Genomic DNA, 72,089 nt, shown 5'->3' on the forward strand with positions numbered 1-72,089 from the left:
CACAGCTGGATTGCCAGCTTTGCACTTTCCGGTCCATGAGAGGGGCTGCTATCATAGAAAACCCTGTCATGAATCAGTGATCACAACCTGTGAGCCACCCAAACCCTTTGGACCTGTTCCTTTGTTGTTGGGGCTGGACATGCTTTCATGGCTTGTTCTTAGTCCAGTAGGGGCTGGATTGGGCCCTTCCCCAAAACCCAAGTAAGGGGGAGATTTCCTTTCCGATTTTACACTTTGGTAGCTTTGTAATTAGGCTAGCCTCCCGCAGGGATCAAAGGACGGTGGCAGCCTGCTCTAGGTGGGCCTCCCTGTCTCAACTATAGATGACCACATCATCTAAATAAGCTCCAGCATATGAACCATGTAGTTCGAGGACTTAGTCTATGAGCTATTGGAACGTCACTAGGATGCCCTGGAAGCCAAAGGGCATAGTCCTAAAGTGATACAAGCCAAACAGAGTGGCAAAATCAGTTTTCACGTGATTCCAGTGTGAGTGGAATCTGCCAGTATCCTTTGGAAGCTCTAACTTTATAATATACTGGGCCTCATCCAGCCAGGCTAGTAATTTATCCACTTGGGGCATGGGCTCGGAATCAAATTTGGAGATAGCAATGATTTTTTCAATCCTATGCAGAACTATATAGCATAGTATATAGCATCCAGTTTAGAGATCTGTACCACTGGGTTTTGCCAGTTGTTTTGGGATTCTTCAATGACTCTAGTTCCAATGGCACAGAGCTCCTGTTTTACCGCATCCTGCATTTTTTTGGAGAGCGGCTAAGGGCTGTCCCTGATATTTTGCCCTGGCTCCATCTGGACATGGTGTTGAACATGATGAATTTGTCTTGGCTGTGATGAACACACCATTGGAAAGGCATTCAATAGGTGTCTCACTTAGGCCCTTGGCTCCAGGTCTAGATTCTCTCCCCATCTGCATGGGGTCAGGATCCGGGGAGGTGGATGCTTGGAGCCACAGCTCTGGCTCAGAGGAATAAGGAGTGATAAATGAGCTTTCCTGCTCCTTCCAGGGTTTCAGGAGGTTAATATGGTAGAGCCTGTTGTCAGATCTCATAATTAACTAGCCATATGTGATGGACTACTTCATATGGTCCTTGTCATTTAGAGAGAAGCTTTGTTACAGGCTCACTCCTGAGACTGCTGAGCACTAAGGAGGTTTTTTTTGGTGAAGGTCCCAAGGGTCTTGAGCCTCTCCTGGAGCGTTAATATATATTGTACAACATTCTCTGTTCTAGGAGTTTGTTCCTCACACATCTCACGGATCAGATGAAGAAGACCCTGGGGTTGTCTGAATAGGGAAAACCCAGTAGATGACTGGGAAACCTCTCAAATAGACAAGGGAAGGAATCAGCTGATCTCAATGACAGGGGTCTACAGCAATAAACATTTTCAACATCGTTTTTAGAGTCTGATAAAACCATTCAACCAGATCTTCAATTTGCAGATGATAGACATACATACACAAGATTTTTATTTTTAATAGATGACACACCTTCAACAGATGAGATATGAAGTTGGTGCCTTGAATGGTGGTGATCATCTTAGGTACCCCAACTCTGGAAAAGATCTTTAGCAGTTCTGTTGCAATAATCTTTGCATGTGAAGAGTGTAGCAGGATTGCCTCCAGATAGTTGGAAGCATAATTGCTATCACTAATATGTACTCTTTTCTAAGAGTCCAACTAGATCCATTCCTATTATTTCAAATGGAACACTTACTACAGGGAGTGGAGCTAGATGGGCTTTGCCCACCCCTTAAGGTCCTATGAGTTGGCAATCAGGAAAGGGGCTGCAGAAGTCTTTGCCCTCTTGGTAAATCCTGATCCAATAGAATTGGTCCAGAATCCTGGCCAGGGTCTTCTCATGGCCACAGAAGGAAAAGCACGAGCCAGTCGGATAACCTCCCGCTGATGAAGCCTTAGAACAAGGAGTTGCAATCAAGTTTCAGCCATCTGCCAGCCTTTCTCCAGATGGTACAGTTGCTGTGCCTGGGTCAATCAGTCTTCCCACTTCTCCAGGGGTGGGAAGGTCATGCCTGCAGTCTCCACCATTTTGTCACTGATGTTTCTACACACTAGGGCACCCTGTAGGTCCTAAACCGGGCCCCAGCACTCCTTTAGGCCTCTGCTCTGCAGTGACCAAGTGTTTCAACACACCAGTCCAATCCCTCTGGCTGAGCCCAGATAGTCCACCCCTTCCAGAATGCTTCCCTATCTTCCCTGAGAATACTTCTGTAAAGCTGTGGGTCTAACTAGGTTCCCTAGCTAAGGAAAAGGTGCAGTTCCAATACAAGTTGGTTCAGTTGATTCAGCCTCCCTCCAGGGTTGCTGTGCATCAATTGCCTGAGGAATCCTTGCCTTGATTCATCCCAAAATATTACCTGTGCTCCCATCATCTGCCTCCTCATTATATAGCTATTTGTAGATATATACACACAGCTATAGAATATTTCACCCCTCTCCCATTGGCCCCCCAGCCACCAGGAGAATCCCTCTTCCTCCACCTTGTTGGGGTGAAGAGGTTGTGGGGGAGGAGGACCCCCCCCATACAGAACGCAGCAGGGGCAGCTCTCAGACTCTATTTAGAGGGGTGCACTGTGTGGATAGGGGAGTTCTCCAGCCCCTGGAACCTCCGGAGGGCTCTGATGACCTTGTGGAAGTACTCATTCATGTTGAGGCAGTACCCTCTGTGTAGGGGGACGCAATTCTCCTGGTCGAAGGCCAATGCCTCCTCTTTGGGCACCTGCTACTGTAGGTCCTGGTTGGCCTCGTTGCCCACAAGGATCATGGGAAACTAATCCTGGTCTTTGATCTGCAGGGTTTGGGTGTGGACTTTGCTTATCTCACTGATGGCATAAATGAGCAGGAACCCTTCCCTAGGCATATGTACTGCTCCTGCAGACCCCCAAACTCCTCCTGCCCTGCCATGTCCAGGAAGTCTAGCTGGGTCGGGGTCCCATCAATGCTGCAAATATTCATGGAGAAGTCCTCAGCCCTGGGCTGAGTCAGAGACAAAGTGCAACTGGATGAACTCAGGACCTACTCTCCTCACTAGCTGGAGCTGGATTTTTCCCTTTTAAGCTCCTCCCTGCAGTTCTGCCATCTCTCACATGAGCCTTGGGGGTAGGGCCACCTGAGACCGTATTAGTTTGTTAGCCCTGTTGGGGGGGATTGTATATTTTATGCCAGAGAGATGTTACTGTGAGCGGTGTGGGGGAGGGGGAAGCTGTGCTTGTGTACAGGGGTTGTTATTGGGAATGGTGTGCATGCGTGTGGGTGCCTGTATAATTTTTGTGTACGTTACAGAGTACCTCCCCTGTGGGGGTGACGTATGTATTGAGCAGGGAGTATATTTTGCTGTGTGGCACATAGTCTCTTTTCCTCTCTGGGTACTGAGAAACGGGTTCCCTATGCATGTTACGCTCAGTCCCCAGCCACGGCCTCGGAGCAGGCGAGTCTCTTGATCGTATCAGTCTGAGCTGACAGCAGCATAGGTCACCGATCCCCTGAGGGGCACCGTGTGCGCGCGCGCGGGTTCCCTGTACAGTGTGTCTCCCCATTTCCCGCCAGAGAGCGGGGGGGGTTGTGTCCTGGCCGGGTGCCACACACAGGATAGTGTTGCTGTCTCTCCCCCCATTGAACGGGGCGGTTATACCACCCACCCCCCTCAGCGTCCCTCTCTCTCTCACACACCCCACCTCCCCGCCGGAACCCCGGGCAGCACACGCGCAGTAAGGAGCCGGGAGGTGATGTAATAGCTCAACAGTCTGCTCCCCCTCCCCCCTTGCAGTTTTCCGAGCTCAACCAACATCCGGGCTCTTTACGCTGCGCCGGAGGCAGCGGCTGTACCAGAAGTCGTCGCAGCCGTCCTGGGCCCCTGCTTGAGAGGAGGAGGAGGAAGGGGGCGCGCGCGCGCGCAGGGACGGCAGGGAGCGCGCTCGCAGCACACAGCAGGGTGGAAGGAGAGAGGGAGAGAGAGAGCGGCGGCTCGGGAGCGCGCCTGTGCCGCTCAGGGAGGGGAGCGGGGTCTGTGGCGCTGCGCGAGTCGGCGGCGGGCGGCGCTGGGCTCGAGGCAGGGCGAGAGCGAGCGGGGTGGGGGCGGGAGGAGGGGGGGATGAGCTCTTGGTTCCCCCTGGCCAGAGAGCCGCTCTCCGCAGCTGCCTGTGAATGAACTGAAGCGAGGCCGCCGGCCCGCCGGCCCAGCCCCGCCGCGGATCCCTACCCCGGCCCCTCGGAGCGCAGAGCGCGGCCCTGCCCTCCCTCCGCTCCCCGGAGAGCCGGTGCCTTTGGCCGCCGCCGCCGCGGGGTAAGTAAGTGCCGCTGCGCAGTGCGGGGCTCGAGTGGGGAGGCGGGCCAGGCGGGCCTAGCGGGAGGCGGCGGGGCGGAGTACGCTAGGGCGCTGAGCGCCGCGCTGCCGCCTGGGCCCCGGGGCCTGTAAACAAGCGGGGGCGGCCCGCGCGCGGGGTTACGGGAGAGGCGGGAGGGGAGTGTGACACCCCCCCCCCAGACCTGCCATCCCGGGCAGCAGCCAGCACCGAGGCGGTCTCTGCCAGCGAGTTTGTCCCTGCCTGGGATATTGCACTCAAGGGGCTGAAGGTGACCAGGGGCTTGTCCCCAGGGGTCCAGTCCCGCATTGCGGAGTGGGGAATAGCGGGGTGACAGCCCCCCTTCCGCTCCCCAGGGCGAGAGCGGCCCCGGGCCTGCTGCAAGTAACAATCCAGCAGCGCTCCCAGCCAGCCGAGCTCCATTAATAATGCTTATAAACATCCCCTACACAGGCCGCCGCCAAAGCACTTGGGGCAGGGCACCATTAAGAAACACATCTATTTATAAAACACCCCACCCCACCAAGGGTCGCTTCACAAACACTCCCAGATAGTGATTTCTTATTTTTATAGCAGCCGCCTCCTGCATGCTTGCCTCCCTAGGTGAACCATTGAAACACATTTCAAGTTTGAATTACATATTAAGGTCTTTAAAAACAATTTTGAGAACCAAAGCAAAGGTTTCATAGATGAAGCATGTGCCATCATATTTCCCATGTTAAGAGTGGGTGGGAGAGATTAGGCCCCTTGTAAAACTATTGGCCATTGAGGTACTTGGTAATCTTGGCTGGCTTTGGTTTTTTAAATGTCAGAGATGTGGGCTGAGAATTTTTTTTCCTGCAACTAACATGAACTGTACTAGCCAGAGATGTGTTTAGGGTGTGCTGCAAATTAATAGTTTTGAAAGAACTGATTTGATTAGCATTTCTTTGACATACATACTGGTGAACAATAGGGGTCCTTCAACTTTGCTGTCTTGCTTATGAGGGACTAGTTTTAGGGTTGGTGTGTCCTTTGACAAGTTAGAAAGCCTGTTGCTTGTTGAGAATCACTATTGTGATAACATTACGGTTTAGGGCTCAGTATTTCATACAAAGAAGTTCATCTTTGAAGCAGATGTCTATCTTAAAAGGAAAGACATTCAGGGCAGTAAGGCTTCAAGCTCCACATGCCATTCACCGGTGATGAGGGGAAAGATTTCCCTGGCATGTGTGGGGCCTAAGTCATCAGTGTTTTCAGAATTTAAGCTTCCATTTATAAAATAATGTTTTGTATCTTATGCCTGTGAGAGAGGGCCTTCCAAATATGGACCAGTGCAGTATTTTCTTGGGTCTTCAGAAAAATTGTTCCAGTGTCTGTGCTGCTGCTGCTGCTGCTCCAGGCTTTGCCAAGCCTTGGTAATGTGAAACTAACAGGTTTCACTGCTGTTGAAACCTGTGGGAAGCAACTATCAAGAATTGTCAGTTTCACACAGGTCTTTCTGTGTCAATTTCACATTCCTCCTCCTGCTTGGGAAGCTATGGACAGCAGAAAAGGCAAGAACTGGAGAGTTATTCAGAGGAAAGAGGAGTGAGAAAATTGGGGTTGGGGGAGATGTGATGTACCAGAGACCCTTCTTTAAGCTCCTGCTCCCTTCCAGCAGTTGGGATGAGGGGGGATAGGAGCGTCATATTTTTTGTATCCGATTCTTCCTGTCGGTATCCATAACAATGGAACCGTTGAAGAAGAAAAACATTTTGGCAGAAATTCCAGCATCCTTCCCTGCAGTAGAGATTGGACATCTCGCAAGTGTTTTGCCCCTGAATCTCTCTCGCTTTTTGGGGTCTCCTCTCACCTGCCCCCTTGTATCCAAGTCCTAGTCTACACTCAGTTTTGCTGGCATAGCTAGTGGACTGGAAAAAATCATACCCCTAGCCAACACAGTTGTGCTGGCAAAAGCCCCAAGGTAGATGCAGTTAGACTAGGAAAAAAAAGGTCCTTTTCTTAATATAACTTATTTTGTTGTTTTGTTGGGGAACACTTTTGCTGGTATATGCTTCTGGTATATACAGCTATACTGGCAAACCCTTTCTAATGTAAACGAGGCCTAACTCTTGCTAATAACTACTTTCCAGAGGACTAAGCTTATCTGGTAGATCTTAGCTTTTCATGGTCAGTATTCAGTGCTTTTATTCTTTTTTAAAAAGTGAATATATGGAAAACATAAGTATTTAACTGAGCTTTCTGTGGTAAGGTTTGTAGAGATGTTTCAGTGAAAAACTCAGAGGAGGATGCAGATATCACGGTATTGGTGAGAGTTGGTTCAAGTTAATGCCTGTTCAGACATGTTCACTTGATAGTTTGATGCAAATTCCTTTACAAGCAGTATATTATACAATGTTTTTCCCCCCATGAAGTCAGGCTGGTTATTTCTTACCTAGAATATAGTTTAAACACAGTTAAACTGAGTCACCTTCTTGCTGAGACCAGCCTTTTAATATCCCAAAATACTTTAATGGCCCCAAAATACTTCTTAAAGATTTCAGTTGGGTGTGGTTTAATTTGTAACCTTAAGCAACTTTATATGTTTTAGACTGCAGCTGTCAATAAAAGGGAGATCTTATTACACTTTGCCATTTTAGTGGAATTCAGATTATTAAGCATCTGCTTCCCAAAGATGAATTAAATATAAACTTTATGTAACTATAATAACCATGATTAATTATTTTGCACTATTGTCAATGTCAAAATCAATCCTATTCTAATGTCATAAGATTTTTTGAGTTTATCAGCTCAGCAAAAATTTTGTAAGATTTGCGTAAAACAAAGGTGTCCATAACTTTTATTTATTTTATGACATTTTAAGTGCCTTGTAACATCTTGAGAAGTACAGTCTTATTGCAACTGAATAGACATTATTTGTAAAAAATGTTCATATTTTCATAAAATGAATCTGACTACTGTTTAATTCAGTGGTTTACTGCCCTAGGTTTTTATTTGTGGAAATCTGGGTTCAAATACTATTTGGGTCACAAATGAGAATAAGTTTAGTTCCATCCTTGATCCTGTTGATCCACATCTTAAAAATGTTCACTTTGGCATGCGTTGCTGTTTCATAGAGACCAATCACTTGAATAACAAAGATGCCTTAGGTCAAGATGCTAGCTTTGGCAGAGCTGTGTAGGGAACTTGGTGCAGCTCCTGCCATGTTGTGCGGCCCTGGTAAATTTAGTCTTGGGTTTACTGAAATCATCAGATCAGTGCTGTAAATGGAGACGGTCAACTTGAAAGCTGGTTTATTTTTTGTATGTAAAAGTCTCTCAGTTCTCTTGCAGATTTTTGTGGTTTTATGATCACCTCTTCACATTTTTAAAAATGTTTTTCCTCCATCCTTCAGATATAATAATATTAAGTGTCAAAAATCTCACTTCTGTCAAGTTTAAGTTGACTGTCCCTTCAGTAAAGTGCCCATCACTGTAGTAATTCCAGTGTACAAAGTGTAAAGCCTCTGTAAATGTAGTACACTTCTACTCTGATATAACGTGACCCGATATAACATGAATTCGGGTATAACACGGTAAAGCAGCGCTCTGGGGGGGCGGGGCTACCTGCTCCAGCGGATCAAAGCAAGTTCGATATAACGCGGTTTCACCTATAATGCGGTAAGATTTTTTTGTCTCCCGAGGACAGCATTATATCAGGGTAGAGGTGCCTGAAAGGATGTTGGTGGACTGAGAATGTTTATTGGGCTGTAGGTCGATGAAATGCAGTCCAACAAGTGTTGCTGTATTTCATGATACCTAGACAATGCGTGTCACAGCTGCATAGGGACATTCTTTGCATGTCTTCTCTGAGTAATGTTGTGGTATAGGAGGGGATTTCATAAGCATTCAAGATAAGGGGGTAAATTCTTGAAATCATAAGACTAGCAAGGACAGTTAAAATGTGGGGGATCCAGAGTGCAGGGAAGGGTGAGAAGTGCTATTGGACAACTGTACTGTCCAGTTGGAAGAATCTCTGCCCCAAATAATATACAGTCCAAAAATAATTCTGAAATTTCTCCAAAAGATTAGTCATTGCATTTAAACAGTCTTCACCTCTCAGTTGCTGAGCTTTCACTGCTAGTTCTCATATTGTCTTCCAGGTTAGACATGCCCTGAATTTCCAATGTAAAAAACAAGCAGAAAGAATATAATGAAAGCCTTCTTTAGACATAACAAAGCAAAAAAGGGCACATATCCAATTATTTTCCTTCTGTAGGTCACCTTTAAAAAGAGAATGTAACAGTAATTTGTTAGTTTTTTATATCAAGATGGTTACATCTCAGAAGTTTGCCAGTAAGGCTTTCCCAAGATCTGTGGCTCATTGATGACATCTTCAGTGCCATAAGGATATGTCATAGCAAAACAGTATGCTGTACTGCTCCAAATATGTGTTTGAAGGTTAAAAGGCAAGGTTATGAATTGAAAATCCTTAGGCTTTGCTTTGAAAGTACAGTAGAACCTCAGAGTTATGAACTCCTTGGGAATGGAGGTTGTTCGTAATTCTGAACAAAGTATTGTGGTGGTTCTTTCAAAAGTTTACAATTGAACATTGACTTAATACAGCTTTGAAACTTTACTATGCAGAAGAAAAATAATGCTTTCTCTTTATTTTTTTGTTAGTTTACATTTAATACAGTAGTGTACACTTTTTTTTTTTTAACCATCTCTGCTGCTGCCTGACTGCATACTTCCGGTTCCAAATGAGGTGTGTGGTTGACTGGTCAGTTAGTAACTCTGGTGTTCCTAACTCTGAAGTTGTACTGTAACTTTAGCTCACCTGTGGAAGTGTTTGTAAGCTTGAAACTTAAAAAACAAGCCCTAAATGGTGATATTTAAGTTAAATACTTAATCAGTTTTTTCAAGTGGGAATGGGGCTTCTCTGAGAGTCCACTCTTCCCGATTTTTATCCCACTGCCACCTTCCTAATGGTTAGACTTCAGAGGTCCAAACCTGGAACTGGACAGAAACCAAAGGGGAGTCCCGTCAACATGATCACTTACTGAAAATGCCACTGTTCAGCTATGCAGTGTTCTTTATTGCACTAACATTAGACCGAATGAACCAATCCCTATTACAGAATAATTACTGTAAACATTTATGTATAAAATAATCAAAGCAGTTGTTACTGGATCAGGAAAAGCTACCTGAAAGCAGAAAACGTTATACTCATATAGAAGTCTGGATCAAATTGTGGAAGGGGGAGGAGGCAGTGGTTGCACTATCCTCTAATTCTGATTATAATTCTGTTAGAGTTAAATGTTGACAACTGAATTTTCTTCATTTGGCCTCATTGTCAATATGCTACTGAAAGTAATAGAGCACAGTTCACACCTGGTGATGTTTCAGTCTATCTCTGAGAAATATGGAAGATAGCATTACATCTGTCAAATTTAGGTGATCTTTGCAGCCATAAAGGGTAGAAATAGTTTTCATTATAATGAAAGATTAAATTCTTCAGAAACTGATAAGGCCACCAACAAGAGTAGTTACTAATCAATAATTGCAGGGTGGGGAGTGTTGAATGTTGTCTATACACAACTCATATGTGGGATATTCTCTGGCCTCCCTACCCCCCATGCATGATCATCTTGTAGGTTATCTCTCTCAGATGCTGTTGCTCCTCTTGGTGGCACCGTCTTGGGGTCCTGTACCCTATAAACATGCTGATCTGTGTGAAGGGGTTCATCTGGTATGTGAATGAGAAGTTCATTCATAATATACACAGCTTGATTGAGGAGGAAGTTCCTACCCATGTATAAAGAAATCAGTCCCTCTAGTCATTGTCCAAACTTTTAATTTTGAAAAAGTAGGACAAAGGTAGACTGAATTACATCCCTTAATAATACTAGGGATGTATATTTAGTCAACTGAGATCCACTGTGGTTATACCTTTTTAAATATCTGCAAGAAGAAATAGATTTATAATCCACAGATGAGATTTCAGAGAGCACAGCGAATTGTACTTCAAATAAAATATTTTTTACCTTATATTTTATTTCAGAATTCCGTCTTGCTCTGAGACATTTTTGGTTCAAAAGACTTCTTAGGCTGTATTTGCAGTTCCCCCAGAAGTTGGGGGTGAGGTGGTTAGCTTATAATTGAAACCTGACAAACTGTCAACTGATTGTCATTGCTGCAATGTTTACTTACACATGTGTAACACAATTGTGCAACTGTTCGATGTGGTGTTATAGTATGATTTGATCACATTTTATTGCATATACCAATTACCTTTGCAAAAAAATTGCATTAAAAAGACGGATGAAAGACAAAGGAAAGGGATATAGCCTCCAAGAAAAGTTATCAGTGGTAATAGGCACATATTTGTTGCATTTTTTTTGTTTTGTTTAGGCTAGTCACACTATATCTCCTGCCTACCCCATCTACTCCCCACATACAGCTTCTCTGCTACTGAACTTACATCCTTTCCACCCAATATTTTGCTCCTTCCTGCAACATAAAAGGGAGAGGACAGTCATAAGGTTAGTGAGAAATAATAGATGACTTAATTGTTTTTTCGTAAGCAACACGGAAGATGTGGGACTTCTGAAAGAGTTAAATGAGAGTCAGCAGCTGAGGAAGGGTTTTTCACATGTAACCCTTGATGTGGTTGTAAAGAAATAAATGATTGGGGTGCAGAGGCTGGCACCATTAGCAGAATGGGTAGAGGTGTAGTCTGATAGACCCATTGTTAGAACTTGGCACAGATAAAAACAGTAAATTGAGCAGATTAGAGTTCTTACAGATTGTATCTGTTGAGTCACTACATTATATGGGTAGTGTTCTGAGGCTATTTTTTGCTGGAAACGTGCTTCATCAGTATTTGAGGCACTTTCATACTATACAGATGAATATCATAAATAAGTACCATTATAAATAAGTTCTGTTGGCACCAGGTGCTTGGGCCCATAGTAAGAGATTACCCACCCTAACTTTTCTTTAAACAGTGAGGACAAGGGAAAACTGAATGAAAGCATCTTTTAAACTGTGCAACAAACCACTTATTTCACAGAAGATCCTCTACAGTACAGAAAGCTTTTGTATTGCAAGATAGCAGAACCCATTAAGGTTACTGTTTGTTCACATCCATGCTAAAACCAAGCCATATTTTAGCCAGTCATATTGTAACTGAGACCAACAACATGGCAAATTTCTGAACCTCCACCAATAAATAAGCGACTGGGAATATTGTTTAACCTTCTTTAAGGTAAAGTTCTCTAATGGAGGCTTTATTATTGCTCTTAGCATTCTTAACTTCCAACTGTACCCAACTCAGAGGCTATTTCTCCTGCAAATAGTGTCTTACTCCAAATGCCAGTGTAACTTAAGACTATTTAACTGAAATGTTGAGGAGCACAGGTCAGTAGGAGCTAAATCCCTAAAAAGGTCCATAGGAAAATTCTTTTGTATATCAGCCAGGAAACTAAACTACAGTTATATTTTGAAAAGCGGCTCTATAAAAATACATGTGGGACACTATGTTTCTCTCAGTTAATTCTGTATCAAATTAGATAAGTTCATAAATAAATAAAAATGTGTATTTTTCTAACTGCCTGTGCTGCAAACCTAGCCAAGGATCTTAAAATCAATCTATGTACTTCTGGCTTGTGCCCCGATAATAAAACTACTTTGAATTAGAACTTGGCTAACAACTCTGAATGAGCTAGAAAATAATCCAGCTCACTTTCCCATAGAATAAAAGTAGACAAAACTTCTTGTTGTCAGCAAAGTCAGCACATAGACTCTGTACACAGGGAACAGATCTGTGGAGTGTGAAACTTTTTTCATCACTTATAATTGCTTCGCTTGGAGAGGAGGGGAGACTGCATGCTTCCTTCTTCTGAATAAGGTTTGTGTGAAAAATAGAGCTTTAAAAGAAAAAAAATAAAAGCAAACCGTTTCTACTGTTTTAAAATGAAAATGGGAAGAGTCAGGGTGGAGTGGTCTTTAAGAAGGTGACTGAAGAACTGAAATCTGCCATTTCCAACAAGGGAAACCAAGATATTGTTTCCTTAATAGTCTTTTGACTCAATACTTACTGTTGAAATTCAAGAAGCTAGCACTGCAGGGATGGAAGATATATAAACAGAAGAAGAATTATCTTCTGGTTAGGATGCGGTATCTATGGTCAATTCTTGGGCTTTGTCACAGGCTTCATGTGAGGCTTTGAACAAATCACTTCGGCCATGTCTATCGTAAGAGCACTTTGCCTGTATACTATTCCGTCAAAGAGCTTGTAGTATGGATCCAGTTTATTGTGGCAAAACTGCACTTGTGTTGGTATAGTTCATTCTATACCACCCCTATCTTCCCTCTTCACTAAGGGCTTTTGCTGGCATGGCTTTATCGATTAGGGATCATTCCTCTTCACACCTCTGACCAACATAGCTATGCTGAAAAAGTTTGTAGAGTTGGTCTTAATCTGGCTATACCTCATTTTGCATCTGTAAAATGAGGAGAATACTTCCTTTCTCCCAAATGCTATCTGTCTTGTCTGCTTTAGATCGTAAGCTCTTTATGGCATGTTCTGTCTTTTACTATAATGCCTAGGATAATAGGGCCCTGATTTTGGTTATTCAGAAGGTGCTACCATAATGCTTCCAATTAGTCCCATATCTACATCTAAGAAGAGTGTATTCTTCATTTCAACTTTTAATATTTTTGAAAGAGTAAGAAAAAGATAAATGAAGGAAACTAACCAGCAAAGTGATGCAGCATTATAAAGTAAGACAAGTCAGTTTGGTAATGTTTGAAATTTTAACAAGTGTGCAAGAAGTACTTTCATGCTTTCTCCCAAGCTGCCCACTGTAAACCTCCACAAAGCAACCTCATCATGCTTCAAAACCCTCCTTAAAACTCTCCTTTTCTGTGATGCCTACAAAATTTGTTGAGTTAGGCTGCTGGTGTGCCAAAACCACTGACAATCATGCAGCCCAGTATTGTCTCATTGTTTCCTTATATTACCCCTTATCTGTCTGTCTGTTCTCTTGTAATTTTGTTCTGTTTGTACCGCACCTAACAAAATGGGGTCCTGGTTCATTACTAGGTCTCCTAGGTACTACAGTGATACAAACAGTAACTAATAATATCCTCTCCTAAAGTCAACAGAGCAGTTGCTTGTCTGACCAAGGTTATAGTGATCCCAGAAGGAGACAGTTACTTTCTGCTATTGAACAGCTAGTAAAATGAAACGAACTTTACAAGGTGGTGTTGAGATTATTGAGATTACATCATTCTGTCTTCAAAATGCTGCAGTAACTACTTGCTTTGCTCGGGTAACACAACTCTGACAGGATGTATTACAGATTTCCATGTCTAAGGTGACTTTTAAGAAAGTCAGGTCAGCTGTATTTTTTCATTGAGTGCTGATCTGTGCATTATGTAGAAGCAGCATTTGTTTATATGGAAAATAAATCACCACTTGCAACAAATTCAACTCAATTAATAAAAACAAGGTTTTTTTGGTGGAAGAAATTGAAATTTTGTTCTGTGATTTTTACTAAAAATGTCTGTCATTCTCTAAACCCCAGAAGAGATTCCTAAGATTTCAGAGGATCAGACCATTCTTTTGTGGCTCCTGTAACCAAAACAAGTAGAAAAGAGTTACTTGCACAGAAAAGCAATTAAGATAAAACACAGTTCATCTCCTAATAGCATGACTATCAAATCTCCCTCAAAGGTCACCTCTGGAGCAGAAGGTGGGGGAGGGGTCCTTTGACCAGACCAGACAAGAAAATATCTCATGGTCCATACTGTGGTCCATGCCATCGATCTGAGCTCAGAATTCATTTTTATCAAAGGAGTGATGATTTAGAGCTCCCTACTCTGGTAGATTTGACTGTGATATTTGAATCTTCACACTGTTAGGTAAATAGCCACATGCACTTGTTAATTACTGTGTGAAACAAAATAACTTGCTCAGTTGGAGGGCATGGAAAGAAAGGAGAATATTTTCTTATGATTTAGATGGATCCGGAAGTATTTCATCTGTTTTTATACCCTTTTCTTTCAGTATAGTAATCCTAAGCTTGCCTCTTCAGGTAATGAATTCTGTCCTTTCTCAATTCCTGTTTCTATTGCCTTTTTGGTTTTCCCTATCCTATATTCACTTTCCTGTTCTTGATCATGCTCTTTCCATGCCTAACCCTGATTCCTATGACATTTGTTACTCCCACTGCACTTTCTTCATTCCTCTGCTTTCCTGTCCATCTTCCTACCTCTTCCCATTCTTCTGCCACAGATCCTTCTGGTTCCAGCAATTCATCTCTTTCCTATTAGAGGGGCATTATCACAAACTTCTTGCTGTTTTCAATATCAGTAGAAAGGAAAAGATTATTGCTACATGATCACCTGTTTACACACTGACTGGTCATTCTAACCAAGCTGATGCTGAAAAGGAAAACCAGTTCCTTGTTTGTTTCCTTGTAAATGTCACAGAAAAGTAGAAGAAACGAATGATTTGCTTGTCCCACTTGTTACTTTGTGGGATATATGCTCTGGCATATATAAGTAATTTGCAGCACATACTACTGTTCAGGGTAGAGACGATAGGACTAATCATGTATGCACACTCCAACACTGGGCATAATTCCACTTGGTGAAATTTTCAAGGAAACTGGCATGAGGGCAGTTTGAGTTTTAGCATTGAGTCAGAGATGTCAGTCAGCACCTGGAACTTAAGTGCAGCTCAGATAAGAAGTTTGTCCTGGAGAGAGGAACAGAACTAGATGTTTAAAAAGACTAATTAAATACAATTTCCTGTTTGGACAACCAGATAGGAGTTTCAGGTTTTCGTTGGACATGACTTAAACTCCTAGCCTGTGACTGAATTTCTTCAGACAAATGGGCCTTCTCTGCCAGGAATACATGGATATAAATCAGTAAGGGATACTCAGTAGAATTTATAAGAATGCCTCATAGCTTCATATGTAACCCCTATATCAACTGATAGAACAAAGAGCAATACAATCAGTTTCTTTTCTTGTGGATCAGGAGGCAGTAGAGCTTTGCTGTTTGCTTGACTGGAAAGATTTTAGGGGAACATATGATGGGGCAAAGGAATTTTATGAATTCTTCTGAGGTGTCCATGGCTGTCCATGGTCCAAATTAGTAACAACTTGTTTTTCTGTGCCAGTTTATTTTGTGCAGCACTATTGCGTTCTGCTTTAGGTCATCACCTCACTGGTTGGCATCATGACTTGTTAGATATTTTGCTGTCTTTTCCAGCCTTTTGTAATATTCTCTGCAGTTCCGTGTGCTGCCTGCACATTGCAACTTGAATTTTGTACACCTTTTCAGTTGTAGGATATTGTCTTCTCAGTTGACTTTTAGGAAGGAAGGAAGGAAGGAAACTCAGTACTTCAGTCATGTCTCATGGATGAGCACAATAGCTTCATCTTCTGCGTTGGAGAAGACCAGCGTATTCATGCAGTTCAGGTTTTTGTCAAAATGTTGCCCATAATTGTTACTTTGTATAAAGCATCTCAAATCCTTCCTGCAATGACTAACATGAGAGAGGCCTCCATTTCTGCAGAAAGCTTCTTCATGAAGAAGGCCCCAAATGGAAGTTAGAGACTGAGATGGTGACAAGAGAAGCCCCATCCTAGTTAGAATTAGAACTTAGTTCTATAGACACTTGCAAGATACACATTTTTGAGTCTGTCATCTGTTTATGGCAATATATTATCAATTTATCCTCTTTGTCAATAAATACAGCAAGAACATTGCAAAGAAATGTTTTGGAACTAAATAGCTTCCAAGAAAAATTGTGCATGTTTCACATTTCCATTGGTGTCAGGGCAGTGGCATCTTCCTTGTGTTCAAAGCCTGCCAAAACAAATTGTACGTTAGAAGAGTCCTGATCTACATAACCAGAGTGCACTACTTCTTTCCTAATTATCTTGATTAGCAATTTTGGATACTATGATAGGATGTGTTGAGCATCTCAAGGTAGGCAGGGAAGAGGTTAATAATCAGTGACTCTCTCTCTCTTTTTTTTTGCTGATACAAACTAATATAGCTACCACTGAAACCTGTCAGGGAGGACTGCATTTTCTGGCTGTCAGTGCAGGGTAGCAAGGCTGGGTCAAGGGTGGAAAAATAATCCTGCAAGCAGCTATATAAGAGCATTGTGGTGTGGAGAGTCAGGGAGCAATCACATCTAGGAAGGTGTCTGAAGAAAAAGGAGTGTCTTCTTTCTTTGGAACTTGACTGAATTGAGTCATGTTTTGAACTTTGAAGTAAGCCATATTATGCTTGTGCTTAGCACTTTGGCAGATGGAAGCTTTTTTGTATATTTTTTTTCTTTTTAAAGATTAGGGTGGATTAAAATTTTTTTTTATGTAAGCCCTCACCCCCTGGATTTTTAAAATTTATATTAAATACAGGTTTATGTAAAAATAAATAATTTTAAAATTGAAATTGAGAACTTATTAAGGCCTAAAGTACTTACAATATATTTGTCATTTAAGTTAAATACAAAAAAATTAAGCAATAAATGTTTTCTGCAAGCGCTAAATCAGCTTTAGACAGCAGTAACCACTTCCACGGGTGCAGAGAGAATATTTACTTCATTCCATTGTATTCAATGATTAGTCTAGTCAAAGTTGAGAAATCAATTTGGGGTTGAAAAAGCAGGAAAGCTTGTTTTCTTCTTCTAATCTATGAATAAAACGAGGTGTGAGGTTGAAATCTACTAGTTCTGCAAACTTGAATGACATGGTGACCAGAAACAATCCGTTCAATTCACTGACTGCAGATAATGCTTCCTTTGTTTAATAAAACAGTTCTAAATGCATAATGTTTTGATAAACTTTTTTTATGTATCCATCATTTTAAGATCTATTTAATACAAAATTGTAATGTAATACAAAAAATTAAATACTATGTTTGAATTTTTAATTGAATTTGGATTTATGATAGATTGACACACAATAGTCATAAGTTAAGATTAATCATTATGTAATAATAAATACATCATTCACCATTTTGTAACATAAAAAATGTAAAAATCAAGACTCTGAATGTAAATTAAGCTATATTATTCCTTAAATAAATGTGTATAGACATTGTGTATCCTTCTGGTTAGCAAAAAAGTAGCACCAAATTTAATGTTTAATGTTGTATTTAGTTGTAAATCAACATGTTTTAATGGTTACCAACTAATGAGAATCAAGTTTTTTCTTTAGGAAAATAACCAATAAGTATGAAAGCAAAACATGATTAAAACTGATTATTTAAATAAAGATTTCCTGTTCACCCACTTCAGTCATGATTAAAATGACTTGCAGAGACTATTTTGATTTAAATCAATCTACCTTGTGTAGGAATTTTTTTTTCAATAAAGCATATTGCAAAGATATTTAAATTCTTCTTTGGGTGCTGCCCCTGTAGCAGGTGTCTGTGCATTCTGGTACTGTCGATTGGAGCTTTATGGTGGCAGGGTCCACGCGGGTCACACATGCACAGTAGGCATCTCGCGGTGCCATTGCCACGTCTAGCGCACACAACCCCATCCCTCCAGTTGCTTCTCAGCTGTCCTCTGCTGCAGACGGAGCTCGGGGCAGCACTTGTTACTCTTGCCAAAACTTTTAAAAAAACAAAAAATAGTTTAAATAGTTAAAAGTTCTAATTAGTTTTAGCTAGTGTTAGTGATGATTTTGGCTGTGGGGGGAGAGTTAACTTTTTCAGTTTACCCTCCCTGCGCCGTGGTTGGTTAACTGTCGGAGATGCCTGGTTCCCCAGGCTTTAAGTGATGCAACTCTTGTTGCAAAGTAATGCCCATTTCTGACAGACACTCTGTGTGCGTCCAGTGTCTTGGGGAGATGCATATTTTGCATAAATGCACCCATTGCAGTAATCTGAAAGCGAGAGCTCGGTGTTACTGAGATCTCCACTTGAAAATGATACTGATGGAGAAATCTCTTCAACAAGAGCCAGACCAATGGACCTCCTCTCTGGGCACCCGACATGCAGAGACAGGAGACTTGCCTTCCTCTAAAAGATGGACGAAGAGGGCACAGAAAGCACTGCAGAAACATTGGCTTTTTCCTGCAAGTCGCTACCTCTGATGCCAGCACATGCTTGGGTGAGCACCTATAACACTCTGGCACCTCTGGCACTGCTGAGTCCTGAATGAAGGAGATAGAGTCAAGGCACAGATGGCAACATGCCTCCTCCAAGGCACTGAATTCACCCATAAGGGACCTGGTACTGAGCATCTCCTCAAGCACCATGTTTCCACCCCAGCACTGGCATCAGCTGAGAAAACCAAGTTGGCACTGACCATGCTGACTAAATCAACGCCACATCTTGATGGCACCGACATCAGAACTGACATAGAATCTACTGCAACAGAGAGGCTTGGCAGTGTCAGCGGCACTGCAGTCCCCACTTCTTAGTACTGAGGGCTCTCCTGTAAGTTATAGAGCAGATTCCCATACTTCTCATGGCGCAATACACTCGTCCGATGATGATGATATGCAGGAACCATGCACTTTCTCGCCGCACCACTCATCACCGAAAGACAGACCGACCACCGTGTATGTAGCCAGATGGGTCCTAAATACCCTTATAAACAGCCAGCTCAACCATGATATGCCCCACCATCGATGTATCCACCAATGGCCTTCCCAATGCAATGGGCATATTGGGAACCCTGGGCAATTTACTGGGGACCCCACACCAGGCCACCCATGGCTCATAGAGGTGAGCTGAGGTCTAATCCCGTGTCTCCCACTCTGCAGCCAACGGAGGCTCAGAATGTTGGGGATGAGACAGAAACAGCCACTGATCAGGAAGCAACATCTCCTGCTCATAATACTTCTCCTCCCCGGATGAGGCAATCATGCCACTGTCACCTACCTCGGTGGATGACTTCAGACAGTTCTAGGAACAGTGCAGATAAACCAGCACAAGCTGATACAAATCTTATAACTTGCATCTACTTCCAAAATTGCCCTGCCCATCAATGGTGTGATCTTGGAACTAGCTAAGACTGTCTGACAGACATCAGCCTCAATTCCGCTGACATGCAAAAGGGCCGATAGAAAGTATTACATCCCTGCCAAAGGAGTGGACTTCCTCTTCTCTCACCTGCCTCTCAACCCTTTGGTGATCACCACTGCTAACCACTGCTAACCAATGTGACAAACTACAGTTTCGCCCCGCAAAACAACACGAGGCTCAACCTCTTTGGATGAAAAAATCACTCCTTGGTGACATTACAATTCTGAGTCGCTAACTATTCAGCCTTGCTGGCCAAATACAATTATGATAATTATGAGAAACTCAGCTCGTTGACAGTGCAGTTCCCCGAGGAGAGACAATCACAATTCCAGGCCATTGTAAATGAGGGTCAACTTGTAGCTAAAACATCCCTCCAAGTGTTTTTAGGCATCATGGACATGGCAGCCAGAATCATGATTACAGCCTTAGTTATGCACTGGGCATCCTGGTTACAATCCTCTAGCATACATAAAGAACTGCAAACCAGGATCGAGGCCCTACCTTTAGACCAAGAGAAGCTATTTTCGACAAGACACATGAGGTGCTCCACTTAATGAAGGATTCTCGAGCCACACTGCACTTTGGGGATCTACACTCTACTTGCGAAGAGAAGATTAAACCAGCCATATCAGAAGAACAGGGATTCCTCTTCCAACCGACAGCAACAACAGTGGAATATGAGAACCAAAAACCATCACCAACGGTCGCAGTGACAGAGAGCATCTCTAGTTCAACTGTTGATTTCTCAGTTGGCTCCGCCCAAGCCACAATTCTGAAATTTTGGTTGAGGGTCTGGATGACCTCCCTCACCAGGCAGCGCTTTCACCCAGTCTGTTCCCATGCTTTGGACATGGCCTTCACCCATTCTACCACATCTGAGCTTCAATAACAATGGATCAATGGATGTTAGAGATTGCACGATCGGAATATACCATCCCCTTTACCTCCTGACCACCTACCAACCCTCCCCGCCCCCCCAGTCCCTCCTGAGGTACGCTTCTCATGAGCACCTGATCAACTTCTTGTCATAACATCTTCTGCAACTTGATGCCGTGGAATGAGTACTTTTGCAAAACGGGAAAGGGGTTCTACTCCTACTACTTGATCCAGAAGAAGAATGGGGGATGGAGCCCTGTCCTGGATCTCATGAAACTCGACTAGTTCATACACACTCAAAAGTTCAAAATGGTGACACTGGGCACGATACTTCCAGCTCTGGAAAAGGGGGACTGGTTTTCAGTCCTCGACCTACAAGATGCTTATTTTCGTATTACCATACACCCGGCTCACAGAAAATTCCTGCGTTTCACAGTAGGACACGAATGCTTCCAGTACAGAGTACTACCATTTGACCTATCCACTGCACCAAGAGTTTTCTCCAAAACCCTAGCGGTGATAGTGGCACATCTATGCAAACAGGGATAATGATTTTCCCTTACCTAGATGATTGCCTTCTCAAAGGCCCAATACAACAAGATGCACTGGACTTAGTACAAATGGTCACGCTATTCAGGGATCTAGGACTACAGATAAATGAACGAAAATCCGCTCTAATCCCTGTCCAACAACTGGACTTCATCGGGGCACATCTCAATGCTATAGAAGCCAAGGCATCAGTGCCCCTGAACAGATTCACAATTTGTTTGCATCCATAACGAACCACAAATGTTCTGTTGAATCTGCATGGTTCCATAATGGCAAACTAGCCTGCTCAGAACAAGTTAAACGTGTAACTAAACAGCAAGAAGGTGACCACGCACAGTACTTGCCTTCAAAAATGAAAGAGATTCTCCTCCTGGTATCAAGAAAAACACTTGACTGCCTCCACAGCACCACTATTGGTAGTGCTGGAATACCTACTGGAGCTGAAATGCTTTGGTTTAGCAGTGAGCTTGATCAGAGTCCATCTTGCGGCAATTACTGCATTCTATCACGAGATTGATGAGAACTCAATTTTGCGCACCCAAATACTAAATGCTTCCTCTTAGGTCTCCAGAACATTTACCCAGAAGTTTGCCAACCTACCCCTGCCTGGGAACTCAACTAGTGTTGAAATGCCTCACCACACCACCATTTGAACCCTAAGGGCTGGTCTACACTGAGGGGGGGGATCGATCTAAGATATGCAACTTCAACTACACTATTTGCGTAGCTGAAGTTGAAGTATCTTAGTTCGGCTTACCTGGCCGTCCTCACGGCAGCAAGTTGACCACTGCGGCTCCCCGTCGACTCTGCTTACTGCTCCTGCTGAGATGGAGTACGGGTGTCGATTCGGGGATCAATTTATCATGTCTAGATGAGACGCAATAAATTGATCCCTGATAGATCGATTACTACCCGCTGTTAGGTAGTATAGACGTGGCTTTAGCCTCCTGTTCCCTGCTGCATTTCTCCATGGAAGTGGTCTTTCTGGTTTCTGTTACTTCTGCCAGACGGATGAGTGAGTTTGGGGCACTCATGGCCGATGCTCCCTTCACAATATTCTTCAAAGACAAGGTCATGCGACAAGGTCATGCGACCACCTCACCCAAAATTCCTACTGAAGATAACATTAGCCTATGATATGAACCAACCAGTCCATCTTCCCATGTTCTATCCCAGGTCTTACGGCACTTCAACGGAGGCCGTTTTACATACTTTGGATGTTAGGTGGGCATTAGCGTTTTACCTGGAAAGGACCAAATCTTTTGGGAAATCCCCTAGACTTTTTATTTCTATTACTAAGCATTCAAAAGGCTGCGCAATATCCACTTGGAGATTGTCTAAATGGATCTCCACATGCATTCAACAGTGCTATCGTATTTGAAATACTGACCTTCCTACACATATCAGAACGCATTCTGCTTGATCTGTTTCTGTCTCAATAGTGTTCCTCAACGATTTTCCGATATTAGAGATTTGTAGGGCAGCCACTTGGGCCACTGTCCACACGTTCACTGAGCACTATGCAGTCACTCAGGACTCCGCAGCTGACACCATAGTTGGCCTAACCGTACTTTCATTTGCATTATAGAGGTATCTGACATGGAGCACCCACAGAGACTGCACTCGAAGAAGAGAAAGTTATACACCATGTGCAATAACTGAGGTTCTTCGAGATGTGTGTCTCTGTATGTGCTCCACTACCTGCCCTCCTCCCCTCTGCTTTGGAGTTCACCACTAGGAGTCTGCAGTAGAGAAGGAACTGGAGGGTTCGGGTCGTGCTAGATGTGGCACCAATGGCACTGCGAGATGCCTACTGTACACATCTGACTTGTGTGGGCACTGCTGCCATAAATCTCTGATCGGTGCCAGGAGGCACAGACACCTGAAGTGGAGCATCTACAGGGACATACATCTCTAAGATCCTCCGTTACTATACAAGTCTGGCTCAGACTTCTCTCACAGCTGTGTTGTTGCATTAATGACTCGTGATTTCACTTAGGCTATTGGATCTACATAGAAGGTTATACCAGTCTAATTAAAGATGTGATTTTATACCAATTTAGTTAAACCAGTGCAACTTCTATGTTAAGGTAAGCCCTTAGAACTCTATGAATGAGTGAAAGATGTACCAGGGACTTACTGGCTAGAGACTGATATTTGAATTATTAGTGGGGTATGCTGGGAAATGATACGGGGTGGCGGAAACAATAAAGTGTGGGCAATATTCTGGTGAGAAAATTGCAGTTTTCTTTCTTAGCACCCCAACAACCCCCACCCCACCAAAAAAAAAGCCTTTTAATCTTTATGATCTCTGCTTTTTGGATTGTTGTCGTCTTCTCTGTTAGCTCTCCACAAGTAGCTCATCTGCCTTTGTTGCTAGTCATAAGATATCCTAAATCAATCAAATTAAACTAACATGATTTGTTGTTTTACTGTTTTCCTACAAGGTTTTGAGTAGCAGTAGTCATACTGACCAGAGTCCTGTATATTTCAGCCTACTGCACTGAGTGGGGAAGCTAGGAATGCCAGCAGAGGCACTGTTGAAACTTTTGAGCTTTGTTTGTGGACTCAGAAAGACAGTGCTTTAGCTGAATCTAAAGCTATTTTTGCAAGAAATTTATTTGCAGAAATTTATTTTTCAAATGAAAGCTGAAATTCTGCAGAAACTGAAGGCTTAGCACCTTGCTCCTAGGTGAAAGTTTCCTAGGTGCAAATCTATATTTTTTAAGCCAGCTTGGAGCAGAAGTGAAGAACTTTCCTGTTGACTAACATTTTATGTAGAGTGACATTGTCAGTAATCATACTTTCTCAAAAAACATGATAAACCATATATGCCTTCATCTAATGCTCTCTTCAGAGGAGCTCGGGGGCTGGGCAGGAGAGTCCCGCAGGCCGTAGTTTGTCTACCCCTGCTGTAGGCTCTGAATAACTAAATTTCCTAGGGCGAGTTCCACAACCACGTTGTGGTTATCCTCCAGTCTGATTATATTTACTGCTACATTAGATTTTAAAAATATATTAACACATGCAAACATCTCACCTTTAAATTCTAGTCTAGACAAGATAGCAAGAGCTTTGACCTACCCTCATATTGGTGATGAAACTAACTTGACTGGAGTCGGGGTAGATAAATTACTCCAAAAATTAACTGAACAGTTTTCCACTGAGGATTGTTAAGGTTGTATATGGTCAGTCTGTCTTAATAAAAGGTCTCGTAGTCAAAGATACTGTCTTTTCAAAAATGTATACAAAAACCTTAATGAAAAGGGAAACACCAACTTAAAAAGCACACCTCTATCTGAATGTTTTGTTTCTATTTCCGTTAAAAGTTAACTCCTAAAACCCTTGTAATTTAAAGATTAGAGGAAAAAATCTAGTTTGTGTAGTTTGCATTTGACAAGCACTTTGTGTATAGTCAGTTTTACTGCATTCTCTGTATATTCACTTTTCCTTTTTGTGCAAATGGTTTACACAGTAGCAAGAGGTAAGAAATACTTTACAAAACATGAAATTACTCTGCTAAATTCTTATTTTATACTCAGATTTTCAAGTCTTGAATTAAAACGTGAAATTATTGAATTGATTAAATTCCATTGTTAATACTTGTTATACTATTGAAGTTCATTCCAAAACATTCGAGGAATGTTATAGTGGAATAAGTGAGCTGTAGTTTTCTAGGAAATAATTCTATTTTTGAATTATTGTAACACTGTATAAACGAGTGGGGTTTAGGTCAGTATATGATTTCAGTGGGATGATACGCTGGAGAGAGAAATGCATTGTCAAGATGGTATACTCTATAGCAATTGTGGCATGACCCTTTTCATATGTGTAATATTTTATATATGCTTATAAGACTTAGATAACGGTATATACATTGTGCATGCCTTAGCTACAGTTGCTATGGGAATAATTTTTTTAATTAATTTGTTCAAATCCAGAATATTGTGGTAGTATAGCTAAAATTATATTTCTTATATTAAATAATGTAGAACAAATGTGCACTTTGGCCGCTGGCACTTTTGTCGACAAAAGTCAGTTTTTGTCGACAAAACTGGGGAGGTGTACACTCAATAATGCTTCTCCTGCTGATTTAATTCTCCTGCTATGCTGACCTAATAAAACCACCTAATAAGCGGCATAGAGCTTTTTGCGACGAAGTTAGAGCAACACAGTGTCAGTATAGATTGTGCGCTTGCTTATGTTGCCCTAAGTAACTCCAGAATGTGTCCCACAATGCCTGTCGTGACTACTGGTAAGCGGTTTCTACTCTGCTGCAGGTACACAGGTATACACCCTTTAAAGCTCCAGGAATTTTTGAAATTTCCACTTCCTGTTTGCTCGGTGTGGACAGCTCACCTTGCATCTTCCTAGCTGACAATGCTTGCTTTCTGCATCAAACGCACTCCTGCAGGAAGTGCACCAGAGTTGCTGGATCTGTGGGGTCTGTGGGGAGAAGAGGCTATGCAGTCACAGCTCTGATCTAGCTGTAGAACTTTGACGCCTATGAGCAAATTGCTTGTGGCATGGATCAGAAGGGGCACAAAAAGGATACACGTCAATGCTGTGCGAAGATCAAGGAGCTGAGGCAGGTGTACCCGACAGCAAGGGAGGCAAACCATCGCTCTGGTATGGTGCCAAAAACATGTCGCTTCATGAAATACTGCACGATGAGCTACGTTGCATTCATAACGTTCATCACAAGACTGGTGAGCAGTGCAGGATCCATGCTTTCAGGCAGAGATGACGGGTGCAAAGTTTATGGGAGCAGTTGAAAAACAGCATGTAACCTAGTCAGAAGCCCTGAGAATTATGGGACAGAAAAAATTGCATCATGGGGCAATGATCCTGCCTTCATGGTGCACTGTGATTCCTTCCCAGATCTCCTAGCAGGAGAAGGTGGTGATTTTCACAGTGGGTCGCTACCAACAGTGCACTGCTCCATCTGTTGGTGCTAGAGCAACAACTGTGGATGCACTGCGCTGACACAAGGATCATTGTATGAATATGCGCAAGCAATGTAATACAGTGGTTTATGATTGTCGTAATTTAAATCAACTTAATTCTCTAATGTAGATATGGCTATATACAGGATTTTGTTCATAGGCAGCATATACATATATTTGGATATACTGTCACTTTCAGATCAAATGTAAATACTCTGAGAACATAAGAATAGGCATACTGGGTCAGACCAGTTGTCCATCTAGCCAAGCATCTTGTCTTCCAACAATGGCCAATGCCAGGTGCTTCAGAGGGAATGAACTTGAACAGGCAATCATTGCGTGATCCATCTCCTGTCATCCAGTCCCAGCTTCTGACAGTTGGAGGCTAAGGACACCCAGGGCATTGATGGACCTACCCTCCATGAACTTAGCTAATTTTTTTTGAACTTCGTTATGTTTTTGACCATCACAACATCCCCTGGAAATGAGTTCCACAGGTTGCCATTGCTTTATGTGAAGAAGTACATCCTTCTGTTTGTTTTGAACCTGCTGCCTGTTAATTTCATTGGGTGACCCCTGGTTCTTGTGTTCATGTGAAGGAGTAAATAATACTTCTTTATTACTTTTCTCCACACCAGTCATCATTTTATAGACCTCTATTATATTTTCCCCTTAGGTGTCCCTTTCCCAGCTGAAAAGTCGCAGTCTTTTTAATCTCTCCTGATAGTGAAGCTGTTCCATACCCTTAATCATTTTTGCTGCCCTTCTGTACCTTTTCCCATTTTAATCTTTTTTGAGATGGGTGACCAGAACTGCACATAGTATTCAGAGTGTACCATGGATTTATAAAGTAGCATTATGATATTTTATGTCACGTTATCTATCCCTTTCCTAGTGGTTCCTAGCATTGTTAGCTTTTTTTGACTGCTATTGCACATTAAGTGGATGTTTTCAGAGAACTTCGCACAATGACTTCAAGATCTTTCTTGAGTGATACCAGCTAATTTAGAGCCCATTTGTATTTTGTATATATAGTTTGGATTATGTGCATTACTATGAATTGATCAACATTGAATTTCATCTCCTATTTTGTTGCCCAGACACCCAGTTTTGTGAGATCCCTTTGTAACTCTTCACAGTTTGCTTTGGACTTATCTTGAGCAATTTTGTATCATCTCAAATTTTGCTACGTCACTGTTTATCCCTCTTTCCTCTTGGGCTGTGTGAGCTAGAGTATGCATGTTTTGCTTCCAAAGGAGTGGGGGCCGGGGTAGAAATTATCTGGAAAGCTACCAGGATTAATTTTTTCCTTAGAGATATTTAATGTTCTGATGGAATAAAGTGTTGCTGTCATCCTTAAGACAGTGTGGGCCAGTTCCTTTATATGCATGTTTACCCCTTGAAAAGCAACACACATAAATGAAATGCTCTGTCAGAATAGCAGCCTTGTTTGGACCTCGGGCACCCTGAAGTTGGGGACTCCTTCCTAGTCAATTTTATGCTTAGCATATCAATTGTTAGGTGGAATAGGATTTTTCCAACTTTTCTTTATCTTGTGTTGCATCACAACAAGTTGCACAGTCCAAATGGTGGAAAACTTCAGAGCATGTAAAATTTGAGCTGATTTGGGTGATTTAATGACTACGAAGTTAAACTGGTAGGGCTTAAAAGGGCAAGATGAATGGCTAGGGTATGAGAGTACAGAGCAGTCAAGATAGACCAGTTGATTTACACTATTTAAAAGCATAATAGTGTTTTTTGTGCACAAATATATGCTTGGTTGTCTGTGCCCACATAAAAGTGAATAAAGAAAATATTAAAATAAAATGTGCTTACTGCAACATATGAAATGTGAGTTTCTAATACTTGTAATTTTATTTCCAAACAGATTCCTGCAAACATGTCAAAGGTAGTTTTCCTCCTTGAAGTATAAGCACACAGAAAGTATGACGTTTTAAACACATCTGGACCATAAAATAGACATCTGAGAAGTTAGTTGCTGTAAAAACTAACCAAAAGTCTAAGATGTCTGTTAGTTAAAGTAGTTTGAGTGGTGGTTTTTGTTAGACTTATTTTCACTACAAGTGTTTTGATGAAAACCACAGACACTAAACTCATGTAAACCCTTCTTCATGCATGGTTACAGATTAAATATTTACAAAAACATACAGAGTACACTCAATTAGTAGTGAAGTCCTTACTTAAATCAACAACAAATGCAAAACAGGGCAGTTCAGAGTTAAGGCTGACATTTTAGTTAACTTGTTATGATGTAAAATATTGAATTAAGGACCAAAAGTTAGCCATCAATTTTTATTTCCCATCTTCATTTGTGTCTTACCTTAATATTATTTAAGTAACATTTTCTATGTTTAATAGTTTCTAGTAACATGTTTAAATGGTTACTTGTTTTGTTGATATAGCTTAACAATAATATTCTTTTTTCCTTAGAACTGAAGGAACAAGTCATCATGGGAGCATTTTTAGACAAGCCAAAGATGGAGAAGCATAATGCCCAAGGGCAGGGTAATGGGCTACGTTATGGGCTAAGTAGTATGCAAGGTTGGCGAGTTGAGATGGAGGATGCACATACAGCTGTTATTGGTTTGCCAAATGGACTTGATGGATGGTCATTTTTTGCGGTATATGATGGGCATGCTGGATCCCAGGTTGCCAAGTACTGCTGTGAGCATTTATTAGATCACATCACAAGCAACCAGGATTTTAAAGGGTCCGATGGACCACCCTCTGTGGAAAGTGTAAAGAGTGGAATCAGAACAGGTTTTCTGCAAATTGATGAACATATGAGAGTAATCTCTGAGAAGAAACATGGTGCAGATAGAAGCGGGTCAACGGCCGTGGGTGTCATGATTTCTCCTCAACACACTTACTTCATCAACTGTGGAGACTCAAGAGGTTTACTTTGTAGAAACAGGAAGGTTCACTTCTTCACACAAGATCACAAACCAAGTAATCCACTGGAGAAAGAGCGTATACAGAATGCAGGTGGTTCTGTAATGATTCAACGTGTGAATGGCTCTCTTGCTGTGTCTAGAGCTCTTGGGGACTTTGATTACAAATGTGTCCATGGGAAAGGCCCTACAGAGCAGCTTGTCTCACCTGAGCCTGAAGTTTATGAAATTGAGAGATCAGAAGAAGATGATCAGTTTATCATACTGGCTTGTGATGGTATCTGGGATGTTATGGGAAATGAAGAGCTCTGTGACTTTGTAAGATCCAGACTTGAAGTCACTGATGACCTTGAGAAAGTTTGCAATGAGATAGTCGACACCTGCTTGTACAAGGTAGCCAGAATTTTAAGAGGCGAAACCTATTATGATTTCAGTACAGTAGTAGGAGTTTTTCTGTTGTCAACAAGATGAAAATAAATTTCAGTTCAGATCTATAGAGTAGCTGAAGTTTAGTTTCTGTACAATTTTGTAACAATAACTATATGATGCCACTTACTAGAATGCCATTGGGGATATAACTAGGAACAGCAAATAATAAGGGCACTTGAGCTTCGATAATAGGCCTCCTTATTTGGTTAGGAGTTTAAATCATGTAAAAATATGTTGTGATCTATTGCAGATCAGTTGGCACTTTTATTTCCCTTGGTCATTGTTTAAAACAGTCCCTTTTTGCTGCTTCACAATGTAATAAAAATGAATTTTAAAACATTTGATAGAAATATCAGTCTTGCATCACATTTCGCATAGAGGCTGAAGTACTTGAGAATTGGTGAGTGGAAAATTTAGTAGCTGAGGAGAAATGATCTATTTCTAAGATTAAAGAAAGGAAATGGAAAAAATGAATAAGCTGCTTTTATACCTTACAAAAAAGTAAGTAAAAGGCACAAACAATTTTATTTTTTCCTCTTCTATCATTGAGAAATGTAGCATTTCTGTCTGAATCATGCCAAAACCATTGCAAAATGACTGAATTTTGATTTCTAAAATTAAGAACTTCAATTAACTACTGAAATCTTTGATCTGATTTTTTTAAATTGTTCTTTATATACTTTTACTTCTGCATAAAAAAAAATTTATTATACAGTTACTTGCAAATCATTTTGTATAGCTTTTTGACGTCCAGGAGTCCAACTAATTATATCTGCTCAAGAAGACAGGCACAGTTTTACTTAACGAATACAGATTTTGTGATTGTTTTTATATGCAATGAGTCCGAATTTGTATGTTTCTATAAACAAAATGAAAGGTTGTTCTGTTACTCAATAGGACAGACTGAACATTGTTAAAATGTCAGTTTGTTTTAACTGTCCCTAGACAAGCATTTAATCGTATTTATAAAACTGAGCTTTGATATGTAAGCTGTAAATAAAGGCAAGATAGCATCATTAGTATTGGCACCATTTCTCTAAAGAGATATGAAACAATGACCCTGTTAACTATGTAGTAGTTTTCTAGAGACAAGTGGGTGAGGTAATATCTTTTATTGGACCAACTTCTGTTGGTGAGAGATACTGGACTTCTGTGGAGCTATTCTTTTGGAATCTCTTACCAGCAGAAGTTGGTCCAATAAAAGATATTACCTCACCCACCTTGTCTCTCCAATATCCTGGGACAAACGTTGCTACAACAACATTGCATAAATATTTTCTATCATTTTAAAAAGTTAAACTTCATTCACTGCCAATTTTTCATTTATAATTTCAGCTGCGCTAGTCTGGAAAATGTAAATACCACAGGATAATACTGCTTTTTAATAGCTGCATGGTTTAAGCACCAATCTTGCAAATACTTGCATCCGTGCTTACCATTATTCACATGAGTAGTCTCATTGGCTTCAGTTGGACTACCTGTGTTTAAAGTTCAGCATCTATGTAAGTGTTTGCAGAGTAGGGCCTTGAACAGTTGGAAAATCATTTAAATCAATATTTAGTACTTTTTTCTGCAAGGTGTGGTTGTACAGTACTGCCATCAAGTATTTTATTAAAGTTGTGCTTATTTTGCTCACTTTTATTCTAAAAGTTTACAAAGTGAGAAATATTTTTCATGTGCAAATGAAAATGTGTATGTTACATATACTACTACTTAATGATTGACCCTTAGGCCAGCTGTAGGGAACTGTCATTTACGGAAAATGCACATTTGACATTAGCAATATTTTTAGTTGTCTAAGTTGGTTTTTTTTATTTTTCTTTATAACCGGCTTCAGATATCTTAAATGTTCCTATTTAAGCATTTAATGTACCTATAACTAATGTAACCTTTTCCTCCAAACAATATTAATATTTAAGCAGGATGGAAACAGGTTTTATAAATCTCAATAATAAATCTCCCATGTTGTTCGTTTTGCAAATAATTTCAGCATTCAGCAAGATGAGAGTCATCAACTATAGGCTCATTGTAAACATCAATCGTGAAGAAAAAAGTTAAAATATATTTAAAAGCTTGTTTGTACTGAATGATACTCAACATGCAGACTTCTTGAACAGTGTTATTTGCAAATGATACAATTTTTTATTTAATGGTATGATGGAAGAAAGTTTTCTAATTTCACATGATTAGCAATTTATTTTAAATATTTTATTTTTTTAAATTATTTTAAATTAAATTAATTTTTTTATTTTAATTATTTTAAATAATTATAAACTGCTTTGATATAGATGTGGAATAAAATCAGAGTGTGTATTATTCATTGGATACAGGATATTGTCTCAACTGTTGTTGTTTTTTTTTTTTCTCCCTACCAGGGAAGTCGAGACAACATGAGCGTGATTTTGATCTGTTTTCCAAATGCACCAAAGGTATTGCCAGAGGCGGTAAAGAGAGAGGCAGAGTTGGACAAGTACCTGGAAAGCAGAGTAGAAGGTGGATCATTTAAAAAAAAATAAGTAGCTTTGTTTCTAAGCAGTCCCCCAAACAACTAAACTCTTAACACATGTAGGTTTTTTTTTAATTAAATCTTTAAGTGCCATTGGACGTTTAGGCTGTCTGCGCTTGGAACTAGGAGGTGTGATTCCTAGCTTGCATAGACATTGAGCTAGTGCTCTAAAAATAGTAGTGTAGCCGTGGTAGTATGGGCTGCATTGGACAGTGGCACAGGCTAGGTACACAGAGTACAAACGCTCCTGGACCCTGAGATACATAGGCAGGATGGATAGCCTTTGCTCATGCTCACTGCTGCCCTTGCCACTGTGGCAACATTACTATTTTTTGAGCGAATACAAGTGTGTCTGCATGAGTTGGGAATCACACCTCTAGCTCCAGGTGTAGATGTAGCCTACATGTACATCTCTGAAAAAGGCACTCCTGTATTCTGTTGGATGTATGCTGTATGTCATGACAAAATGCTACTAAAACAGAAACTGCAGAAGCTTATGGCCCTGGAGATTTTAGGATGGCAGAGGAAAGTAATCTACTTGTACTCAAAGTTCTTGATGACTCCCTTGGCGTCACTAACTTCAGACCAGTAAATTCTGATTCCTGGCATGTGCATTTGAATGAAATCTGGCAGCATATTTTTGAAGATGGTAATTTGAGTGCCATTTTTCTGTAAAGCTATGTTCAGTTACATGGCCCTAATAAGTATATTGTATGATGATTTAAGGGTCACAGCAATGTTACTGTTAACATAGTAGCGCTTGCTAATATGATATTTAAGAGTAAAAGCCTATCAACATTTCTGTTATAGCTACACCTTAAACATTCTTACTGAACTGAAGCCAGGCATATAATGTACCATCCTGCCAGTAACTTTTTAAAAAGCAAATTATATTTACATTTGTGTTTTTTTTTTTAATGTTAAAAGGGAAACAGAAGTGGAACTGTTTCAGGCACTTTGTGCCATATAGCTAGAAATGTGTTGACTTTACAAAAATACTAAATTTATGTTTTATCTGGACTGTAGTGCCTTTGGGTATTAAAAACTGAAGCAGAGACTGGGATTTAAGAAGCAGCTACTCCTGATTTGCTCAGATCTCCTAAATATTAAATTTCCTAAATATCTAAAACTTACTGTACACATGCAGTTTAGTACATAGATGACATTAATATTTTTCAAATGGAAAAATATTGAGGATCTAGATTTTAATTGGTTATTATGAATATATCATGTTACTAATATCCAGGGTAAGAGTCCCTAATAACATGCATTGGCATGATATGCACAGCTCTTAGGGTCTGTCATATCAATGACTGATGAATTATATAAATGCCTCATGAACTTTTTTCCTTTTAACTGTTAAAAATCTTGGAGATTTGACTTAACTTGAATATACTGTGGTTGTAGAGTTAAGGTTGCATCCCTGTTAACTGACCCCATTGGCCTATGTGTATTACAGTAGATTGAATGGGAACATCACGTCCAGATATTGCTGAATGAAGATCCTAAGTATTAGAACTGCATACGGTTATGGTGTAGGGCAGTGGTTCTCAAAGCCGGTCCGCTGCTTGTTCAGGGAAAGCCACTGGCAGGCTGGGCTGGTTTGTTTACCTGCCGCATCTGCAGGTTCGGCCGATCGTGGCTCCCACTGGCCATGGTTCACCGCTCCAGACCAATGGGGGCTGCGGGAAGTGGCAGCCAGCACATCCCTTGGCCCGAGCCACTTCCCACAGCCCCCATTGGCCTGGAGCGGCAAACCGCAGCCAGTGGGAGCCACGATCGGCCGAACCTGCAGACGCAGCAGGTAAACAAACCGGCCCGGCCCGCCAGGGGCTTTCCCTGAACAAGCGGTGGACTGGCTTTGAGAACCACTGACGTAGGGAACAAATGCCTTTTGTTTGGTTTCTGAGTTTCTTGCATTTTTAGAAATAACACATTTCAGGGACAAGTGAAACTTCATTTTTGTGTGAATGGGGGAAATTTACATGATATAAAGCACTTTAATCCTAATTCAGTGGACACATTTAGAAAAATATATTGCTGCTACCCCTTTAGAGTCCACACTTTGTTTTCAAGTTATTTTTTCTTGGATGTAAACATTTTTTCCCTTTGATAATGCACGCAGAAATAGTATTTACACTTTTTATTATAAGCAAAAAATGCAACCTTATAGCAGTTTATAACATTACATAGTTTCTGAACTTACAGCCCTCACTAGCATGAGAGAAATTTTTGGGACTATATGTAAGAAAGGGAAACTCAAGCCACAATGTCACTTTATTACATTAAACTTAACCATATTTATGCAATTAAAATAATATCGTTTCATGCTGGGAATTTAATATACAATATTGTTTACTGAGGTGGGACTAATATGGCCATTTCTGGAACTTTCAACACTGTGCTGAATAATCTTACTACTGTTATCTTGAAATGCCTTAGTAATAATGCAGTGTTTAAAATTTTAAAAGCTACAATTTCAGTTGAAGAAATTGGTAAATGTAAAGAAATTCTGAAAGTGGTTTTTACCAGTCTGTAATGTCTAATTTAGAAAATTAAAATCCAATAAAATGGAAATTTTGTGAATGAGCACTGCAGTACATAGCAGTTATATAACAAAATAGGCAATTTGATGATCAAACATAGTCCAAATAATGTATATTAAAATATAATTTAACCTCATTTTCTTGTTGATCAGTTACATAAAAGCATTTTTTCATCCCATAATGTGCAGTAAAATCTTATTTTAATATTTTCGTATTAAAGTTTGTTGTACTTAGTGCTGTAAAGAAGGCCATGTATGGATGGCCATCTTGAACAACAAAAGGGAATAAAAAAAACTTGGCTGATATAGGTTTCTACTCTTCCCCCTTACACCAGACTATCCACTCCTTTAACCTACATTCTTGCATCAATATTGGACACTTCCGTGGCTCACATTTTGAGCTGAAAATGTCTAACAGGAGGTGAAGTATGAGTGGCCAAACATCTTTGTGCCATCCCTTTCCAATAAATCAGTGTTGCTTCTAAAAGATTTTGAAGACTTGCTGGCTGGAAAAGATTAATCAGTCATTCCCAGATGTATTACTCTAGTTGCACTATTACTCCAGTTACTGAGCTGATTTGACTCTTTTAATTTAAAAAAAAAAAACAAAAATAACCCATTCCTTAAACTAATTGCCCCATTCTTTAAAACAGATTTTGTAGCATATACATACTTAACACAATAACAAATCTAGTTATTAGATACATGTAATCCACGGAATTAATTGAACTGGATAGTTTTAAATTAACTGGCCATTTTTCAGCAAAACCTGAAATGTTAGACTTTTAAGAATTTTATATGAAATTTCCATTCAAAACAGGAAATAAGTAGATACATTTTGAATTATTTATTTTTAGTGTAAGTACATTTTTCCCACTGTCTTAAATGGTGAAAAGATTGAGAAGGTTCAAAGTAGGTTAAAGAGAAACGGATGCAAGATGCATTGAAACAAAAGAGAATTTAATACTTATTTAAAAAAAAAAAAATGGATTGGTTCCATTTGTTGTCATCAGTGTTATTTCAGACTGTATCTATAGTTCTCTCCGAGTATAAATGTATTCATTTAGTGGTGACTGTATATTAAATGTACTGCAGCTTTAGGTTGTGAAACTGTGTAGTTTAGGCAAACTATAAATCCCTTTATTTTTGTACAGCAGAACTTTAGCTTTAGAATGATGTAGAATATACTAGATGTTGAAGATTACACAATAAAGGAACTTGGCGAACCAAATCTGAGATCTTTGCTTTTTATTCAGATTTAAGAGTGTTAAAATTCTTTTTACTAAATGCTAGATGGTAAAATATGAAGTTTGGCCATAGTTCTTGAGAAAGTGGCACATTTGAGTTTTGAGATGTTTGCCTAATGTGTAATGTCACATAGATTTCTTTCCTACTTAAAATGTAGAACTAAACAGCTAATACTTTGTACTGCAAATTTTGACATTTGGTTATTCTACTGCAAGGATATAGCCGGACTATCCGCCGGATCGGCAGGTAGCGATCGATCTATCTGGGATCGAAACATTGCGTCTCATCTAGGCGCAATATATCGATTCCCAGTTGCGCTCCCGTCGACTCCGGAACTCCACCAGGGTGAGCGGCAGTAGCGGAGTTGACGGGGGAGCCATGGCCATCGATCCCGCGCCGTGAGGACGGGAGGTAAGTCGAAATAAGATGTCGACTTCAGCTATGCCATTCCAATAGCTGAAGTTGCGTATCTTATATCGACACCCCACCCCACCCCCGCCCAGTGTAGACCAGGCCCAAGTAAGGGCATTCCAGTGTCTATTACTTGCACAGAATCTGGCTACAAATTGGGCTGAAACTTTTTGCATAGAAGGTAGCAGCCCAGAAAACCTGTTTCGTGCACACAAATCAGTTCATGAATTTGTACTCTTTTTTTATTTAAAAGGAAAGTATACTGGTTTTAGACACTTTAGTGTGCCGTTAGCTCACCAATATGAGTTTAAAATGGTATATTGTACATCTTGATTATTTTTTTCACTATTTGGGATAAAAAGATAAATTGTCAAAATATTTAAATTGGAAGTGGGTTCTCCATGTGTTCAAACTACTTTTTTTTCAAATACATTTTGGAAAGATTTTACTACATAAAGAATATTTAACTGTACATGCACATTATTGTACACATGCCATGACATCCACTTGGAGATCAACAACTCCAAGCTGATTATTTAATAAAATATTCTTCTTAAATAATGTCTTTTGAAGGAGTTTCTAGTGCATTGAGAAATTTATATAAATTTAAATGTCATGGGATAGTAGACAATTCTCATTTACCTTGTAAAAAATTTTAATGGATATCACAAAACTGGAAGAAGTCTGATTTTTTTCCCCTCCTCCCCCCCAGGTGATAACTAACTTAAATTCAGCTTCAGATGTGAGTGTTCAACACCTCAGAAGATGAGGCTTAAGAAGTTTAGCTATCTGTAACTTTATTCTTAGCACACTTTGCGGTGGCTACTTCAGAGATTCTTTTGCTTATATGATGAAGAGGTGGATTGGGTTTGTTGTATGTAAAATCACCTGCTGTTGAAATATCCCTTTGGTGAGTTAAGGATGGAGTTGTATCTTAACTCTGACATTCCTGACTCTTCTCAGTTGATGCATAATGACTTTTATGTTTTTATGTTAATATTGTGCCATCTGGTATAACTATATAAAGCATATTCTAAACAAAACACCTAACTTCTTGTTTCTTCCAAATATTATATTTTCTACCATGGCAATAACCTTTTAGCATCAATTCGTATAAAAAATTGACATTAAAACCTGGCTTTTTCACTGGATGTTTCATTGGCAAAATACAGTAATTATGTTCTAGTGAAGCCTATTTAGAACTACCTAGTTTGTTTACCTGTTAAGATACCCTTTGTTGTGTAATATACTAATCAAAATTATTAAGATTTTGGAAGTATAGAACTATGTGAAGAACAGATCGTAGTTGGTATTTTTTTTTGTCAAATATCCAATAGCTTTTTACAGGTACACTGGCTTTTTTGTTATGGCACCAAAGATTACAGACAGGGTCCAACATGGTAAATGCTGTCTTTTAAAATGTTATACTGCTTTCTGATAAAACTGAGTGTTTCAATCTTTTCAAGTTAAATTTGGACTGCACTTACAAAAAAAGTCCTTCTGATTCCCAGAGATCATAAAGAAGCAGGGTGAAGGAGTACCAGACTTAGTCCACGTGATGCGTACGTTAGCAACTGAGAGCATCCCAAACCTCCCGCCAGGGGGTGAATTGGCAAGCAAGTGAGTCTACGTTAGTGTAAATGTGCTTTTGGTCTAATTAACAGAGACTTTTTGTAAGGCCACTCTTAAAAATAAATAAATTGAAATAAAGTTTATGGGGAGCAAAAGGGCATCATCCATTCTCAACTAATATTTTTCGCATTTTGATCTGTTTGAAGTTTGGAAAGAAATCCTTGAACAAGACCGTGGTTGACTGTGGATGATAGTTTCTAAAATGAAAAATATGTGAACGTCAGACTATAGTTGTAGAAAGAATGGACTGCTTTTAAGGGTGGCCTCCTCTGTTAATTGTAGCTTTAAAATGTTTACTGCTTTTACTTTTTAAGATGCAAGGGAAATATAATGCATATAATGGCTCATTTTGAAAAGTAGTTTATGTACTTAGTTAACAAACAGTGATTACTCAGTGCATTTAATGCTTCACTTGGCAGCTTTCTTTGCTTTTGCTTTTTTGTTAAATGTATACCTCTTTTTTTAGAATTATAAGCTGTTTAGCTAATTTTCCCTTTAAAGGAAATTACTGTCTCACCCTGGCTAAGCAGGGGATTGAATTTAAAACTTTATACAAATTCATTTTGATTTGTTGTCTTGAAGAAATAGTCTGAAACAGACTTAACTAGTTTAATACATTAGCATTAAACTGTCAAAGAATTCAGATCTCAAGCTCCTCTGTCCAATAAATCAAGCAATTTTAGTACAGATTGCTCACAAACCAATATTTTTCTATTTAAAATGTATTTAATATGAATACATTATAAATAATCTATTTCAAATTTTATCATTTTCATAGTGTGGTATTTGCTTAAGCATGATAGCTTTCTTTTAGCTGTCTTTATGATAAATTATCTCTGTTTGTGATGTCAGAGTTATGACTTCCCGTGAGCAATAAACAGCTAGACTCCAGAGCGAATGAACTTCTAAAGAAATAAAAACCTTGTTTTCGTGCTAATGTATCAGTGTTTAAAAAAAGGAAAACAGAGCAGGTAGTATGAGATGTCAGAATGGTATCTATTTTTAGAATATATTTAATTTTCTTTGAAGCATTATTGAGTCTGAGGTATTGTTAGTACATTTGGCAAATCTAAATATTGCAACATTAAATTGGAATGTGTATCATTCTTTTGACTCATCTTTCTAGCTGTTTTTTTTTTCTTATATTGGGCTTGTGAACAAGTCTATCCTGCTGCACCTGACTTAAGAATATTTTTATGGTGCTAGTGAAAGTGGTGAAAATACACCTTTTTATGGGAGACTGTTACCTGTGTTGTAGCAGAACTACATCATCCTGAGATGTTAGATCTGTTCTGTTTGATACTAATGTGTTTATAGGACACAGTATATGTTAGCCAATTGCACTACCTGGTTGATTTAAATAATCTAGACTGCAACTAATTTTAAGGTAGACTGTAAGTGTTGAGACTAAAAATTGACTAATTTTACTCCCATCCTATGTTGGTTTTTCTAACTTCAGGATTCTCTTGTGCATGTTTGTGTGTGATCATTTTGCAAACCAGTTGTTATGGCTCATTGGTTTTGTTTTAAAGAAATATCTGCAATACCTGAAATCAACTGTGTAACTGAGAATGCACTGATTTGTTTACTCTGAGATGCAGGCATTTAGCTAGTTAATGAACAAATGCAATAGCAGCTTAGGCCCAGATTCAAGAAACCATTCCCTGTTCAGGCACAGCCCTTAAAGAATCGGCTCAAATTGCGGTGAAGTCAATGGGGATTTAAGAATGTTTTTAACTTTTACATAAAAACAACGAGGAGTCCTTGTGGCACCTTAGAGACTAAGAAATTTATTTAGGCATAAGCTTTCATGGGCTATAACCCACTTCATCAGACGCATGGAGTGAAAAATACAGTAGGCAGGTATAAATATACTGCACATGAAAAGATGGGAGTTGCCTTACCATCAGTTCATGTCTGACCCAGGAACCAATCCCTACAACAAACCCTGTTGCCAACTCTGTCCGCATATCTATTCAAGGGATACCCATTATAGGACCTAACCACATCAGCCACACCATCAAGGGCTCGTTCACTTGCACATCTACCAATGTGATATATGCTGTCATGTGCCAGCAATGCCCCTCTGCCATGTACATTGGCCAAACTGGACAGTCTATGCAAAAGAATAAATGGACAAAAATCAGACATCAAGAATTGCAACATTCAGAAAGCAGTAGGAGAACACTTGAGTCTGCCTGGACACTCAATAACAGACGTAAGTGGCCATTCTTCAACAAAAACACTTCAAAAACAGACTTCAACGAGAAACTGCAGAGCTGGAATTAATTTGCAAACTTGACACCAATTTAAGCCTGAATAAAGACTGGGCATGGCTGGGTCACTACAAAAAGTAATTTTCTGTGTTGATATTCACCCCTTCTTGTCAACTGTTAAGAATGGGCCACATCCACCCTGATTGAATTGGCCTTGTTAGCACTGACCCCCTACTTGGTAAGGCAAGTCCCATCTTTTCATGTGCAGTATATTGATACCTGCCTACTGGATTTTTCACTCCATGCGTCTGATGAAGTGGGTTCTGGCCCACAAAAGCTTATGCCCAAATAAATTTGTTAGTCTCTAAGGTACCAGAAGGACTCCTCATTGTTTTTGCTGATACAGACTAACACAGCTACCCTTCTGAAACCTTAACTTTTAAATGTGTGCTTAATCAAGTTACTGAACTGGGCCTTACTGTAACTCAAAGGGGTGCTGTCAATTTGAAAATCACATTTATCTGAAAATTGTCTCCTTGTAACACCTGAGATAATTATGTCTGAAAGATTAGAGAGGGGTCTGTTTTTCAGTTTGTGCATGGAATATCACTTTTTGATAGTCAGCTTTGCTGTTTTCCTTGTTTATCTGGGACAGCAAAGGAGTAGGGGGGAGGAAAAGATGTTTAAAAAAAAGAGAGAGAGAGAAATGTTATGGTAGACCCACACATTTTTCAAGGGAAATCAAGGACAGTAGTAGTACTTGAAACTACTTATAAAACATTTGTTTAAATAATAATTTACTAGATGTCAAAATGATGAGGTTCTGAAAAAGTCCTTGGTGGTTGGTTTGTTGTACTACCATGTTCTGTTAAAGGAAATAATTTTCTCAATTGTTTTAATTATAAAACGCTTTTTTAGAATGTGAGTAATTTAGAATATTTTACTGATTTAAATTTCAGGTTTCTGACATTGCATAGCTAGCTGCTTTCTCTTTGAGAATCTTTTCACAGAGACAGCATTATTATTGGGATGTTTTTATCATGCTGAAGTTAATTATTAAAATTGGAAGCAAAAAATTTGCTGAAACAGTATTACTTACTCTTCAAAAATCGTACACCTTTTGGAACTTTAGACATTAGGATGTCTGGAAATGAGCAGGTATAGATCCAGATTGTTACTCATGGCCATATAATCAATCCCTACCTTGGTTATGCTGCCCACAAGTTACTAGGTGATTCTTGGAAGTGCATGTGCTGATTAGGATCTTCCTCATTCCTTTGTCTGTTTTGCTGTTCTTTGCCTGTCATGGATCTCCATGCTTATTCCTCACCCAAAGTCCCTCGTTCCAAAACTAGACACACCAGCCCAGCCAACATCCTTGCTAACATGCTACCAACATGGCCCCTCCAAGATACTAACCCCTTTAAATTTTCTTGTATTTCCTACACTGTCCCTGAACATATGCCTGGAGTCAGTAATAGGTCAGTTTATATTTATAAGTATTGGGGGGAAAAAAATTAAAACAGCTCATTTTGAGTGTAGCCCAGTCTGCAATCATGACTAACAGAAAGACAAGGGGGAGGACAACATTCTGCCACTTTAAGGCATGAACTGTGTGCAGAGCACTTCTCCACCTGACTCTATTGTATAGAATAAGAACCGAGGCATTCTTCAGCTATGTCCCCCATCCCCCACTCACCTCTTTCTCAAAAAAACCCTATCATCCAGGAGAAAAGTCTTTACAAATCTCTTAACAGTACTAGACCGTCATTTTGTTAGTTATATCATGCTTGCTGAGGAAGGCAAGTGCTTCCTCTTTCCCTTAGCATTCCACTATTTTTTAGTATTGTTGCTCTAACGAACCCCTTGTTAATCTCTTCCCCTACAGTTGGGTAAGCAGGGATCACAAGCTATTTTTATGTTTTGTTATATATCTTTGTAATTAATCCTCTACTCCTCATCCACCCTCTAAGTGCAATCAGCAAGACACAAAAAAGAGGAGGGGAGGAGTACCAAAGCCAAGCTGTTTTGTCAGAGATTATAAAAATTAAAAATTCAGAATGAACAAAAGGTACATTTTCAACACACTATAAACTCATTTGCTGATTTTTCCAAATTCCCCAGGAATATATCTCTGTTACAGGGTGAGATATAATATATAAAATTTCTGTTTAAGTTGAGATTGGTTTCTTTTGGAGATAATTGTAAAAGGAAGTTGAAAATTGGGCATGTAATAGGAAGCTGCTACTGCTCTATTAAAAAGAAAGAAAGAAAGAAAGAACCTAACAAGATTTATAATGGAAACTAACTTAAATCAAACAAGAATGCAGAGCTTTCATTACGGGGCACACTAAAAATTATATTCAGAAAATACAAATACAGTGTTCTCTCGTGGAAAAAAATTCTTTGTACATCAGTGGTGTGTTATTTACTGCCACCATATCCTGCAAGCGCACACATGCATATTGTTTATACTGCTCATCATTCTGTAACCTCCTTGTCTTATTACTTCAGAGACAAAATGTGGGCATGCCCCTGTCAGTATATCAGGAGCAGACAGTCTAATTGAAAAGTCTCATATGCTAATATGTAATTTTCCATTTTGTTGGCAAAACCCTTAGGAGTGTTTTACCTTTTTAAACTCTCTCTTCTTGAATCCAAAAGAGAGCACTGCATAAATTATATGGAAACATGGCACCTTTATTAGCAAAATCCTGAACTTCTATACATTTTTACCATTTTTAAGGTTTTGCATTTTAGTACATCATGACTGCATTTAGGAAATGTCTGACTTCATTTGTTTTCTGCTTTGGTTTAGACGGAGTGTGATTGAAGCTGTTTATAACAGACTGAACCCCTATAGAAATGATGATGCTGTAAGTACGTTCATTCTCCCATCATTTCCGTCCTACCCTTTGAAATCTTTCATCCTGTTTGCAGAGCCCCTACTACAGCTCTTTGAAGGGGGAGGGATTTTTTCCAATAGTGTGTTCTGTAGACTGTGCCCTGTGAGTTCTCTTCCCCCCCCTTTCCCTCATCTGAACCTTCAGAACTCTTATTTGTTCTTATCCTCTATCAGTTCAAGACTTGAAAGTCTGATTGTATTCTGTCTCCTCATTTCCACACATCACTAGTAGCAGATATTGTCTAGTTTTGAGATATCTAATTTTATTTGGTTCATCCCTGATACCACAGAGAGAGTGGGAAATTGGTGTTAAAATATTTTTCATTAAGATAACATATTTGTAAAATTTTAATTCCCCGAATTACAGGCAAAAGTGTTTTTCTTGTAACTTCTGCTGGGTGCTTAGTAGTTTAATACAGTAGTTGCTATGATTAGCATATTTACAATTCTAGTTCAGTTAACATAATTTTCTGATCATTGGATTATATTATGCTGTAACTTTCCTAATATATTTTTTCATAGTGAAAATTCAATAATAAAATGGGAACAGTAACTCCATTTACAACTGAACCACTTTGGGGCAGCAGCTTTAAATTCTTGGGAGTACTGTGTCTCGGAAAGAAAGCAGTTACTTTTTAATGTCTCTGGCAACTAATACCGTTAATATGATTTTTTTAATTAACAAAAAATTATACAAGTGGAATGCAGTTTGCAAATGCTTTGGTGTAACAGAAGCCACACAGTTGGTTTTTAAGCTTTATTTGCTACAGTTTACAGCAATCCTCTTCTATTCTTGTCTCCTCCCATTTCTAAGAAATTGACCCATATCTATAAGTAAAATGGAATTATCCCTGCATAGGCATGATATGCAGTCATTCATTATATATCTCTTCTGCAAATGTACAGTAGGCAAATCTAATAGTCATAGTACAGGAATTTACATAGTATGTTGTCAGTAAGTAAATTTTTGCACTTTGACTTGGTGCTGACTTAATTCTTTATCCATGTGCTCTGACAAACATGGTCATCTCAGATTCTCACCCTGCCTATCTTAGTCCTTTCTAGCTTCTGCCTTCTACTACTTGTAGTCCCATAGGAAGGCTTAGACATTACTCTTACCAATCATAATTTTTTAAAAGTGAATAATTCATTTTAATTCTCATGACCAATATTCTCTCTCTGGTCCTGCAAAAAGAGAAAATCCTATTAAATTCTACTTAACAGCTGAATAAGGAGTACAGGGCTCCACATCAGCCCCACCAATCTAAGTAGCGAGAGATGGCATTGCTCAGACATACTTTAAACAGACGCCTCTTCCCTCTTAAAGTGCTGCCTCTGACTGTGTAAACACAATCTTGCTGACAACTTCTGATCAGTAAAACTGATGGGCAGTCCAGTATGCCTCATTCAACTTTTTTCTGTTAAATTCTTTGTGCGGAGGGGAAAGAGGATGAAAAAATAAGTATGAGGAGAGAAAAAGGAGAGCTGATTAAGCATAATTTATTATAAGGACATTCCAATATTTTCCCCTCGTGTCATTACAAGCAGAGAATTTAGGTTGCTTTGGGTGCCTTGTGTGTATTTTCCAAATCTTAACATGTTTAAATTTCTTTTAAATTTAATCTTAACTCTCAATAAATTACTTATGGTGTGACTTGGATTCTAAGCCTTCCTTACAGCAAGAGGGTTGAGAATAGGGTTGCCAGGCGTCTGGTTTTCGACCAGAACACCCAGTCGAAAAGGGACTCTGGTGGCTCCAGTCAGCACGGCTGACCGTGCCGTTAAAATTCCGATCGGTAGTGCAGTGGGGCCAAGGAAGGCTCCCTGCCTGCCCTGGCTCCATGCGGCTCCTGGAAGCAATCAGCATGTCCCTGCAGCCCCTGGATGCCAGTGAGATCAGGGAATCTCCGTACGCTGTCCCTGCCCCAAGCGCCAGCTCCACAGCTCCCAATGGCCAGGAATTGCGGCCAGTGGGAGCTGCAGAGGTGGTGTCTGCAGGCGCAGGCACTGCGCAGAGCATTCTGGCCGCCCCTGCGCCTAGGAACCAGATGTGCTGGCTGCTTCCAGCAGCTGTGCAGAGTCAGGGCAGGCAAGGGGCCTGCCTTAGCCCTGCTGTGTAACTGACTGGGAGCTGCCTGAGGTAAGCGCCACCCAGCTGGAGCCTGAACCCCCACCTGCACCCGTGCCCCAGGTCAGAACCCTTTTGGCTTTGCACCCCACACTTCTTCCCACACCCCAACTCCATCCCTGAGCCCCCTCCTGCATCCAAACTCCCAGAGCCCATGCCCCAACCCCCTGCCTCAGCCCAGTGCCCGCTCCTGCGCTCCAAACCCATCCTCATCCCTGGTCTCACCCCAGAGCCCGCTCCCCTATCTCCTGTCCCAGACCAGAGCCCGCTCCCACATCCCCAAACCCCTTGTCCCAGCCCAGAGCCCTCTACTTAACCCTGAACCCCTCATCCCCAGCCCAGAGCCCGCACCCCCAGCTGGAGCCCTCACCACTCCTGCCCCAGCCCAGAGGCCCCTTCTGCCCCGTCATCCCTCATTTCTGGCCCCACCCCGGAGCCTGCACCCCCAGCTGGAGCCCTCACATCCTCCTGCACTCATGCCCCAGCCCAGTGAAAGTGAGTGAGGGGGTGGGGCAAGGGTGTTCAGTTTTGTGCAGTTATAAAGTTGGCTACTCTAGTTGAGAAGGCAGTCAGAGTAGGTGGACCATAATTAAGAATAACTGGAAACATGCTCCATGTGAACTTAGCACACCTGCAGGAAATTGTCCAAATAGATACATTTAGTGTACTGTCTTAGGTTCTACTGGTAATGTTTTTGAATGTGCTGGTTTTGATGTTAACAATTATTTAGAGCAGCTTTAAATATTTAGAAAATGTTAAAGTATATTACACTTTAGCCCAGGTGTTAAAAACCTGCTTTAGTGCTGGTGAATATTTACTGAATATATATAAAATATATAAAAAATAGTTTAATTAATATACATTTTTGCATGTTATTAGGATTAGTGTTTTACAAGTATATAGTATGAAACCCTTCATTAAAGGGAAAAAAGACTCCTACAATTATCCATATTTTTACCCTTTTCAGTCTGGATTATCCAGAAACTGCTGTAATTTTGGGCACTCCAGACTTTAAAGGGTTCCTTCTTTTTTCTCTATTAAGGACTCTGCATCAACTGATGATATGTGGTAAAACTGCCCATCTAGCTGTGGAATTTACATTCATCCTCCAGTTGAAAGTGCGGCCCAACCTCAGTGACCCTTCTTAACATCCATCTTCAACCTTATTTAAAGAAGGGATTATGATGTGTTGGTGAGAGTGACTACACCAGAAAACTACAGCAGTACGACATCTAGCCCAGGAACTGATTTTTTTTTTGTAAAACAGACTTCTGTAAACGTGATTTCAAACCATAATTCATGTTGTAAATCAGACTTCAGCAATTTATGTTGTATGATTTTGTTTATGTAAAGTGCAATTGTCCTTGTATAAAATGCTCATATTTAATTATGAACTGCTTTAAATCACTATAAAGGTTAGAAGAAATGTTTGGCTTGTTGTGTGATGCAACAAATATATAGCCCTTTAAATTTATGTTGTGGTTTTGGATTGCAAGGAGCAGCAGCCTAGCCAGCTAGATGCTCAAGAGGTGCACAAAACTGTAAGATTACTTTTTATTTTATATAAAGCAGAACATCTGGGCAATTTATCCCAACTGTAGTGTATGAATTTGCTTGGCAGTGGGAAAAATAACTAACATACTGCTCGTTCTCCAACAAACCTATTTTTTATGTTTTCTGTTGCTATTTACTATTGTCCCAGTCCTGCTGCCACTTGAAATCAGTGAGGGTTTCAGCTGAGACTTCAGTGGAAGCAGGATCATGCTGTATAATACAGCGCAATCATAAGTATACCAATTTTGAGGTTAGAATACCTTGATTCTTTGCACCTCTTTTTTACAAACCCTTACCCTAAATTACTAATCAGTTGAGCAAGAGGGAGCAACTTTCTACATACAGTAGGAGTCTGCAGCATTTTTACTATCCTGATTGGCTGAGTCTGCTGCTGTTCCAAGTAAAATATTCTGAATTCCATTTTATCAATAAAGCTTGATTTAACAAACAAGAAATTTAATCATATATGTGTAATTCCTCTTTCTTTTCCCTGCCTTTTGAAATTCTGTGCCATTGTAAATGAGATTTCACATGTGGAAAAATATTTTTAAATTGGTAGCCCATTTTTAAAATGAGGAGAACTTTGACTGTTGCCCAAGGCATAGACACTGGAGGATGTAGTGGGTTTAATCTGTTACTCTATTTTACATGGATTTATTTCAGGTTTTTCGTTTTTCACTGAGATGAGCATCGGTTTGAATTTGCCTACTGTTTAATGAAAATACATTTGTCAAAGCCTGACAATCTTAACATTTTATGGTATGTGTGTTTTTAATTGACCCACTTACTTAGAACGAGAAACTAGTGGTTAAACAGTATTTGTGATTTGAAATATAGCATGTTGACAGTATGTAACTGTTGGTCATTAAAATTAAATTCTAATTTAAAAATTTTAAGGGTAATAAACTAAATTGACTTAAGCTTAACTTTCTCCCATTGAACATACAAAAAGTAAGTTTTCAAATCAGTCATGTTTGCAAAACTACTGTTTTGTGCACCTTGTATTCTTGTCGTCTTAGGTTGAGGATATTGTGTTTGTTATTAATATGTAGTTTACTTTAATCATTCAGTAGGCAGAGTCCCCAAAAGGAAAATCAGTAAAATATAAGTAGCTTGTAACACTTTCCACAACTAAACAAGAAAATCAAAACTTGGTGTAAAATTACTTTTGATAGGAAAATGTAGTACAATGCGTTTTGCTATATTTGTCTTTTCCCTAACTTTGAAATATACATATTTGTATATATAGCCTTAAAACTAATGCAGAGTTAGGGAACTTTGAACATTGAAAAAGTAACTTATAGTGTCTCAGAATTAAGTATAGTATATACCAACGAAATCTTTCTTTTATCCCTCTTGTTTCTGTGGGGTGCTTAAACGTAACTTCATTGTATTTAGTTTGTAATCTGTTCAAGCATGAATGAAGAAACCATAAGCACTATTTGTATTTATAAATTTATAGCAATTTTTGGTTAAAGAACCAATTCCTTACCTACCTACAAATAAATGCTTAAAATGTCTAATTTTGTTGTAGAGTGCAAAACTATAATAATGTCATAAGTTATAGCTTCGCAAGCACCTAATTAACAAATGTATTTAAAACTACACAGTATGCTAGTACAGAAAGCTAAACTTATTTTTAGGATTAGGCAGATAAAGTTCTGTTCTTTACTTTTCTACGTAGACTAAAGTTTAGTTCTCGAAACTGCAAAACCTTGAACTGGACTGTGGAAACTTTGAGACCTAAAATCTTAAAAAATCACAAGCAAAATTGTGGTGGAAAGCCATACTTCAAATATAATCACTTAAAATGTGTCATAATGACATACTGTGTACTAAAAGCATTTTCATCTGAGAGACTCTTCCTAAAAATATAAACATAATTCTTCTGCTATTGCTACCAGTGCTGTAACTAGGTTTGGAGGTAAAGGAGGAATGTCTATTGCAATCCTTCCTTTTTTCTGCCTTACATTCAGCACTTTTGTGTGGTCAGAGCACTGAGTCTATTATATGTGCATAAACACTGCCATTCTTGGTACAGATTTTGATTACAGAATACATGTATTAAGTACATTAAAACATTCTTGCAAAGAACTAGCTGGTCTTTTCATGAATCTGCAAAAAAAAAAATCTTAAAAAGGCACTTTTGCACCTTTGTGCATTTCCTTTTTGCACCAGTTAAACTTTTTTTAATGCTAAAAACATTAGCACCTCAGGGGCAAGGCAGCAGAATTTTTGAAGTATTGTGTGCTATTTATTTCCCTTGGGAGAAGATTCCTGTGTGACAAAAATGCAAACAATGTGCTGTTCAAAAATGTATTTTGAATAGATGTTCAAATAGGATGGTCCCAATTTGCTTGTTTTTAAAAAGAAATGACATTTTGTAATGCTATTTTGCTTCATATGCCATGCAAGTTTCTGTGTTTTTCTTTATATTTGACAGCTTCACTGGTTTCAGTTTCTGTGAATACTGTTATAGTCAGATTAAATGTTTCACTGATCATTTTGGGAAAATATTGTACTGCTTTATAGATAACACCATTTCAAATAATCTTAAACTACTTTAACTAATTCAGCTTTGGGGAGGTATTTTATTCAAGGAAGAATTTTAAAATTTATTAACTTTTAAAACCAATGTCAAACTTATTAAATGCAATTGCATTTTTAATAAATGGGGCACTAGGTTTGCAATTTACAGTGCATGGGAGACCCCTGCATTCATACAGAGCCCTGAAAAGTTTGGGTGCAGGACTCTTGTCCTGCACTGTAAATTGAAAATCTAGGTTCTTTACAGTTGGCTTGCTGTGGTGCTCGTCCAACAGTAGCACTAAAGAGAGCTTGTCACTTTTCCATTGTTCAGTTTCATCCTTCAGCAGAAGTCAGAATCAGAGAAAAGAATTTAATCTGCATGTCTTTATAGTGTGCTGAATTGGGGTAATCCCAGGACAGGTGACTGTTACAGCAAGATGTCTGAAGAATATTAACCAGTAGTTCAGTAACTACAGCACTCTCTTGATAATTTTTCTAACCTACAACACTTGTTAACATCTTGTAGTTATGGATATTGACTGACTTTTGAACATCAGAGCTATCTACTGCAAAGTTAATGCATCCTCAATTGCATAGGTTAAAATATGAATTAAAAAATTTACTGGTCATTTTGCTCAGTCCAAGAATTTGAAAATTCATAAGGTAATTCAACAAACTGAAATAAGGAATATAGCATTTATTGCAATTGTTATTTTCCTTCTGCTAGTGCCATCTTAACCTAAACTTTTGACTGTTAATTATCAACAGGATGGACAACAAGGCAACATTTTGGCTGAACACTGCTGTTAATCATTAAAAAATATATATATATTTTAGGGCTAAATCCTTTGGCAGCTCCTTGTAAGGGAGTGTAAAGGTCTTTGCATATAGACTCATAGGTCAGAAGGGACCAATATGATCATCTAGTCTGACCTCCTGCACAAGGCAGGCCACAGAACCCTACCCGTCCACTTTTATAACAGCCCCTAACCCAGGACTGAGTTATTGAAATCCTCAAAGTTGGTTTGAAGACCTCAAGCTGCAGAGAATCCACCAGCAAGCGACCCATGCCCCACGCTGCCGGGGAAGGTGAAAAACCTCCAGGGCCCCTTATGGAATTGATTTAAAATATAAGCATTTTGCTTTAGTGTTAAACATTCATTTTTTGTTAAACAACTATTGAATAGAAGTTTCTTTAGCCTTACACAAGAGTGTCACACTAAAAAAAAAATCAAATTATTTTGCTTCTGGTAGCTCTGTACAAACATGAAGGCATAATTCCTCTCCTGAAGGGCTGACAAGATGGCTGCCACCATCTTGCGACTCAGAAGTATCAGTTGTAATTGAACTTTATTCCCAAATATATCAGCATTCATTCATGCTGACAAATGCTTCTTACCTTAAGAACCTTTAGTCTAACATGTTTTTTTCAAATTAGATAACACTATGTTCAAATAGTTTGATATGTTTGAATACTCGACTTGGTGTGGAAGTTTAAACCTTTAATTTAGAGCATGATGTATAATAGGCAGCTGAGTATTATAAAACTTTTTACTATATATATTTGCTGATTAGTTGCTTCATGGGAAATAGAAACTGGCAGCACATTGTTTACTGTAAGTAGGTAAAGAGACCTGCAGTTGACAAATTTAGTGTAATGGAGTGGTCCAATTTGCTGCCAGGCTTCACTTCACTAGATGTGAAAATGATGTTTTTAGCCTCCATTGTAGCTCCTTGTTAGTGTCTAAAAGTACATGTTCATAAATTGTTGTTTGGTCTTTATACTGTTGGCTCAAATTAGGTCACTTTTGATTAGATGGACTCTCAACACTTCAAAAATAAATTGGTGTTGAGAAATGCTCATACCATGTGAATTTTCTGAATGCCTTGCTGAGCAAAATGAAGGCCATCTCTTATGTGAACTGCAAAGCCAGCATGGAAATTGAGTGAAGCTTAGAAGTATGTGCTGACCAGACTACAGAAGAATTCAACTCAGAAATCAGACCTTGCAGTACACTGCATGATTGGTCCCCTGAACTGATATGAACTGAAGTCAGTGGGTCTCTGTGCAGGCACAGGAATATACCTGCTGTGGTTCATTGCAGGACTGCTTAAGTCTGCTTAAATGAAATTGCTTTGCTATATTGTCAGTGCGCTGTGCCATGGCAGTTGCTGTCATAGCAATTCTTGTAAGAAACCACAGTAATAATTTTTTTTAAAAAAATTCCCCTCCCTGTCCCTGACACTTAGGTTCACTGGACATGCCAGAATGCCCCATTTTTTTTGTGATGTGTCAAGGGTGCTGTGCTTGTACTGTCCCACTTGAAAAGCACACTTTTTCAGCAAAGTCTATGAACCTGGTCAACTGATTCCTGAACAGTAAATGAAAAATTGCACTGCCCCGTGATCTTCTGATCACCTTTTTTTGTCTACTTAGATTATAAACTTGAGAGCAGGGTCCATTTTTTCTCTTTCCTCTGAGTAGCACTGAGTATATTGGAGCTTGACAAATATTTGTGATATAACTTGCATTAAAGCTAGAACAGGGAAAATTAAACTAAAACTAAATGTAATTATCTGATGAAGGAGTTCACAATCTGTTATTGGAGGAGGTCTCCAGCATATTTCTGGGTTTAACTTAATTTTTGTTTTAGCTTTGCAGTACACTTTTAATGCCCCATAAATTGTTTATTCTTCCTATGTGGTCATTGTTTCAAGACCCTTACTAACCCAACCTAAGGGACTCATCCTGTTTTTCTCATGTTTATTAGTTTCTCTCAACCTTAATGTTTAAGGAGGTTGGAGTTATATAAATTTTCTTTGATGGGGACATGCGGTCAGTAATTCACATTAAAATATGGTTCTGGTCTGAAAAGTTGCTTTAAAAAATTGTGATACTAATATTGATTTATCTCTGCTATCACAGCTGAAGATCATATCCATTCAGTTTACAAGTAAAAATGTTTTTGAGTTCTACTCTTGCAAATTCTTAAAGTCCCCGAATCTGAAAGTCAAGCTGGGTTCTTTCTGTGCCATTCCTCCTCAACAATAAAGATTCTGCCTTCAGAACTTTGGGCCTAATCCTTCAAGCACTACTAGATGTCAGAGTTTTTAAAATTACGTAGTTGCCTAGTGGGATTTTCAAAAGCACCTAAGTGCCTAACTCCCCTTGAAATCAGTAGGAGTTAGATGCCTATCTGCATTTTTAGGTGCCTAAGTATCTTTAAAAATAAGGCCCATAGTGCTTACCCCCTGCAGCTGACCAGTACTATTCATGCTAGCAAACACTATGCTAGGTAGTAAGCTTTTTTTTTATAGGACTAGGTCTTTAGTTCTCAACTCTGACTATGCACATGCCGGACTACAAGTCAACTCGCTCTTCATAGCTATTGGGCTTAAAGAGCTAACAGAAGTAGGATGGTTTTTGTTTTTAGCTGAACTATAATTGCAGCATGTAAACTTAAGTGTGTGCGTATCTTTGTGGCATTGGAGCCTCAACTGTGCTATTTTCACTGGAGTTAAACAACAACAAAAAGGTAATTTTATTCATCTTGGGTTTTGAAAAACATTTTAAAGTCTAAATAGCCTCAGTGTTCTTTTAAAGGGAACAAAGATGATGGTGTTAAAATAAGATGTTTACATAGAAAATTAAGGACATCTTATTAAATAACTTTCAAACTTCTAATTCAGCTATTTTTCTTGAAAGCATCCAACGAGCAATTTTAAGAAATTTCTTCTCTATTATGCAGCTTTTCATCAAAATCTTAGAGAAGGGGTGAAACCAGGTGTAATTTTCTGGGAGGGATTTGGTTACTCCAGCCCTACAATATCTGAACCAGTTTCTTATGTGGTGGGAGTTGGAGTTAACACAATTTCTGTGTCCAGTAAGGAACCTACTGAATGCTCTGATACTGAGAGAAACTGTTATAAGGAAATTAGCATTCTTGCTGACAAGATTCAATCTGCTGCCATTTGGAACTTAGAGAATATTAAACTGGAAAATCATCATTTACGATAGAGATAGCAGTGCATTTAGTGTTGCTGTAAATTAAATGTTACCACACATCTTGGTGGCAAGTATTTACCACCACAGCGTAACCATTTGATTCTGGAAGTCAGGATTTCCTAGGATATGTTTCATTGTTGGTATGGGGGTTCATTGTGACCTTGGGTACCAATTTGGATTTATTAACCTGATCTGTTGATGACCCACTTTAACTTTTTGGTGCCAGGAATCTAGTGCTTACTGTAAGTGCTAAATCAAGCAAATGGCTAATAGTGCAAAATGCCCAGTAATTCAGTGCCTGGAAATCCCAACCACCAGTGCCAAAGGGTTAATGCAAGAGATGGCCTTCTCCAAAAATTTGGGTTCCCTTTTCTAGGGCAAACTGAATGCAATTTATTTTCAAGAGAGTGAAGTCTTTAGTCTGGTTTCTTGAACTGGCTGGCTGATAAATCATTTAGACCAGAGGTTTTTTGCATCTGTCTTGGTGCTAAGGCCATGTAGAAACATAATGAATTAAAAAGTTTTTCCCCCATCTTCCTTACATAAGTGAATCTATATTGTATCATAAAACAAAATTTCATTTGTAGTGACATGCTGTGCCTGTCATTTTAGAAAGCTCAATCTACTCTTTATATACATATATATATATTTTGTGGAAGTGTAACTTTTTCATTGATAACCTGTATAAATGTGTGTTGTGAATGGAGAGATTTAAGCTTGAAAAGCATGTTTGCAGAATACACAGCCTCATTATGAAATTTATAAATTTAACAGAGTAATATACAAGAGCAAAACTATTTTCCTTGAGTAAAAATGTATTACAATATATAATAAATTATCCAGTAATTCACCCACTATTTACAGTTTTACGCAGTTCAAACTGTTTACAGAAAGTTCAATAAATGTATATTTTGTACTATGTACAGATTCCTGGTCCCAAAGAAAATGTGTGAATTTAGTTTTTAACTTTGAGATTGTATTTTTTTTGAGTCGGTTGATCAAATTGCATTAAGCTTAATAATGATGGAGAATTGTAGTTGGGGAATGAACATTAGAAATATCTCTAAATGGTGCCACTAAATAAACAGGCAGTTACATAATGTGTGTGTATTTGACTGGTATGGTATAAAACATGTATATTTTTTTTTCTTACTAAATTTAGAAAAGCCTGCATGAGACCTCAATTAAATGTTACAATTCAAGTCTATTTTGTTAAAATAGAATACTGGGCATTTTTTTTGCTTACTTGATACTAAAACAAATATTGACCCCCAGTTTATTGATTTTTCTCACCCTGTGTACAGTTGTTTTAGGATAAAACAATTTGTACTTGACTGTGACTTTTTAGCGTTAACTCGAAATAAGAATACCTGGATTTTCAAAAGAGCCTTTGGGTTTGGATGCCTGACTCCCTTAAGCTCTTCTGAAACTCCCAACCCTGATAATTAGGACATGTGTGGCATGGAAATTCTGCTGCATTTTAGCATGAATTTAAATGTCATGTTATTGCAATAGGACTTAGAGAAGGGGCAATCAATTTTTTGTCAAGATTCAGATTTCTTGGTCAAGGTCCAGACTTCAGAGAAAATAATAAGGGTAAGTAGTAAATAAATGAGATTTCAGGATCTGTTCAAAATCATCTGGCGGCTTGAACTTGGTCTGCAGTCCTCTTATTGACTACCCTTGATTTAGAGGCTCCAGTTGAGATTAGGGCCCCATTTTGGTTGGCTCTGTACATACTCAGAGTGAGAGAGAGCCCTTGCCTGGAAAAGCTTGCAGTCTAATGCCCTGATTCTGTAAATATTTAGGCCTGTGCTGAGTTTTAGGCATGTGTGTAAATCTCTGCAGACACTGAGGTCTAAATCAACAAGACAGTGAAAGGAAGTAGAATGGGGACCTGAGGTGCAGAGAGATTGCGACTTGGCTGAGGTTACCAAGGAGTTAAACCTAAATATCCTGAGTCCTAATTCAATGTCTTAAGAATTTAGAGATGACCTGGAAAGGGAGAAAATGCGTTTCACCTACTTTGATGCTTTATGATTTAAAAAAAACCACTTGTTTCTTACATTAACAATTCCGGTGGTGTCTTCCCTGGAAGTATTTATGAACAAGTGGAGAACTGGTAGGATTCTAACATCCAGTCCTGTATAAATTCAAACAGATTAAATGATGGATGTCTGATTTGTTATCTTCTAACTAACTCAAATGCCTGAGATCAAAGCTGTCTTCCTTAAAGATTCAACACGCCCGTTAAGGGTTGAGAATGCTCTCTGGTCCCAGCTAAGACAACTGAGTTGTCTAGCAAAACAACCAAATATTATTTCTAAGCAGTTTTTAAAAATGATTTTATAGGGTGAAGGTGTGATGGTCAAGCTCCCTTTGTGCATTAAAGTGAAGGGAGGGAGGAAAAAACACTTTTACTAGTTTCTACTTTTTTTGTTGTTTTGTTTATGGCCTTTTTTGTTGGGAAGATCTTTCTGAATGACATTGAATCACTGTGTTCTTCCTCAGACTGTAGAACTACTGAAACAATATCTGGGTAGCACCTCAAAGGAGCGTATTAATTCTTGAAGCATAATATTGACCTAAATGGCAGCTTCACTTCTTTTACTGCTGATCATTTTATTGGAAATGTTCAGCTGATGTGCATTGTCCTGTATGGGTGGATTCAATTGAAAAGGCATTTTTGTAGGCTAATTTAAAAGATGCAAATGGTTAAATGTTCTGTCAAATATTTAATTGCCTTGACACAGGATGAAAATATTAGCATATGTGAGATTAGTCTATAGTAAATCTGGAAGATTTGGGGGAATTACAGGAATTTTCTTAAGACTTTTTTTAAAAAACACTTATATACATAACTTAGGCTACAATGCTGCAAACACTTATGCATGTGAGCAACTGGGAGCTGGATAAACTCAAAGGGACAGCTCACATTTGTTTGCAGAATCAGGAGCTTACTAAAAATCATTTTATTAGAATTCACATTTGAGTGAATTTATTTGTATTAAAAGTGTTGATTTTTCGTGAAGACTTCCCAAAATCTTTACTGAAATCAGGAGGAAGACTTGCCAGAACTTGGCAAAATTCTCCACAAATGTCCACTGACCCTAGTGATAACTCATGAATCACAGAGCTTTTGCAAGAACGATAGGTTTTCCTTCCTGAAGAATGGGCCATTCTTGTTTGTTTATGCCCTTATTTTTAAGAGCAGCTTTTATGCTATGCATTCAAATTTTATAGGTTTTAAGGGTAGCAAACACAGTAAAGCTTTGTTTTGAGTCAACATGTCAGGACTTGACCAATCAAGAGTTCTAGAAGTTTGCTAGAATATATATATAAATCAATGAATGTTGGGGATTTTTAACTAAAGAATAAGTGGCTATAAGTATCCCCCTCTCTTCTTAGCAATGGAGGTGATACAGATGTTCAAACTTGTCTCTCTCTGCCTTTATGCTATGGACCCTTTCTAGGCTGCACTCTAAGGAAGTCTTGTCTCACCAAAGCTGTGACTGGAGGTGGTGGTGCCAAAATAAGGACCTCCAGGTTTTTAACGCCTCCCTTTATTTCAAGGTTCATTACTGGCTCACCACCAGCAGCCATAACTATTGTTCTTGGCAAAAACAATGATCTCTTCTGAAATGGAATTTTTTTTTTATACAGTCATTAGTGGTTGGTTATAGGGCAGTATTTCACTTTTGCACAGTCCCTAATATACAGCAGTGTGGCATTTATCTTGCACAAATGCAGTCACTTAAATACCTTTAAAATGTGAGTCTAGGTGGTGCTGCAATTCACTTTCCCATGCTTGACTGATTTAAGATCCTAAATCTCATTTTCCAAAAGCATTTAGGCACTTAGGAGTCTCAATTCCATCAACACTTGACGGGCAGACACAGCAGCACCTAAATAGCTTTAAAATGTGGGCCTGAAAAAAATAGAAATATTGACTTTTTATGTACCTACGTTTCCATTGAGGGGAGGCCTAGAGTCTCTTTGAAAATTAAGTGTTTTGGACTTGGTCTCATCTCTGTGTTTTTTCTTAATCACATTTGGTGTATTTTCTAGTTTGTGTAGATCACTTGAAATTCAACTGCAGTGATTTTTGTAAAAGCCCTGCAGAAATTAAATAACCCCTTAAAGAAGTGACATTTCCTCCATTGTGTCCCCTTATCATTAATAAGATCTACTAAAGATGAGGTCGGTTACTCTTGTGTGAAGAATTTAAAGGAACACAGTCATCTTGAAAATCACACTTTGAGCTGAAAATGTTTTACCCACTATTACAAGTATAACCTAAGATTACAATTGAAGGAATATTTTTCTATATATTTGTTTACTTTGGGCATTTGACATTTTCACTGTTTCCACACATTAGGCTCCAGTGCTACAAAAAGTTGTGCACATGCTTAATTATAAGCATGTGATTTGTCCAACTGACATCTGTGGGACTTCTCACGTGCTTAAAATTAAGCTTGTGTATAAATTTTCAGTTTTCGCCATAGTCCGTTCCCTCTATTGTTTTATAGGCCTTTCCTCCCCAAAAGAACAGGGCAGATAATCACATTTTTCTATTGTTTGTATGTTCATGGGCTGGGGGCCACAAAATAGGGGTCGTTATTCCAGTATATGTCCCTATGGGTTCTCCATAGTAGGATGTGTTCAGGCCAGTGCACTCTTGGCCAAAGCCTGTAAAAGCAATGTCCACAGGCCTACGCCTATGCAGAGCAGCTTCTTACACTCCTGTATGAGGGTATAGAAGAAGGTGTGGACCTATTGCCACTCAGTTCCTTCTCAACCACCAGCATTTTTGGGTTCTGTGGTTCTCAGCTTCTCACCTTTTCTCACGTGTAAATCTTATTTTTTTAATTTTCTTAAGTTTTTATTTCATCATTTGGTTTTTCTTAATTTCAGCACATTTGTGCTTTGAAAGGGGGGTTCTGGCTGCCTTATTTTAGGGCTTTGGCATGTTGTGCTGAAAACCCTGGGTTCAAGCCCTGCCTGACCTGCCACAGGTCTTTTTCCGTAGCTGTCTCTGATGTCTTGTAGACACCCACATCTGGTAGAAGTGTAAGGTCTGCATGAGGTTCGAGGGCAGGTCTCAAAAGGATGGAGAGGCTAAGCTGAACACTTCCTAGCTCCAGCAGGGTCCATAACCCTCTCTCTGCTACTCATACATCAGCCTCAACATCTCTGGCTGCTCCAGTGACTGCTGGGATTCCAGAAGCAGCTCTGGAGATGAACATATCAGAGAGAAGCCGCCTTCTCCTACTAGGAAATCGGAAAAAAGGGATAAGTCTTCCCATAAATGAGACTCCCAGGAGACCTTGTGTCCCTCAAACGGCACTGCTGAGGCCCTACCTGAAACTGGTACCAAGGCATCAGTATCCTCTAAGATGCCTAGTAGACAACACAGGGAAGCACCTACCAAGAGGTACCAAGGACTTCTACTCACATGCTGGTTTCATTGTCTTCAAAACTACAGCACTCTGAGCTCAGAGATATTGTCCCACTGACCTTCCATACTGTGTGCAGTCTTTCCAGCTCTGCAGCAGTCCCTGTTCTAGGCACCAGCATTGACACAGGCTACCATAGCTCTCCATCACCTCTAGATTTCTGTTGTCCCTCTCCTAAGGAGCTCTGTAAAAGCCCCTTTCCCTGTACTGCTCTGACAGCTGCAGCCTGAACGCTCCAGCATCAGCGCAAGATCAGATCAGATCCCCCAGCCCTTGATACAGGGACCAATGCCAGAAGATCCACCCTGTAATGATCTGGGAAAAAAAGGGTGAACAGTGAGATGGCAAAGTTTGAAGAAAATACAAAATTACTCAAGATAAGTCCAAAGCAAACTGCAAAGCATTGCAAAGGGATCTCACAAAACAAGAATTTTTGCAGTAAACTGGGGACTTACCAATTGGAAGTGACAGAGGAGGACAAAAACATCGGTGTATTGGTTGATGACAGGATGACTATGAGCCACCAGTGTGATGCAGCTTTAAAAAAGGCTAATGCAATCCCAGGATGCATCAGGAGAGAGATTTCCAATGAAGATAGGGAAGTGTTGCCACCATTCTACAACACACTGGTGAGACCTCATCTGGAATAGTATATGCAATTCCGGTCTCCCGTGTTTAAGAAAGATGAAGTCAAACTGGAACAAGTGCAGGGAAAGGCTACTAGAATGATCAGAAGAATGGAGACCCTGCCTTGCTTGAAGAGAATTAAGGAGCTTGGCTTGTTTAGTCGAACAAAACAAAGCGTGAGGAGAGATGTGATTGCTCTCTATAAATACATCAGAGGGTTAAATACCAGGGAGGGAGAGGAGTTATTTAAGGGCCCATTTTTGCACAAGAACAAATGGATATCATGAAATGGCCAGCAATAAATTTAGGCTTGAAATTAGACAAACCATCAGAGGAGTGAAGTTCTGGAATAGCCTTCCAAGGGAAATAGTGGGGGCAAAAACCTGTTTCAAGACTGAGTTTGATAAATGTATGGAGGGGATTGTATACTGAGATTGCCTACAATGGTGTATAGCCCATCCACAGCTGCTATTAGCAAATATCTCCAAGAGCTGGTGATGGAACACTAGGTGGGGAGGGTTCTGAGTTACTACAGAGAATTCTTTCCCTGGTGTCTGGCTGGTGGGTCGTGCCCGCATGCTCTTGGTCTAACTGATTCCTTCCCACCCCCCAAATATGGCAATTCCCCCCTACCCCCAGTCAGATTGGCAGAGACTCGGGGGAGTTTTTCACCTGCCTTTGCACCATGGAGCATGGGTCACTTGCTAGTTTGAACTAGAGTAAATGTTGGTTTCTCTGCAACTTGAAGTCTTTAAATCATAATTTGAGCACTTCAGTAACTCATCCAGACATTATGGACCTATAGCAGAAGTGGGTAAGGTTCTGTGTCTTGTGATGTGCAGGAAGTGAGATCAGGTACTTTCTGGCCTTAAAGTCTATGAGTTTATGATCCTCCACATGCTAGATGCCAGACAGACACTTGCTTTCTACCTTGACAGAACTAAGACCTTTAGGGTCTCTCCCAGATGGTTTGTATCATTGGCATAAAGGATGAAGAGAGAGCTAGTTTCCATGCAAAGGCTGTCCCAGTAGGTTTCTGGTTGTATTTTGACCTGTTATGAAGCTGCTGGGATACAGCTCTCTCATGGGGTGACAGCATGGTCTGTTAGGGCGCAGTCCATTTCTGTAGCCCTCCTGCAGGTTGTTCCCATAGCATAAATCTTCAGCTCAGTAACTTGGTCCTCTGTTCACATGTTTGCCAAGCATTTTGCCATCTGACCTGCTTCCAGGGCTGATACTGCCTTTGGTGATGCAGTCCTCTGAACTATCTTGGATCTGCCTCATTAGTACCCACTTCCACTTTGATATTGCCTGGGCTTCTCCTACAGTGGAGCATCTATAGGGACATAAGAAGGAGAGGTTACTTACTGTACAGTAATGTGAGTTCTTTGAGATCTCCATCATTGAAGATTTTTAAGAGCAAGTGAGACAAATATCTGTCAGGGATGGTCTAGATAATACTTAGCCCTACCATGAGTGCAGGGGACTTGACTAGATGACTTCTCGAGGTCCCTTCCAGTCCTACAGTTCTATGAGTCTATGATTTTATGCTTTGTCCCTCTGGGGTGCTCTACCTCCTACCTTCCTTTCCCTCTGTCATGCAGTCTCTGGTTTTGCTGTTGAGTCTGCGCCTCCTTAAGTGCCCTTGTATGGGAGCATGAGATGCTGCTTGTGAAAGTAAAATGAATTATAATGTAAAAATAAGAATGGATTAAAGAAATGTTGTATGTACCTTTAAGCAGAAATAAGAAATGTTGAAATACAGGTGCCAGGAAAAGAAACATTAGGCATAAACAAGGATGCTAATAGCAAAACATTAACAGAAGATCGGTAATAGTTAGTAAGGAAATAAGATATGCGTGCCTAGCCCAGGTAAACTTATCAGATTCTGCTTCCTTTGTTATTTTGCTAAGTGCTCGCCCTTTTATCTGTATAAATAAGATAGTTTGTGTCTTGTATGGTGCTCACATTATCTGGATGTTATTAGCAGAGCGCTGTGCTAATAAAACAGAGTGGTCTGACAAACTGTGAGTCCTGAGTCTAACTTTGACATGCTCTATGCAAGCATGGGCCCATAACACTGCTTTTACAGTCTCCAGTTTAGAGTGCAAAGGCACAGGTGCATCCTATGGTGGAGCACCCTTAGGGACAAAACATCTCAAAGAACTCAAGTTATTGTACAAGCAACTAACTTCTCCTTCCTGGGACTAATTTTGACTATTTTTTTTAAATGATCTCATTTTCAAGTTCGCTACGAGACTTTAAGGTCCCTGCTATGGCTATGTCCACAAGGCTGTGTTAGTGCAAACTAGGAACCTTTCATTGCATGCCTGCAGCGTCCACGTGGAGGAGTTAAAGCACAGCACACTAGTCTGCAGTGCTATTCACACCCCTGTAGTCCAGACTGCAGGGCCATATAGACAAGTCCTAAAAGTCACTTGACCACACGCTGGGCAATTTTAGGGTTTGATCAGAAACCTAATATTTCTTCTTCGTTGAGTCCCAGTACTCCCCCCCTCCATATTCATACAACCTTCCCAACCAAAAATCCTTCCCAACATATTTTAACTCAATTATTTGTAAGTGAGTCTCTTCCTTTTAAAATAGCTTTGCATTATTGTCTGGAAAACACAGCAGTTCAAAAAACTAAGCACTGGTTTGTTGTATATTTTTTGAGCAAAGTTGTGAATATAGCCTTTATGATAGAAGTTCCTGAATATTTGAAAGCCTTTAGCAGCTTCCTGCATTATTACCCATTCTTTCATCTTTACCATGAGTGACTTTTTAAAAGAAACAATATTTTTTGCATGTTTCAATCCTAGAAAAACCATAGCACTTTGATATCATAGAACCTAAAATGCTAGTCTCACCTATCATAGTTTAGTGTTACACAGCCTCACAGAACTAGCAAACTCAGCAAATGACTGGGAGGTAAGTCCTTGGGAGTTCTTCTGAGTCTGTTACTCTGGTTGGATTTGTTGTCTCAAACAACTCTGGCTGGTGGTGTTTTTCCCCATTTGTAAAGTACTAGGGATACTACTTATGTCTGCCAAGGTGTTGTGAGTCTTAACGTATGTATGTATTAAGGTAGGGTGAGAGGTATTGAAGAATGACACATCGCAGACAAATCAAAGTCCTTTCCCAACATCTCCTTTGCCATCAAAATTAGACTCCATAACATTTGGTGGTTCTCTTCTTCATTGAACACCTGGAGAAACCATCATTTGAAATGAGCAAATAACTTTGTTCGCATGCTGTGGTTATGCCACATGTATTCTAACCATAAAATCTTTAACTGAACTAGATGCCTATCTATTTAAGTGCTTGTTTTTAAAGGTACATCCACACAACAGCAAAAAGGAGACATTGACTATAAGGCTAATTGGATCCTTGGTCTGAAAAGAAAATAATTCATTGCATTTCACAGTTACTAGTTTGTGGTTTATCCCTTGTACTTGTAACCGAAGAAGACCTTAAGATAAAAGTTACCATGCAGCCCAACTCTTTAGGCCAGCTGTCTATTTTGCCATATATTTCAGTAAGCAGTTGTCTTGTAAGACATGCCTTGTCTTTTATAGTGTGATCTATCACACAGCTGGAAATAAATTTTAAAAAAGCATCATTTTTGGGCTGATCTTATGACAGTCAGCCCTTGAAGAGAACAAAGCTCATCTTTTCATTTCTGTGCCTGATCTGAGGAAGAACAGTTTACTGGGTGGTACTGGTTCCATTGGACCTCCTTCTTGCTGACTACCACAAGAGATCCCAGGACAGAAATCTTTATAACTACCAACTCAATCAGGGAAGGTTTGGCTGTTGTCTGTTTGATACACATAGATAGGGTCATTGACTGTGATCAGCTGTAGGGCTTCTTTAATCAATTTTCAAAGCAGTCTGAGGTCATTGCCTTCCACACCCTCAGGCATTCCAAGGATTTGTAGATTGTGTGCTCTGACCTGAATTATCTCTTTCCCCCTGCCATCCCAATATTTTGAGAGAGCTCTGCAGTGCCTTGTCCTTTTGCAAGTGGTAAGACTGCTGTATAGATCTGATTTATTTTGTATATGATTTCATGGTAGATTCCACACCTTCAGTCCACGAGTCCTGCACTTCCATGGTTAGACCTGCCATATCACTTACCTGAGTCACAGGCCTGAAGAAATTTGGCAGCCCAGAGAGGTAATCTGATGCCTCTGTGTGATCTGACTTTGCATTTAGGGCAATGACTTACTGATAGAGGAACCAATGATCAGACCCTTAGGGTACGTCTTCACTAGCAATCGATTGCTCGGGGATCGATATATCGTGTCTCATCTAGATGTGATATATCGATCCCCGAACGCACTTATATCGATTCCATAACTCCTCCAACCCGAACGGAGTTGCGGAATTGACAGGGGAAGCCGCAGACATCGATCCCGCGCCGTGAGGACAGTGAGTAATTCAATCTTAGATACTTCAACTTCAGCTACGTTATTCACGTAGCTGAAGTTGCATATCTAAGATCGATTTTCCCCATAGTGTAGACCAGCCCTTAGTTTCAATTAGCGACAGAACTGAAATGTCCTAAGTAGAGCTCTTTGCCCCTTACTATGATAAAAGGAGATGCTGTACAGTTTAACATATTTCCCCCTTCCAATACCTCAAGAGTGTATTTGTTCATTATACTGTTGCGTAGACTCTAAGATTTAAATATTCCATTTTAATTCTACATACTCCTGTTGATAAAATGTTTATATAAGGCCATTGGTTTGCTTGGTGCTTTACAGACATACAAAAATGGAAGGGCCCAACCCAGAGCTTTTTTGCAATCTAATTTAGATTTAACAGCCAGAGATTACAACAAATAATGCAAAAGGGAACTTGTGATGGGTTGGTTCACAAAGACCTCCTTGGGACTGTCGCCTGATGGGCTGAGACTACCTCTGAGCCCATTTTCTCTGCCAGTTTGGGCCTCCAGAACCGTGCCTTGTCGAGCCAGACATGCCAGTTTGCTCCAACACAGATTTAGATTTCCTTCAATGGGCAGAAACCCTATTGGTTGGTGGGGACTAGAAGAAACTGAAGGTCATATTCTGCATCCCGTCAGACCGATTAGCTGCTCTAGATGGCATATGGGCTGTACAGTGGACAGAAGGAGAATTCCTCTGGCTCAGCTTTATGCTGTCCTTGCAAGCCTGGCCATGGGGATAGGAAGGCATGGCTTGGGCGCATGGCACTAAGAGATAATGGACTGGGCTGTTGCCTCCAGCCAGCTCAGTAGGGGCTCTTGTAAATCTGAGAAGTCCACAATCTGCAAGGTGCAAAGGTGGTATACAGCCACCAGGGCATCCCTTCCCCACCTGGACTGTCTTCTGTGCCATGCCTCCTATAGAACTTCTGCTGCAAGTGCACAAGCTCAACAACCAGACTCACTCTCGGCACATCTCTTATGTATCTTCTTTTACCAGGGGGAATTGTTGCCAGATGGAATACCAGTGAGGACAGAAGCAAGTGGTCTCAAAGATCAAGATGCTACTGAAGTAGGATAAAATTCCTTCTGGATGATTGCAAAGCTAAGCTGGGAATATAAAATAGCAGGGAAACACAAAAGCTAGTACAACTGTGGTCTGAATATGCAGAGACATCATGTTTTCTGCCTGGGTTATCAGTCGCTGAAATAAACCACTGGGAAATAATACATAATGTTAGCAGGAGCACATATGTGTAACTGGGAGGTTCATGTATGTTGCACATTTGTAAAAAGTGTAACATTCTTTCGAGTATGCACCTGCCTTTAGGAGCTTGCTCCGGCGAGAGGACAAGAACCAAAATGCGCATGTTCGAGGGAGTGCTGTGAGCAACTTCCGTGCATCAGTTTACACAAACCAGGCTGGTCGGTGCAGACGCCCTGAACTGCTGCAGGCACAAACAGATCTGAAAACTATTTCCCCCTGACTGGTGCCCTTCTGTAGTGTAGACAGGCCTCGAGAGCAATGAAGTGAAATTGAGCAAAAGCAATTTTAGGCTGAATATCAGGAAAAACTTAAGAGTGATTAGAGAGTCTGTCAGACTCAACAATCTGTGGGCTGCTCTACCTCAGGACATGCTGCAAGCCTCATCGCTTGAATCATTAAAAATTGGGTCAACAAAACTGAAGTCCATAATGGAGGCGCTGTTTTGTACTTGGCAGAAGGTTGGACAAGAGAATCCTAATAGAAATTAGATAAAGAAAGATGTGTGAGGGTACAATATTAGTCAGTAATCAATCAACCTGGCAATCAGCTGGTGAGAGAGGGAGGCTGGAGACCTTACTGACATTCCATAAAGCATTTAAAGTGTTGATCCACTCTGAAAAGTGACTTGGTTTCCTATTAATAATAATAAAAAGCAGTGATGGGTTCCATGTTTCTGTCACTGCTTCTGCTTCTGCATCACATTAGCTCAGGTTACACAAAACAGGATGATGTTTCCTAACGGCCAGTCTTGTCACCTCAACTTGGGAATCTGAGAGTCAGCACTGGATTCTTTCCTGCTTTTGCAGCACTGCAAGTAACAAAGGTTCCACGGACCAGAATCTGCCCTCAGTTGCACTTGTGCAACCCCATTCACACTGAACCCCATCACACCATTTCTAGACTTGTTTATCAGAGTGAAACCACACTTTAAAGTGGAACTAGCTCTCCTGTGAACTGAGCTATGTTATTCTCACTATGAAAACTCTGGGAATCAGCATTGTGCTTACCTCTCTTCTGGAGGGTCTGTATCATAGGCAGGTATTGAAACCTTGAAAATTGACTAATGACACTGGCTGTTGGTCATTTTAGAAACCAGCCCAATAGATGCAATGAAAAATAGCTTGTTATCTGGGGCTTGCTATTCCTTTTAGCCTCTTGTCCAATGGCTCATTTTGCTTTCATTGGTTCTTCTCTGACACTGCTACTCTAAGCTTTAGTGGCTCATGATTTCTTTCTAACGTTACATTCTGAACCATGAATATACTGTAGCATCCAATTGTCTAATATCTTGATCATGGAAGCATGTGTTCCAGCTTGGCGCTTAAAAGGATGTAATTTTAAATCTTTTCCAGCAGAAGGAAACTGATAGACCTTTAGAAAAGGATCCCAGTGTCATGTACACGTCGTTTGGTAGGTTGCAGCGTTGGTACTCACAGGTCAGACTCCTGTACCAGATATGGACTGGCCACATAGCCTCTCCTCAGAGACATACACCAGAGATGCATCTTCCATCATATCCTTTAATCTGGCTGAGGTTAGCCTAAGGAAGGTGTGTTACACACAGCTCCACCTAGTGGCTGAAGAGTATAATACAGTTTAGCATTCCATTATACCTCCTCCTCCAAGTCCTACACTCCTTCTATTTACAAAATTGACACTATTACACTATCTTTAAATTTCAGTGCAGACCAGTCTGTCAAGTGTCTCTGAATTGTATAGATTTTTCTAATTACATGACCTGGAAGCATAAACAACTTGGTCATCTGGCTGTCCATTAGTTGCAATGACTGTTTCTGGATGGCTTGGAATTTTTGGGAAGCCGTCTTCCTATTCTGCATCCACCATCTGTAGAGTTTGCTCTGTTGATTGTTCTTTCTGAGAAACAAACTGTCAATAGTTTCTGTTCAACTGTCCACTGTCAGTCCCAATTACATATGATCTGTGTGCTGAATTCTTTTTCTTTACGACATCTAGCGTTGTCCATCCTTTTTCTCCATCCATTTGATACAAACATGGGTCACAAGGTTCTTGACCCAGTAGTTCTTTAACTGAGTGAAGTCTTTTTATAAAAGCATTTGTAACCTCTTTTTGCCTTCTTATCCGAGTTGGCTATTATCTTCATATCTGGCCACTTTGAAGATAGATTCTTTTCCAAAATTGGAATAATAGTTCTGAGTTATCTTTCTGTCAGGATTTACACTGGTCTGTAACACCGAAGAGCAAGGCATTGATCTTCTTGCTGTAGGATTTTCTTGGCTATCTCCATTCGCATTGTGGGTAATATGGCTCCTGGTAATACGATAAACATATTTCACTTGGACTGTTTTAAATTCAGCTGCAGTGAATTGTGGTCCATTGTCCATCATTAGTTGCTCTGGGATACAGAAATGAGCAAAAGCGCACTTGAATATTTCTGTAACATTGCAACATAATGTCTTTCAAGTACATTATTTCTATATATCAGGAAATGCAGTCCACTATCACCAGGAAATGATGTCCTCTGAATTCACATAAACCTGCAGCTAGTCACATCCAAGATCTGTATGGTAGAGGTGTTTGTACCCTGTATGGTTCAGCATTGTCTCTAAAGTTTACTTGTACTGGATCTCCTTTCAAAAGTCCAATATCATCAAATACTCCTTTGAGTTCTTCCACCTTTTTCACTAGGTTCATCAAGGCTGCCATGCTGCAGCTGAGAAGGTTATTGGTCTTCGATCTTTTGATCACACCCACTCTGAATGCAAAGCTTTTGTCTTTGTAAGTTGTTTCTGGGATGAATGGCCCATGCAATTCAGAATACTTCCAGAGTTAGTCAGAGCTGTATCAGATGATATCAGCTCTGGGCAGCATTGATGGTTATTGTAAATCCCTTCTGAGATGACTGTGATGTCAGCTCCTGAGTCAATTTTAAAGCCAATAATCTTTCTATGAATATTCAGTTTCACTCCCCAGGCAGGATCTGTCACGTGATAGATGCGAGAAACAATGGCTCTTGATTGTCTATAATATTAGTTAGCTCTCTCTGTGCCTGAGTGCAGCAAATAGCTGCAAAATGTCCATAGTTTGTGCATTTATTATATCTCTCACATTTAGCTAGACCAGGAGTCGGCAACCTTTCAGAAGTGCTGTGCCGAGTCTTCATTTATTCACCCTAATTTAAGGTTTCGCCTGCCGGCAATGCATTTTAACATTTTAGAAGGTCTCTCTCTATAAGTCTATATTATATAAATAAACTATTGTTGTATTTAAAGTAAATAAGGTTTTTAAAATATTTAAGAAGCTTCATTTAAAATAAAATTAAGTGCTGATCTTATCAGTTTAGTGTGATCCTTTTCCTTGCTGAGTTTTCCAATGTGCACCACAGCAGGGAGTGGCTGAGGCCAGGAGCAGAGCCCCAGGCTGGCTGCTGGTACCTCAGACCAGCAGTGGGCTGAGCGGGGCTGAAAGTCTGTATACCGGCTGGCAGCGGGGCTGGCAGCCAGAACCCCAGACCAGCAGCGGGCTGAGCCTCTCAGCCTGCCACTGGCCCTGCTCAGTCCACTGCTGGTCTGGATTTCCAGCAGGGGTAAAAGTAACTTTAATTTCTTACAGGTACTGTTGTATTACAACTCCCCTGGGCGGGGAGCAGCTCAGGGGCTGGGATGTGTGTGGGGGAGCACTCAGAGCAGGGGGTTGGAGTGCGGGGTGATCAGGGCAGGGGGTGAGGATGTGGATGGTGCAGGGGTCAGGGCTGGGAGCATGGGGGGTGTAGGAGTCAGAGTTGGGTGGCATGAGGGGTTTAGGGCAGGGGTTGGGGGGTGTAGGGGGAAGTCTCAGGGGGAGGAGACTTGGGGCTGGCCTGAGACAGTCCCGGTTGCGGCCGGGTTACTTGGATGGTGGACAAGTCCCTGCCCCACGCTGTTCCTGTTTCTGTCAAGGGAGCTGTGGGCCCGCTGTGTGGGGGCACTGCATCTGCAGGCAAATGGGGGGCTGTGGCAGAAGACCAGGGGAGTGGCCAATGGAGGGGGGGGCATGTCCGGCTCTTCAGCAGCGGGTGCCTCACTGAGGGAAGGACCAGCCACTGAAGACTGAAGTGGCGGCGGTAGAGCTACCGCAGATCATCACAGCTTTTTTTTTTTTTTTTTTTTCCTGCTCTGGGCGGCAAAAACACTGCCAGCCCTGCAGAAGACCCTCTGGCCTGCCAATCCCTTTGCCCAGGGGCCGCAGGTACGGCGCATGCCTGCAGTGCCCTGGTGTCCAGCCACAGTGGTGAGAGAGGGGCAGCAGGACAGGCTGGGACGCGGACACCTCCAGCACCCCTCTCGCAGGCCCCTTTCGCTTGCCTGACTGCCTGCTGCTTCGGCCACCAGTGCCAGCCTGCAGGAGAGTGCCAGCAGCCAGCAGCCCCCCAGTTAGGAGTGCGCCACGCACTGCGACCCAGCATCCGCCAGCTCTGGGTTTCGGTTTTGGCTGCCGGCCCCTTGCCAGCTGGGGTCTCAGCTGCCGGGCTGCTCAGCCCAATGCCAGCCTGCGGTTCCGTTCACCCAGGCTAGCAGCAGGCTGAGTGGGGCCGCTGGCTGGGACCTCGGCATGCCATTAAAAATCGGCTTGCGTACCACCTTTGGCACGCATGCCGTAGATTGCCTACCCCTGAGCTAGACACACGTGTCTAACTGAAATTTTCCACATCTTGTACATTTATTCTAAAAGGCTTCATTGTTTTCTTGGAATTTCCTCATAGCCTCAAAGCTTTTATGGTAATGACTTCTAGTACTCAGGCTGCATCTGTTTACAGCTTCTAGTTTGATTTTCCCAGTTTGCAAGTTCTAGGTTTTGGTGTTTCACTGACTCATACTGCTTTGCTGTTGGAATAGCTGTGCATAGCATTAAGTTTGTTTTTAATTGTAGGTGCTGTAAGAGTTTCTTGTCTGTTAAACCCAATACCTGCCTTTCTCTGATATTTTTGTTTGGCAGTCCCAAAATCAGTTTTTCAGCCAATTTATGCAAAGCACATATAAAACATTCAACATTTTCTCTTATTCTCATAGAATTCAGTTACTATGGCAGAGCCAGATGTGTACCCAGAAGCCTCCTACTGCAAGACAAACCCAAGAAAGAAACCAACAGGACTCCACTGGCCATCACATACAGTCCCCAGCTAAAACCCCTCCAACCCATCATCAGGGATCTAGAACCCATCCTGGACAATGATCCCACGCTTTCACAGGCCTTGGGTGGCAGGCCAGTCCTCGCCCACAGACAACCTGCCAACCTGAAACATATTTTCACCAGTAACTGCACACCGCACCATAGTAACTCTAGCTCAGGAACCAATCCATGCAACAACCCTCGATGCCAACTCTGCCCACATATCTACACTAGTGACACCATCACAGGACCTAACCAGATCAGCTACACCATCACCGGTTCATTTACCTGCACGTCCACCAATGTAATATATGCCAGCAATGCCCCTCTGCTATGTACATCGGCCAAACTGGACAGTCTCTATGGAAAAGGATAAATGGACACAAATCAGATATTAGGAATGGCAATATACACAAACCTGTAAGCGAACACTTCAACTTCCCTGGCCACACTATAGCAGACCTTAAGGTGGCCATCCTGCAGCAAAAAAAAAACTTCAGGACCAGACTTCAAAGAGAAACTGCTGAGCTTCAGTTCATCTGCAGATTTGACACCATCAGCTCAGGATTAAACAAAGACTGTGAATGGCTTGCCAGCTACAAAACCAGTTTCTCCTCCCTTGGTTTTCACATCTCAACTGCTAGAACAGGGCCTCATCCTCCCTGATTGAACTAACCTCGTTATCTCTAGCTTGCTTGCATATATATACCTGCCCCTGGAAATTTCCACTACATGCATCTGACGAAGTGGGTATTCACCCACGAAAGCTCATGCTCCAAAATGTCTGTTAGTCTATAAGGTGCCACAGGATTCTTTGCTGCTTTTCCAGATCCAGACTAACAGGGCTACCCTCTGATACTAAATAAGGTGTGTTATACACAGCATCACCTAGTGGCCGAACAGTATATTGCAGTTTAGCATTCCAGTGCACCCAGTATTTCTGGAAAGCCCTGACTTGGAGTGGTTGCTTTTTAGCTTATTAGCTGAGTAAGGCCTCTGATGCTAATGATATTCTAATGAACCTGGAAGTTGATTCCATCTGACCTGATCAGAATCACATCCCTTGCATCTCCAGCATGTTCCAAGCCTTGATTTTGCTGGGTGAAGTTCAGACATATTAGGTTGTTTCTTAATAAGAAAGAAAAAGTGGACATTAGCTAGGTCTGGTCAGGCTCTTATCAAAGGAACTCCAGGAGGGAGGTCTTTTCCCCACAGCCTCATTTCATCATAAAACAGGTTAAGAATCTTTTATTAGAATCACTGGAAAAAATTCCTACACTAAGCAAAGTTGGCATTTGCCAAGAGAGTAAAGATGGTTCAATGTTAAGGGCCCTAGCCTGTGACTTAGAAGACCTGGGATCAAATTCTGGCTCTGACACTGACTTCCTGTGTGACCTTGGGCAAGTCACTTAGCCTCTCTGTGTCTCAGTTCCTCATCTGTTAAATAGGGATAATAGCATTTCATGTGGCATGTTGTGGGGATAAATATGTTAAAAATTGTGAGGCATTCATCAGGGCTTTGGAGCTGTGCTCCAGCTCCAGGCAAAAATCTGCAGCTCCACTGCTCTGCGCTCCAGCTCCAGGCTCCTCTCCAAAGCCCTGACATTCATAGCTCAATAAAGGGGGCCATAAATGTACCTAAGATAGACAGAGACCAGATTTGGGACTTATGCCACGGCTTCCCTTAAGGGATTGTTCTCAGGCTTGTCTGTGAACTTGAAACATCTACGAAGGCTAACTCCAGAGCTGTGTTTCTCTCTGCCCTGCTCTGCTCTCCTCTGCTGCTGGGGAAGAAGCTGGTAAAGAATGAGAAAAACAGCTGAGAGAATGTTTGTAGAATGGCCTGGGGAAGAAGACATTTAAAAACAAACAAGCAAAAAGCATCTGGTGGGTTAGTGTTAAAGTGAGCCGCAATTTCCCTGGTAGGCCGGTTTCCAACATCCATGGTATGAGAGCTGTTTGGAGGAAAGCAGGACTTTTGCCTTTTAAACATTGTGTTACATTTCATAACAGTTTTTAAAAAGTCTTGTCCCTGCAAGAAAGATATATTCTAGTAGCTGTCAAATAATGTTGCTGGAATTGTTATTTCAAATGCCCTAGAAGAGAAGTTTCCCTCTCTTCATAGCCCGGAGAGGGAATTGCTTCCTAAAAGGCTTGGAGTAATAATAAATACCATACTCAAATGACAGCACGTCTGGAATCCAGCCACTAACAATAGTCTCAGTGAGTGCAAAGCGCCTCTGCACAGATGGCTGTGGTCTCCTCCAGGTGTCCTGTGCTCTGTGCTGACAGCTGCAGGTTTAAGAAGGGGGAGACCCTTTCTTGCGCCACAGGGGGAGCCAAACTTCTCACACCTTACAAAATGTGATCTAACCTACTGCTGTGTAAATGGCATGGTTT

At 40.4% G+C, this 72,089-nt stretch overlaps 1 protein-coding gene and 1 pseudogene across 2 annotated transcripts; one reads left to right on the forward strand and one right to left on the reverse strand.

Annotated features, from left to right (window-relative positions):
* Positions 1–1,143: 1,143 nt before the first annotated feature.
* On the reverse strand, positions 1,144–3,432 carry LOC115649990 (annotated as a pseudogene).
* A 656-nt stretch (positions 3,433–4,088) lies between these two features.
* On the forward strand, positions 4,089–48,730 carry PPM1A (protein phosphatase, Mg2+/Mn2+ dependent 1A). Of its 2 annotated transcripts, none has more exons than XM_030558515.1 (6): positions 4,089–4,322; positions 28,193–29,046; positions 31,458–31,575; positions 37,304–37,412; positions 42,459–42,516; positions 45,641–45,729. In XM_030558515.1, the coding sequence occupies exons 2-6, from the start codon at positions 28,213–28,215 to the stop codon at positions 45,686–45,688; spliced, it is 1,167 nt and encodes a 388-aa protein (XP_030414375.1). In that variant the 5' UTR covers positions 4,089–4,322; positions 28,193–28,212; the 3' UTR covers positions 45,689–45,729. The 2 variants fall into 2 exon arrangements, with proteins under 2 accessions (XP_030414375.1, XP_030414376.1); XM_030558516.1 differs by having other exon boundaries at positions 4,225–4,322; positions 45,716–48,730.
* Positions 48,731–72,089: the final 23,359 nt, after the last annotated feature.

This window comes from Gopherus evgoodei, chromosome 4, assembly GCF_007399415.2.
Source record: "Gopherus evgoodei ecotype Sinaloan lineage chromosome 4, rGopEvg1_v1.p, whole genome shotgun sequence".
NCBI lineage: Eukaryota > Metazoa > Chordata > Testudines > Testudinidae > Gopherus > Gopherus evgoodei.

What these genes read in the sequence shown, in the direction of transcription:
- PPM1A (XM_030558515.1), top strand. Translation starts at nt 28,213, where the DNA reads ATGGGAGCATTTTTAGACAAGCCAAAGATGGAGAAGCATAATGCCCAA. An exon ending in CCTGGAAAGCAGAGTAGAAG is followed by an intron (nt 31,576 to 37,303) that starts GTGGATCATTTA and finishes TCTGATTCCCAG; the next exon opens with AGATCATAAAGAAGCAGGGT. An exon ending in GGGGGTGAATTGGCAAGCAA is followed by an intron (nt 37,413 to 42,458) that starts GTGAGTCTACGT and finishes GCTTTGGTTTAG; the next exon opens with ACGGAGTGTGATTGAAGCTG.